The 54,668-nt window shown below is 52.5% G+C and overlaps 4 protein-coding genes across 7 annotated transcripts in view; 2 read left to right on the top strand and 2 right to left on the bottom strand.

Annotated features, from left to right (window-relative positions):
• Positions 1–13,231: 13,231 nt before the first annotated feature.
• MRPS18A (mitochondrial ribosomal protein S18A) lies at positions 13,232–29,810 on the top strand. Its single transcript, XM_002914461.4, has 6 exons — positions 13,232–13,383; positions 20,698–20,729; positions 23,559–23,666; positions 26,007–26,130; positions 26,330–26,399; positions 29,394–29,810. Exons 1-6 carry the CDS (start codon positions 13,242–13,244, stop codon positions 29,536–29,538), a joined length of 621 nt encoding a protein of 206 aa, XP_002914507.2. The 5' UTR covers positions 13,232–13,241; the 3' UTR covers positions 29,539–29,810.
• A 349-nt stretch (positions 29,811–30,159) lies between these two features.
• On the bottom strand, positions 30,160–44,292 carry RSPH9 (radial spoke head component 9). Of its 2 annotated transcripts, none has more exons than XM_019794375.2 (5): positions 43,398–44,292; positions 39,556–39,802; positions 37,510–37,639; positions 36,898–37,044; positions 30,160–30,369 (listed from the first exon to the last, which is right to left on the bottom strand). In XM_019794375.2, exons 1-5 carry the CDS (start codon positions 43,622–43,624, stop codon positions 30,209–30,211), a joined length of 912 nt encoding a protein of 303 aa, XP_019649934.1. In that variant the 5' UTR covers positions 43,625–44,292; the 3' UTR covers positions 30,160–30,208. The 2 variants fall into 2 exon arrangements, with proteins under 2 accessions (XP_019649934.1, XP_002914508.1); XM_002914462.4 differs by having other exon boundaries at positions 39,556–39,721; positions 43,398–44,280.
• Positions 44,293–46,182: 1,890 nt separating this feature from the next.
• MAD2L1BP (MAD2L1 binding protein) lies at positions 46,183–49,743 on the bottom strand. The gene is made up of 3 exons (XM_002914463.4): positions 49,623–49,743; positions 48,843–49,108; positions 46,183–47,085 (listed from the first exon to the last, which is right to left on the bottom strand). Exons 1-3 carry the CDS (start codon positions 49,690–49,692, stop codon positions 46,573–46,575), a joined length of 849 nt encoding a protein of 282 aa, XP_002914509.4. The 5' UTR covers positions 49,693–49,743; the 3' UTR covers positions 46,183–46,572.
• Positions 49,744–52,625: 2,882 nt separating this feature from the next.
• GTPBP2 (GTP binding protein 2) overlaps positions 52,626–54,668 on the top strand; it is a 15,564-nt gene continuing 13,521 nt past the window's right edge. Inside the window, exons 1-2 of one of the 3 annotated variants that reach the window (XM_011218728.3) lie at positions 52,626–52,717; positions 53,097–53,322. In XM_011218728.3, coding sequence (XP_011217030.3) covers positions 53,281–53,322 — 42 coding nt within the window. In that variant the 5' untranslated portion in view covers positions 52,626–52,717; positions 53,097–53,280. Of the gene's footprint in view, positions 52,718–52,946; positions 53,323–54,668 lie in introns of those variants that run through there. The other 2 variants (XM_034647897.1, XM_034647898.1) reach the window with 2 other exon arrangements.

The following is a 54,668-nucleotide window of genomic DNA, read 5'->3' as shown; positions in this document are numbered from 1 at the left end:
ACCCCCCCACCCCTCACAGGGAGCATCCCATCTATCTCCCTCCTCCGCTCAGGGCATCAGAGAGGAGGGGAGCAGGACATAGGTCCCACTGAAAGGTCAGATAGGCTAGAAAGGGGAAAGGAGAGAAAGCAGTCTCCCTCTCCCTCTGCTCCGTGCCCTCCAGCCACCCAGAGGAGTGAGCGGAGAGGTTGGCTCAGCTTCCTCCCCAGGGTTCTCACGTTCCAAGGCTGGCAGCTGTGCACTGATAAATACAACCAAAACTCTTCTCAGGAGTCAAAAGGGAACCGCGAGCAAAGGGGAAAAGTGGCATTTTTCCAAACATCAAGTTATTTTTTTTTAAGATTTTATTTATTTGCAGAGAGAGAGAGAGCCAGCACAAGCAGGGGGAGCAGCAGGCCATGGGAGAAGCAGGCTCCCCACTGACTAGGGAGCCCAAGGGGTACTCCATCCCAGGACCCTGGGATCATGACCTGAGCCAAAGGCAGACACTTAACCGACTGAGCCCCCCAGGCGTCCCCCAAACATCAAGTTATGACAGATCTCCCTCTTTCATTCTCTTACTCTTCATCACACACTCACACTCACACACACGCACACACACACACACACGAGCCGTGTACAGAGCACATACCATATGGTCATCAGTATCCGTGTCACAGATAAAATCTAGTTTATATGCTTTTATTATTAATACCCTTAACTTGAATAAATTCACCCTGAAACTATCAGATGCAAAGTTCACCCCGAAGTTCCCACAAGCCAGGAAGGACAGTTCTAAGGGAGGGCTGCCGTCCTCTCCTCTCCCACACCACCCTCCGACCCCACCCCACCCACCTCCATCCAAAGAGAGCCTTCCTGAAAAGCCTTCCGCAGGAACAGCAGGGCCAGAGTGCAGGGAAAGAGGAGGAAGCTTGCTCTGCCGGCTCCCAGTCTCTCTCCTCTGCCCATCCCAGCCCCGGTGACAGAAGAGCAAAGGAAGGACATTAGCTCTCGAGTGATGAAACCACAAAGTTAGAGATGAGCTCAGAGACTTCCTACCTGACCTCATTCTTCAGGGGAGGTCACTAGAGTCCACAGCGGTCCAGGGACATGCCCCAGGTCACATGGCCAGTCAGGGGCAGACCTATCACGGAGACTCAGGTCTCCTGACTCTCGCCTCAGCAGTGACCCCGAGGGGTTCTTCAGCCACATCCTTCCCGCTCTCCCACCACCGGTGTCTTCGTCACCCCAGCCTGCTGCAGGACGGTTTCACACACAGACGTTCCTTTCTCACAGTTCTGGGGGCTGGGAGGCCCAAGGTCAACGTGCCAACAGATACGGCTCTTGGTGAGGGCCTGCCTCCTGGCTTGCTGATGGCCCCGTTCTCACCAGGTCCTCCCAAGGCAGAGAAAGGAAGCTCTGGGCCTTCTTCCTCTTCTTATAAGGGCACTAATCTGAACACTGGGGCTCCACCTTCATGACTCATCTAACCGTAATCTCCTCCTAAAGGCCCCTACCTCCTCATACCATCATACTGAGGGTTAGCGCTCCAACACAGAAATTGGGAAGGGGCCCCCAAAATTCAGTCCCTGACAACCACTCTGCGACTTTTGTCCCCGGCCAGGCCTTTCCAGGACTCTGAGAAAAACCATTCCCAATAGTAGAGCTCTCCAGGGGCCCCTGACAGCTGGTCCCTCAAGCAGCCCCCCTCCCACCTAGATGTTCATCCCTGGCCTGGGACCCTAGTGACCTCCTGGGCCTTGGAAAATGCCCACAGGAAACCAGATGAAGCTGGAGATTAGGGGAGGCATGGGAATCACCTCCGGATTCAGAGCAGGCCTTTTAGGCAGGAACCCGGCCCACCCTCAGCCCATCCCGCCTGGTGATTCCCCAGACATCATTTTTTATGAGAAGAGAAACTGAGGCTCAGCAAGGTGAAAGGACTGGCCCAGGCTGACCCAGCTGGTCAGCAGCAGTTCTAGGGCCCCCAGCTCTCCCACTCTGTGGTAGATGCCATCATGCACTGTTCAGTCCCCATTTCAGGAATAAAGGACCTATTTTTCCAGCTGCTTAAAGTGCTGCAGGCCTCGGAAAGCCCTGAGCTGCCATCTCCTGTGGAGAATGTCTAGCCACATCCAACGGCTCATTATAATTCGAATAGAAAGATCTAGCCATCTTGGGATGCCTGGGTCGTTCAGTCAGTTGAGCATCTGACTTGGGCTCAGATCATGATCTCAGAGTCCCGGGATCGGGGCCCCACATCAGGCTCTGTGCTCAGCAGGGAGTCTGCTCGCCCTCTCCTGCTCATCCTCTCTCTCTAATAAAATAAATACAATCTTTAAAAAAAAAAAAAAGAAAGAAAGAACTGGCCCTCTTGTCCCTACTTGAGACAATCCTGAAGGGTCATCCCAGCTTCAGAGCTCCCTGCGGGAGGCTGGGACATTTCACTGAGACCCCAATGCAGCTTGACTCTCCCTCTGTCCGATCCTCTTGCCTTCCCCCCCTTTAGCAAACACCAATCCGAAGAGCACTCCCTAAAAAACCCATTGGTGCTAACCTCTGGCTGAGTCCACTACTACAGAGCCCAATCTGCAACACAGTCTGAAGTCGGGGTGCTTTCCGTTGTTTCCAGAGAACTTGCACCTTACTTAGGGAAACAATCTTACCCAAAGGAAGACAAAAAATAAACAGCTCCGGGGCACCTGGGTGGCTCGGTCAGTCGGTTAGGCATCTGCCTTTGGCTCAGGTCATGATCCCAGGGTTCTGGGATTGAGCCCCGCTGAGCGGGGAGCCTGCTTCTCCCTCTGCCCCTCCCCCAGCTCATGCTCGTGCTCTCGCACGCGCATGTGCGCTTGCTCTGTCTCTTTCAAATAAATATATCTTTAAAAAATAATAAAAAATAAAAAAATAAACAGCTCCATGGGAACATGGAAGATGGATCCTGACACTGGCAGAAGTCAGAAGGAAAAGCAAATCCACCAGCTGGCAGTCAAGGTATTAAATGAAGGTTCTAGACACTTATAAAGACCTGCTGTGACTATCACTTACAACAGCGCGCAGAGTGCGAGCGTTTCAGCACCACGATGACTACGTGTGGACAAGTGTGACGTCGTCTGCAATGAGATCACACGTTCCCCCTCAATCTTGGGCACACTAACAGATGTAGGGTGTTGAGGAAGGGATACCACAAGCCCAGTTATATCCTCTACAGGTCACAGCACATCTGGGACACTGAGCCCAGCTGAAGGTCACATTTTTAAGGAAGATACTGACCAGCCTCAGGGACACACCAGGGTCTAGAACCTATGAGAGAAAAACAGAAGTTAAGGGTGATAGGAAGAAAACTGACTTGGGGGCCAGTGTTGTCTTCTAAAAATGTAAATACCATAGTACAGAAAAGAGTCAGAGGGCAGAGCAGGAACCGGCAGGTATAAGTCACCGAGGGGTGGATGTGGGCTGTCCAAAACTGGGCCAGTGTGTTCCCCATCGGCTGGAAATGCTCCCTCAAAGCACCTCAGGGATTATGGCCACGGCACAGGCTGATTGTCCAAGGTCCAGCCCATCCTCCTTCCTTAGCATGTAACAGCACCTCTGATTTTTAGCTGTGCACATGGCTGCCCAGAATTAAGGAGCTTCTCAGAAGCCCTCACAGAGAAGTACAGCTATGGAACGAACTACGTTCTGGCAATACAGGGGATATAAGCTGAAGTGTGTGCCACTTCCAGAAGGCATCTTTATTTTTTTTTTAAGATTTTTTTATTTATTTGACAGAGAGAGAGGCAGCGAGAGAGGGAACACAGGCAGAGGGAGTGCGAGAGGGAGAAGCAGGCTTCCCACCGAGCAGCGAGCCAGATGCGGGGCTCGATCCCAGGACCTGGGGATCATGACCTGAGCCGAAGGCAGACACGTAATGGCTGAGCCACCCAGATGCCCCAGAAGGCATCTTTAAAGGATGGCAAGTCGGGCCAGTCTTCATTTATTTCTCCTTTCTGCTCCCTAGACTGTACGGGCAGAGTGGCTGGTGCTCGAGCAGTCTTCTAGAACGACGAGATGGCAGAGCAACAAGCTAGACAGAGCCTGGGTCTCTCTCTCCAGACTCCTTTGCATCCAATTGAAGTCACTGCTCTTGGGGCTTTTCCTCATGATAGCTGACCCAAATCCTAACTGACACGGTCACTGTGACAAATGGGTGACCGTTGACTGATTTTTCTGTCCAGCATTTTCCCTTTTTCTTGAAACAGTACTCCCCCTTCTTTGGGGAAACATCTCCTCTTGCCTTTTCTGCAGCTTCTCCATATAGTTCCCCCGGGGCCCGCCAACCTTAGGATCTGCACCCCTGCCTCAAGGCTAGGAACCACCCACAGACTTCCAGAGAGAAGGGTGAATAAAGGCACAACAAGAGAGAAATAGAGAGAGAGGAGGAGAGGATGGGCCCGTGTTTCTGAGTTTCTGGCTCCAGTTGCTCTGAGGCCCCACTGATCCCTGCCTGTCCTAGGCTGGTTATAAGAGATAGCAAATGGGGACGCCTGGGTGGCTTAGTTGGTTAGGAGTCTGCCTTCGGCTCAGGTCATGATCTCAGGGTCCTGGGATTGAGCCCCGCCCTGTGTTGGGCTCCCTGCTCGGGTGGGGAGCCTGCTTCCCCCTTTCCCTCTGTCCCTCCCCTGGTTTGTGCATGCTTTCTCCCTCTTTCTCTCTCTGTGTCAAATAAATAAATAAAATCTTAAAAAAAAAAAGTAGCAAATGTCCTCCTGTAAGTTTGATGACTGTCACTTACAGCCCAGACAGTCCTGGCTCCTGCGGAGTAACATGGAATCAAGTTGTCAGAGGTAGGAGCAGCCTAGCACTGGAGGGACAGGCAGGCAAGAGAGAATAAGAAAACTCAGATGTAGGAAGTCTTGACAAAGGAAGGGAGAAGTGGGCCAGGCCTTGAAAGAAAGGAAAACACCCCAAAGAGGAACATAGTGAGAGTAAGGGGATTGGGGGGGGAGTGGGCACTAGGCAGGCTTTGAGAGGCCGTGTGGGAGAAGAAGAGAGGGAAGGGGAAGAGGGGGTGCGACCTCGTGGAAGGCCCCATATGTCAAGCTGTGGAGTTGGGACTTTAGTTCCTTTGGTCAGCAATTCTCAGGTGTTAGTATTCCAGGACATCTTTAAAAATGCAGATTCAGAAGCCAGCTGCGGGTGACAAGATGCCATCAAGCAGGGAAGAGACGAGGCATGTTTGGGAAAATTAGACAGGGACAGTGGAGTAGATTGGAAAGGGAGAAATAGGGCAAGGGGCAAGGCAAAAAGAGGTACTGGAAATGACAGAAATGGAGATGGTGAGGCAGACGGGAAATCAGGAGGCAACTTTGAAATGTGCAAAATGTATGAAAACTTTGGCGATTGGATGGGGACAGCAGACGGTGACTCTGTGAGCGACAGGGAGACTGACAGAAGCGCTGGCAGTTATCAGGAAGGCAGCGGTGGCCTCACTTAGACACAGTGCACGTTTAAGCTCCTTCGGAAGAACCAAATAGAAATTTCTATAGACATTTGGAGACAGAGCTGGAGCTCAGGCTGGAGCAGGACTGTGGATTTTGGACTTACCAACGTCAAGGTGAGAGCTGAAGAGTCAAAGTGAGTGACATCTCTGAACAGGAGCAAAGAGCGGAGGAGAAAGCTAAGGACCAGACTCTCGCTCTGTGTTTTCATGGAATCAGAACCAGACGGTACTCGTGACTGAGGGGGAAACTGAGGCCCAGAGAGCATTACTGACTTCAGGTCGCCAGTGGGTAGAGTCGAGCCTCATTTCCAGGCTGTAGCTCTTCCCTTTTGCTTTTGTCTGTGTCCCCCATGTGTGAGCAAGGGACAGCATCTGCCCAGGACGCCGTTTTGTCCCCATTTGCAAAAATATGCCAATAGTCCCAAAGTGCTCTAAAAGGTCAAAAATCTCCTTACACAAGAATTGGATTGAGGGACCAAGAGAAAGCAATCTGATGAGTTCCTCAGCCTGACAGGGATGTGAAGACACTTTCCGAAGGGGCACCCAGCCCTCGGCACAAATGTCTAGCCACAGCCAGGAGGCTTAATTGGAGAGGACACGGAGCTGAGCGGGTCTCCCTGGCCCCGGCCATCGGCTGAAGCTGGGGTGCGGCTAATGCCAGCTGAGCTCTGGGGGGTCCCTACCGGGGTGCCCTCACTTGGAGAGGATTCTGGCCTTTCCCCAGGAATACACACAAAGGGCACTGCAGGCTTTCTCTCTTTAGGTGGTTTTGTCTGGCGCCTCCCTTCCTCTGGCTCACTTTCCTGAAAGGTTTTGGGGTCCTGACGGCCCCTAGCCACCTCTTGCCAATTTCCCTTCTCTTTCATCTATCCCACCTTCCTCTAGCCGTTGTTAAAGCAGCAGCATGCCCCAGTGATCCAGCATAGAATCGAATCCATTTTGCCTTAGAATTAATCCGTTGGATGGTACGTTTAAGTTTTATGTGCTTTTTCTGAACATATTTTATTTTATTAATAAAAATGCTTTTTTAAAAAGCGGAGGGAGAGGAAGCAAGTAGATCCCAGGGTAATCATCCAGTTCACAAAATGTTTCTTTGTCAGACAAGAGCTCCCACCCCTGGAGAGTTTCCCCTGGTAGGTGTCATCATTTGTTTGCAAGAGGCGCATAGTGGCTGCTCAGTGGATACTTGCTGGCTCAATGAATCCATGAACAAGTGAGGGGATGAGATGAATAACTTGGACAGAATAAAAGGCCCAGTGAGGAAGAGGAGCAACTCTGAAAAACTGATGGAAAACACTGAATTGCCAAGGACTCCAGACATAGCCCAGTTGTTTCTAGGCCCACGGAGTCAAACAGGGCACGCCCATAGAGAGGCCACCACCAAACAAGGGGTTCTTTGCCCAAGGTCTCCTCACCCACCCCCATTCATACCTGCTTGGAGGCAACAGCCCCACCAGACCAGCAAGAAACTGCCCTTTTTTAAAGGTCACAGGAAACACAGGTGAGCAGCCAGGCAAGCCCAAAGCAAGCAGTCCCTGGCTGTCCACCGCTCCCCAACTTCTCACGCTCTCCATTGAGGTGCTATCCCTTCCCTCATCTGCACAAAGCCAGTTGGGGAGGAGGGGCAGCTGCTGCCGATGAAACCAGACCCTTCTTGGGAGGCTCACAGCTTGGGCTCCTGGCCTGGGCAGGGCAGGTCACGTGTTGTTATGCTTGAGTCAACCAGCTGGGAATCAGCAGGGGTTTGTAAGGAAACCACATTAATTAGGAGAAAGCAAACATGACAGTCATTCACTCTGTCAGCCCTTTCCCCTGGCGGTGCTTGCAGCCCCCTCCCACCTTGGTCTCTAGCAGATGAGCTCTCTCCAGCTTCCCGAGCCTTTTCACTGCCTCTGTCATTCACAGGGAACATCTGTGTGGCTCATGGCTCTGACCCATTCTTCCTGGGAGAGGTGGGCGGAAGGCTGGAAGAGCATCTTCATCCACAGCTGGGACCAGAACTTCCTCAGCCCCGAAGCCATGGACAGGCTGACCCACCCACCCGTGGCTTCCCAGTTTTTTGTCTTTGCTCTGGCCCGAGCGGCTGGCCTGGTGGCTGGGAGCAAGTCTCTAGACCAGATTGTTTCTGCTGCTAATTTAAGTTTCTCTTGGCAAAATGAGCATTTCTGGTCTCATCCCTTGTGAATGTTTTCCCAAACATTTTCATTAGGACAGTTTACTGGGGATGTGAGCTGTCTCCAGATTTAAGATATAGGATCCAGGACAAGTAATGGACAAAAGAAGGAAGATTTTGCTGGCAAATGGGGTGGAAGCAAGGGGGCTGGGCTCCTCAGAAGAAAGGGGTGGATAGGAAATTTTGTCAAGCTAAGGAGTGGCTGGCTCAGCAGCCTCCCTCCTCTCATCTCCGTGTACCGCAGCGTCACTGCTGCTCTTCAAGGTCCAGGACCATTAATGCAGCGCAAACAGCTCGCCCCAGCCATCGGAGTGACTGCCAACAGCTCCAGAGACTCTGGCTCTTGAAAAGACCCTTTCTTTGCACAGTAGCTACCATTCTGCAGCCCCCAGAGAAGGGCCCTCACTCCCTCTTATTTCACAGCACAGTTTTACTTAAAAAAAAAAAATCCACAGGCACCTGGGTGGCTCAGTCAGTTAAGCGACCCACTCTTGGTTTCCGCTCAGGTCATGATCTCAGGGTCATGAGATCGAGCCTTGCATTTGGCTCCATGCTCAGTGCAGAGTCTGTTGGATATTCTCTCTCTCCCTCCCTCTCCCTCCTCCTCCAACCCTCCTTGAGCTCTCTCTCTCTCAAATAAATAAATAAATAAAATCTTAAAAAAAAAATTCCACAATACACCCAACTGGGGAGTGGGGTATGTAAGACTCACTGATGAAATATAAAATGCTACAGGGAGATAGGTCTTAGAAAATATGTTCGAAGTAAAAGCAACTTAAATTCCTAGCAATTGAGGATTAACTAAGTTATGACACTTCCAAACAATGAAATAGTATACAGTCATTTAAAACTTAAAATAGGGGCGCCTGGGTGGCACAGCAGTTAAGCGTCTGCCTTCGGCTCGGGGCGTGATCCCGGCGTTATGGGGNTTCCAAACAATGAAATAGTATACAGTCATTTAAAACTTAAAATAGGGGCGCCTGGGTGGCACAGCAGTTAAGCGTCTGCCTTCGGCTCGGGGCGTGATCCCGGCGTTATGGAATCAAGCCCCACATCAGGCTCCTCCGCTATGAGCCTGCTTCTTCCTCTCCCACTCCCCCTGCTTGTGTTCCCTCTCTCGCTGGCTGTCTCTATCTCTGTCAAATAAATAAAATCTTTAAAAAAAAAAAACTTAAAATAATGCTAAGGAATAGAAAAAGAGACCAAATAGAAACTCCAGAAACAGATCTGGACCAGATAAAATGCGATGGAATGTGTGATGCTTTTAGTAAATGGTGCCAGTTCAGTCGAATATTGCTAGCAGAAAAAATGAATCTTAATCCCAATCTCAGTTCATATAATAAAATAATTCCAGGTAAAGGTAAAGCAATACAGTTTTTGGAAAAAAACATAGAACATCTTCATGATTTTGAAGAAGAAACAAATTTTTTTTCTGGCTCAGTTGATAGAGTGTGTGACTCGATCTCAGGGTCATGAGTTCAAGCCCCAAGTTGGGCAAGGAGCCTCCTTAAAATACCAAAAATTCCAACCACAAAAGAAAAAAACTGATAAATTACACTGTATTAAAAAATTTAAGGGGTGCCTGGGTGGCTCAGTTGATTAGGGGTCTGCCTTCGGCTTAGGTCATGATCCCAGGGTCCTGGGATCAAGCCCCACATTGGGCTCCCTGCTCAGCAGGGAANCCTTAAAATACCAAAAATTCTAACCACAAAAGAAAAAAACTGATAAATTACACTGTATTAAAAAATTTAAGGGGTGCCTGGGTGGCTCAGTTGATTAGGGGTCTGCCTTCGGCTTAGGTCATGATCCCAGGGTCCTGGGATCAAGCCCCACATTGGGCTCCCTGCTCAGCAGGGAATCTGCTTCTCCCTCTGCCCCTCCCCACTGCTTGTGTTCTCTCACTCACTCTCTCTCAAATAAATAAATAAAATCTTTAAAAATTTTCAAAAATACTGCTCATCAAAAAAAATACTACATNGAAGGCAACTCAGTGAGGAAGAGGACATTTGCCGTACTTATATCTAACAAAGGACAAGTATCCAGAATATATAAAGAACGTCTACAAATCAATAAGAAAAATACTGGCAGGAATGACTGGGTGGCTCAGTAGGTTAAGTATCTTCCTTCAGCTCAGGTCACGATCTCAGGGTTCCGTGATCAAGTTCTGCATCGGGCTCCTAGCTCAGCAGGGAGCCTACTTCTCCCTCTGCCTGCTGCTCTTCCTGCTTTACCTTCTCTCTCTCTTTCTCTCTCTNCTACAGAAGGCAACTCGGTGAGGAAGAGGACATTTGCCGTACTTATATCTAACAAAGGACAAGTATCCAGAATATATAAAGAACGTCTACAAATCAATAAGAAAAATACTGGCAGGAATGACTGGGTGGCTCAGTAGGTTAAGTATCTTCCTTCAGCTCAGGTCACGATCTCAGGGTTCCGTGATCAAGTTCTGCATCGGGCTCCTAGCTCAGCAGGGAGCCTACTTCTCCCTCTGCCTGCTGCTCTTCCTGCTTTACCTTCTCTCTCTCTTTCTCTCTCTCTCTCTGACAAATAAATAAATAAAATCTTTGAAAAAAATCACTTCATTGAAAAAAAAAAGAAAGAAAGAAAATACAGGAATACAGGCAACCCAATATAAAATGGCCAAAGACTTGAACAGACATTTCACAAAAGAAAATATCTACATTGCTTATAAACATATGAAAAATGACTCATCTTCATTAGGCATCAGAGACATGTAAATTAAATACACAATGAAATCCTATGACATGGGTGCCTGGATGGCTCAGTCAGTTGAGCATCTGCCTTCAGCTCAGGTCATGATCCTGGGGTCCTGGGATCAAGTCCCATGTCAGACTCCCTGCTCAGTGGAGAGTTTGCTTCTCCCTCTGCCCCCCTCACCCAGCTCTCATGCTCTCTCTCACTCTCTCTCTCTCAAATAAATAAATAAAATCTTAAAAAAAAAAAAAGAAATGACATACTCACCAGAATGGCCAAGATGAAAAGTACAAAAAATATCAAATATTGATAAGGATGTGGAGCCACTCTTATACACAACAGTACTCTTATACACAACGGGTACCAGAATAAACTGTTTGGCAGTATCTACTATCTGGTATCTAAGAACATACATACTCTATGATCCAACAGTTCCACTGGTAGATATATTCCTGAGGGTCGTTTGTTCTTGTGTTCACCAAAAATCATACAAAAGAGTGTTCATCACAGCACAATTTGTAGTAGTCCCAAATGGAAAGTATCCAAATCCAATTAACAAAAGAAAGGATAAATTGTAGTGTAACCACGGTGGAACATTACATAGCAATGGGAATGAATAATGACAAGTATACATAACAATAAGGGTGAATCTCGCAAACATGTTGATGAGTAGATGAAAGCAGACACAGAAGAGTACATGCTATGTAAGAGTCTATTTATACAAAGTTCAAATGCAGGAAGAAGTAATTTATGATGCCAAAAATTAGGATAATGATTACCCTTGAAGAGAGGATAATGTCTGGAAGGGGACACCAGGGGGTCTTCTGAACTGCTATTAATGTTCTACTTGCTGGTGTGGATAGTGTATTCCCTTTGTGAAAATTCATCAAGCTGTACACTGATAATTTGTGTACTTTCTTATACAGGTTATTCTTTATTTTTTAAAAAAAATTTAAAGCTAGTCTCCTGAGCAAAATCTGGTCTCAATTTTTTTTTCAGGTAAGGACTGATAATAAATAGGTTCAGAAAAATAAGATACTGCAAAGCAAAGTATTATTTCAGTATTATTTCATTTTGCTAAATGTAAATAATGTTTATCTCTGGATTATGGATGATATATATTTTCTTTTTACTTTACTATTTGATTTTTTCTACAATAATCACATTATTTGTCATTGTATAAAATACAAGTTGTTTCTTAAAATACAATTTGATTATAGTAAGTCAGGATAAGATAATGAAGAGAGGGTTGGCACTCAAATACTTCATTCAGCTCACTGTGTCCAAAATAAGCTCTGGGTGGGGGCTCTCCTACTGCCCTGGCTGCTACTGGATATGGTACAAGCAGGAAGGGTTCAAGGTCATCATACAGAAAGAAAGTGGAAGCTATAGGGAAAGCCAAGGTTTTCCTGATCCTGACCAGGACATCTCGAAAAATAACCCATCAAAACCCCCTCTCCTCCACTCCTAATTCATGTGTCTGTCTCATTCACCCAGACTGATCTTTCTCTCCAGGATCTGCCTTTGCTGAATGTGATGTTTTATGGTAACCCAATGCCATATTTCTACGGTTCTCCTTGTCTATGGTGATATCACTCAAGCTCCCCATAGAGCAGCTGTTCTGCATCTCCCTGGTCCACCAGGGTGACAGTCCCAACTGGAAGATGGGCTCCTTCCCACCCCTTTATCAGGAAACATTTAATACTCTGCCATTTAATGAGCCTGATTTTTCCATCTATGAGTCAGCATAGGATGACTAGAAAAATCCCCTTTTAGGTTTATTACGGAGGGTGGAAAAGAATATCCTATTCACCAAGTGGAAGAATTGAGCTGCGTATGTTTCTTATGTAGCTCTAGGGGGGCATCCTGTATATCCCGCAAATCCAAAAGAGGGAAAACCAGGCAGTTGGGTTTTCTTCGTAGTACTACAAGCTTCTCATTATGAAAGTACATCAAACTTATGAAAAGTACCTAGCACAAGGGTCTATCTCAGTAATTGCCTTACTAATTAGCTTTTGTTTATTGAGCACTTAGGTCTTATCTTCACAACCCTATAAGATTCTACTCATTCATTCAACAACTATATATTGCACTTATTATGTATCAGCACTGCGTTAACTGCTGGAGATAAAAGTCAACAAAAAAAACGTATCTCTGCCTTCATGGAGTTTACAATCTGGTGGAGAGACACATTATACAAATAGATGTAAAACCGCCATTATGCCAAGTACTAGAATGGAGAGTTACCTGGTGCTGAGAGCCAGTAACAGGGAGGTTTTGGAGGACTCTAATGTGGAAGTGAATTTTGAGCTGTCCTCTGAGAATTAAGTAGGAGTTTAGCAGATGGCCAAAGAGCAGGTAGAGGAAATAGCTGTGCAAAGGCCCTGGGGGCAAAAGGAAGTGTTAGCTATAGGAGAATGAAAGACAAGTGCGTTTTGGGTGTGGGGGGAGGGAGAGAAACGGAGATTGGCGGAGAAGGTAGGAATTAACTCTATCCCGGGTCGGCCTGATACCTGACGTTCCAGAACCAGAGTCCTAACAATTTCAAACTCTACTGTACAGCTCTAGCCTTAGCCACAAAAGGCAGAAAATCCACATCTGAGTTGAAGAAGCTTTTAAGTAAATATGGGTGGTGTATGTGATTTTAAGAAAAGAAGCCTGTGAGGGAACGAAAGCGACCTGACACTTCGAGGACTAGCAGACGGGAACTAGAACACGGGCCCTAGACCTTCAAAACGAAGACCGGCTTAACAGAGAAATCTCTATACTTAACCCTACGCTGGAGAGACTAGGGCAACGGAAGTTCAAGAGTATGGGGCGGGAGGTAGAGCTCACAGCGGCGCACTCCCTGCTCACCACTGCGGCTGCGCGAGCGCCGTTCCGGAAGCGGATATGCACAAGAGGTCACCGCTGGTTTTCAAGATGGCGGCCCTCAATGTGCTGCTGTCCCCCTGTGGACGGCTGCTTCGAGGGCTCCTGGCTAGCCCGATCGCGACCAGCTGGGCTCGGCTTCCAGCTCGCGGGTTCAGGGAAGGTGAGTCCTGGATCCCGGCTACCTCCCAAGGCTGAGGAAGAGGGCAGTGGAAGTTGCTTTCTCCAGCCCCCGTGCTTCCCTCCCTTTCCTTCGCGCGGTTCCGGAACTCGGGAGATGCTGGAGCTCCGGGGTGCTTGAAAGCACTTTCCAGTCCTTGGTGCTGTTATTTTCACCGCTCGCGAGTGTTCTCACTGGTGAGGGCAGGGAAGGACGGAAAGAAAGCCCTGCTTAGTTAGCAGGGACAGGAAGAAACCTGTTCCGGGATTCAGAAAAGTTTTCTTTAGAGGTCCGCGTGTTAGTTTTGCTTTCCGTATTCTCTCAGCTGCCGCCTCCTTTGTTTAAAAAAAAAAAAAAAATCCCTGGACTTTGAGGGAGGGACATGTGGCTCTCCTCCCCAGGGCCTCCCTTTCCAGTTTCTCATCTGAAAATGCTGTGCTCTGATGGCGGTTTTTTCTTCCCCCGCCGCTAGTCTCCCAGAGAGATGGAAGCCAAGGTGGAAAAGCCATCGGACAGCTGAAACACAGACGAGCGCGGGATAGTGGTTCTCCTTTTCATTAATCATAAGCCTGCCGAGGTAGCCTGAGTCAAGCCTTGAACTGGAAGCTTACTGAAGGCCAAGTACTATACTTCAAAGTGTCAAGGGATTCTGGAAAAAGAAAAAATATAGCTCTTTTCCTGAGAAGTGAGGTTCTGATGAGGTGATATGTATACATTCCAATAAATGCAACTTAGGTATTTACATGATTAACTAGATTTGGTTACCAGAAAAGGAAACCCAATTGGAAATGTGTCTTGAACAGGTTTATAAAAGGATGGAATCTGGCAGAGTGAAAAGGTCTGTCAGGACGAAGCCTTCCTTTGTGCACTGCTGGAAGCCAGAATGGATGAGTGATGTGCAAAAGAACCGATGTGGGTTTGTTTGTTTTTAAGAGTCTGGCATAGTACTGGCCAGGGATCCTTTAAAGCTGAGAGGTGCGAGAGGAAAGGAGTGATCGTTGTTGTCAGAGGGAGCAGAAAAGTTCAAAAAGAAGAACCTGCTGAGCAATCCATTGGATTTGTCTCAGGGAGAAAGCTACTGTAGCTTTCGAACAGCAGTAGCAGACAGGGCTCCTGGTGGGCCCAGCCCCAACCCGCTGGACTTGGCCTCCATCTACAGATTCAGGAGAAGTGAGGGCTGGGTCCCAGTTTGGGGAAATCAAAGGGATATTTCATGAAGAAATGGAAATAGGTGTATGTTAGAAGAATTTAGCTATGAAGGGAAGATGAAACATACAGTAGAAAGAACAACAAAATCCAGATACTGTCTGGTTAATATTAGATAAACTAATCCATTAATAAAGAAAGATACCAAAAAGATCATGCTGATGATAGAAAGGACACGGTAAGACAAAATAAGCATACACCTGTAAGATTTTTGAGGGTATCTACTAAGTGTCAGGCTCTAATAGCTGTAATTTACATATCCATTGTGCAAATCAGAGTTGAAAACAGTTCTTTGCTATGTTCCCAGAGGATGGGCAAGACGAATAGTTTTTTGTTTACAAACGAGTATTTGAGATTAGAAGTTTTTCAGTTGGAGGTTTTGTGAAATGACAGACTCTATAATCAGATGGGTCTTTGAACTTCTCTCCATAAATACCTGGGTTGGTAACTCTTCTGTTACTTGCTGTCAGACCTGAAAGCTAAATACTTGAATTGATGTGATCTTACATGAAGGAACAACCGTATTCTTTATTCTGCTTGAGAACCACCTGTCTTCAGAGCCTTTAAATGAAAAAACTTTGTCTTGATACACTACCTGTCACGCATAAGGCATAAAATATTACATATATAGTTCATTTTGACTGGTCCCGCCTGGTACATCTGACAACCAAACAATATCATACACGCAGAATTTGAAGTTGTGGGCAGGAAGCTGGGTGTTTTGCTGAAAATATTCAAGCATCCTACTTTTCAGAGTATCAAGTAGTATGATTTAATTTTAGAGTTTATGAGCACCCAGCCTTCCATGCTCTTGCCTGTAGAGACTCTCAGGCTAAAGCAGTGGTTCTCATTTGAGGGTAGTTTTGTCCCCTGGGAACATCTGGCAATGTCTAGAAGCATGTTTGGTTGTCACAACTGATGTCCCTGGCCTCTGGTGGGTAGAGGCCAGGGATGCTGCTAAGCGTCTCACAGTGCCCAGGACGGCCCGCTAGCAAAGGACCACCAGGCCTGAAATGTCGCTTGTGCTGCTGTTGTGAAAGCCTGCTCGAAAGTTTGGTAAGACGCACAAAGGCAAGAAGGATAGTGGAAGGAACAAAAGTGAAGGAAGACAAAAATGGAAATTGGGGTTTAGTCTGTGCCTGCTGCAAGCACTGTGCTAGGTTTTCCACATACATTTATTCCGTCCTCTCAACAATCTTTTCTTTTTTTCAAGATTTTATTTATTTATTTAACAGAGACAGAGACAGCCAGTGAGAGAGGGAACACAGGCAGGGAGAGTGGGAGAGGAAGAAGCAGGCTCCCAGCAGAGGAGCCTGATGTGGGGCTCGATCCCAGGACGCTGGAATCACGCCCTGAGCCGAAGGCAGATGCTTAACGACTGAGCCACCCAGGCGCCTCCTCTCAACAATCTTTAAAGGCAGATATTCCTGACATTTTTTCCACATGAGGAAATCTGGCCCAGAGGAGTTGAGTAGCTTCCCGGGTCACCCCGCTGGTAAGTGGTGGCATAGGCCTTGGAGCCAGCACTCCTCCCTCCCACCACTAGGACTGCCGTGGTGCTCCGTGGAGGGGCTGCCCTGTGGTTCTCCCACCTGAAAGCTCTCATCAGTTAACTTGCTGAAGACTGTGGAGTGCTTATGGGAAAGATTGTGTGAGATCTCATTCCTGCCTTATCACTTTTGGGAAAGAAATGTATTTAAAACGAAAACACATGTGACTCTGAATGAACAGGAATCCGCTATCAGAAACTAGTGCAGAGTGTGCTGAAATGAGTGGGAATTTTCTTCATCTTTTCCAGTTAGCTGAGGGGCTTTCTGGAGGACCTAGCGTTGCAGACAAGGATGCACCTGGCAGGATGAGCAGCCCTGTAGCTGAAAGCTTTGAGAGGGGAGTGTGTGAGTTGAGTGCTTTAAAGACTTCAAGGGACACAGTCCAGAGGAACCTGCTAGTGGATAGAGCACAGTGAAGCCTAGTTCAGAGAGACGTTCCCTCCCAGGTCCAGGGGGAAGGACGGGGTAGGTGATTAGAGAATCAGAAAACTTGAGTAGTAGAATTAAAGATGAACAGAGGGGAGTGGGGAAGGAGTTTGAGAAAAGTAGTCAATGGCCACAAGTGTAGCCACACTGCCCAAACACACACTCCCCTCCCTGACCCTCCCCCAAGACTTGTGAGTGCCGCCTTTTACCATCAGTGACTCCATGCTGTCATACTCTGCTTGGGACTTGGTTTCCATGGATCCCTTCCAAGAAGGACTTGGTCTCTGGGCACTTCCTGCGGCAGTGCCCTCCACATCATCATGGGTCCTCCCTTCCTCCACTGAACAGTTGGGTCTTGATACTCCTGCGGTTCTCTGCGTCTGTGTTTATGTGGCTATCGAGGTCTTTCTGCGTTCACTGCACTCTCACCCCAGCACTGTTTGCTCCAGACTGTTACAATTCGGTTATCTTGGACTCCATCCTAAGCGAGTATTTATTGAAGTACTCAAAGGACCTCTTTACGAGGCATAGACTTTTATTGTAGCAAAGTTCCCATACTTGGTTTCGTGCCCTTTTCTCCTCTAGGGCAAAGACAGTCTTCCTGGTCTGCTGCCGCTCTCCGCGGTAGGGGCAGCCGCGCTGTGCTGTCTGGGGCTGCTCGGCAGATGCATTGTCTCACGTGGGACGGAGTATTTGATGTGTATGAGAGAAGTGCCTATCTTAGAAGATTTGGCCCCTGACCCCAGTTTAGAAACTCCAGCTTCATGTCTTTCCTTAGTTTACTTCCGAGTAGCCGTATCTCAGAACACAAAGGTGAGTCCACCTTTTTCCGAACAAGTTGTCTGTTAGTGCCTAAGTCTCTCAGTCCACTTTTTCATGGTTACCCCCATCTTGAATGGCAAGGAGGCCGGGGACAAAACGGATCTCAGGTTTTGTTTGGTTTTGACCTGTGTTTGTACGCACACTGAAGAGCAATACTGTTTCGATTCCTATCTCGTTTTCAGAGGCTTACAATCCAGGGGCTTCTTGAGGCTTCACCCAGGCCTCCTGCGCCTGCGCTGAGACACCGCCCTGATCACTGTCAGTCTTGTAGGAGTTCTCAGGTCAGTCTTTCTGGTGTGACAAATGGACTGTAGTAGATAAGCATCTGCCTATTTATTGTTTTATCCACTGGCATGTAGTAAGATGATTCACCGGCTCAGGGTTGCTGTGTGGGGAGCTAGCGCACAGTGAAGCAAGCCACAGGCTTTGATCTCTTTTCCAGGGGCCAGTGGGATGACTTCAGGGTTTGGTTCTTTGCCGGGAGTGATGCGTGTTTTGTTAGATTTGTTTACCTCATGGTGAGGACCCAAGTGCCTCCGCGGGAGAGGAGAGGGGAACCACATGTTTATCGGCTTTGTGTTTCAGGCCCTCGTTCTGCTGGCTCAAGTGGTACCAGGAATGTGTCTCTCCTTGTTTCCTCCCAGGATTCTTAGAAACTTCCCCCTCACCTGTTGCCACTTGGATTTGGTTGCCTTCCATCCCTCTCCCAAGTTGGTTTTTTGCAAAGTTTCTGGGGTGCCTGGAAGCCCTGCTGAGCTGGGGCTCTGCCCTGCTTCTGCTCCCCTGTGTCTGTAGGTTGACACATTCCAGTGACCGTCCCTCCGCAGCTGTGCTGGCCTCCCTGCTGAGCAGCAGTGAGTCTCACCCACATCCCGTCTAGGCTGCTCTCTGTTCCGTTTGGAACAAGTAGATCCGTGTGTGTGGGGTGACTGGGGTGACGCATTTTCTTACAGGGAGAAAACTCGTTTGTCTTTGAATTGATTAGTTAACTACAGTGTTCTGGAGAAAGCCTCAGGGCCTTTCTGACCATCGTGACTCCTTAGTGTGTATCTGGAGTTGAAACACTGAGGGGCTCTCAGGTTGGTTGTTTGCAGTAATGAGGCTTTATGAATGGCCTTGCCCAGAAAACAAATGGGGGACAATTCCAGGCAGTCTGTGTCCAATTAGGTGTTGGTCACAGAGCTCAGTGATCACAGATGCTGCTGAGGGCCTCCGGTTGGGTTAGAATTGCCTCACTTTTTTCTTAGATGTTCATTCTCTTTCTCTCTTTTTGCTGTTTATTTCTTATTGCCAAAGCAGTACATGTTTATTTTAAAAACTTTAGAAAATCCAGGCGGGCATAAAGAACAAAGTAAAAATCACGTACCGCCACCACCGAGAGAAAACCAGCATTACCATTTAGGTACACACGTCTGATTGTATGTGTGCTTATGAGCGTGTTTCCAGAATGAGGTCCGTCACTTTCACTAGATTCTTTTTTTTTTTTTTTTAAGATTTTATTTATTTATCCGACAGAGATAGGGACAGCCATTGAGAGAGGGAACACAAGCAGGGGGAGTGGGAGAGGAAGAAGCAGGTTCACAACGGAGGAGCCTGATGTGGGGCTTGATCCCATAACGCCGGGATAACGCCCTGAGCCAAAGGCAGACGCTTAACCACTGTGCCACCCAGGCGCCCCACTTTCACTAGATTCTTAACACTAAGAACCTCAGGCTCTTTCTTTCTTTTTTAAAGATTTATTTTTTTTTAAGATTTTATTTATTTATTCGACAGAGATAGAGACAGCCAGCAAGAGAGGGAACACAAGCAGGGGGAGTGGGAGAGGAAGAAGCAGGCTCCTAGCGGAGGAGCCTGATGTGGGGCTCGATCCCATAACACCGGGATCATGCCCTGAGCTGAAGGCAGATGCTTAACCGCTGTGCCACCCAGGCACCCCAAAGATTTATTTATTTATTTATTTTTAGAGAAAGAGAGAGCGCGCGGATGGGAGGGGCAGAGGAAGAGCGAGAATCCCAAGCAGATCCCCCGCGGAGAGCTCAGAGCCAGGCGCCGGCTGGATCTCACCACCCCGAGATCAGGACCTGCCTGAGCCAAACCTAAGAGTTCGACGCCCCAGCGCCTGAGCCACCAGCCCCCCCCCCCCAACCTTAGGCTCTTTCTAAGCTGCGCTGCATCTTGCCTGGGCTAAAGCTGAGTAAAACTAATTGTGGGAGCCCGGCTGCTGTTGCAGTACGGTGTCGGTTCATAGGGGGCCAGTTCGCAGTCCAGCCGTGCGGACACGCGTTTTCTGCGGCGGTGGCGGGCAGTCCGAAGGGGGCCTGGCGAGGATTTCGCGGCCTTGGTGCTGGCTGGCATTGACCGAGCCTCTGCTGCGCGCTGGTTCCTAGGCTGACGGCAGCGGCTCCCCGCTTTCTAAAGAAACCGGAGAACGAGGGGGACTCTCCAAGGGCTTTGTTTGGTTGTATTTGCCAAACGTGGCGCCATTGGCTTGGTTCTTCCTTGGAATATTCTTGAAGTTGTCTTTCTTCATCCTGGTTCAGTAAGCTAGGAAATACACATGGTCTGAGGCATGTGCGCGACCTACCCGAACCCTCAGTTCTCCGGTGACCGCCTCCGACCTAAACCGGCTGAGGGCGCCCCCCTCCGTGTGCAGTTGCAGTGCTCTCCCGGAAACAGCCCGGCGCAGCCCCTGCAGGCCCCTCACCCCCACCCCTGCCACTGCCCGCTCCCAGGGAGCCCAGTGCAACCCTGCAGGGGCCGCGGGGAGAAGGGCAGAGGATTTAACTCCCACAAGTGCCTCCTAGAGCTTGTCTCGCTCCTTATCTGCCCTGGGGCCGTGCAGCCTGTGTCAGGGACTGCGCCTTCTTCAGGGTCAGAAGCCATGTTTGTCGGAATCTCGTCATGAAGGGACACACGCAGTAGGTACTTTTGAAGGTCTTTTAGATGCTTCCGCCCCCACCCACCCCAACTCTGAGGTCATTATCGCTAGCCACGGGAGGGCAGGAGCTTGCCAATTCCCTTGGTTTAGAACCAAGATGAATCTCGGCTTGGAAAGACAAAAACAGTGTGGAGACCCTTAATCCCAGAGAGATGGTATTACTTGGGCATCTGGGCTTGCCCCCACCCAGCCTCGAGGGCACAGAGCCTTGGCACTTGGAGGTGAACCCTGCACGCTTTCTTTCCCAGGTGGGGACCGTGGGAGAGTGCAGACCGAAGGCTCCGATTTTCTGTATGTGTAGAATTTGAGCTGTTATTTGAAACTCTCTGTTCCTTATTAAATGGCTGACCTGATTTTTCCCCTTTATCTCTGTAGTGGTGGAGACCCAAGAAGGGAAGACGACTATAGTAAGTATCATCGAATTGGCCGCTTACAAGCTCTTTAACCCCTGGAGCTGCCTGCGGGGAGCGGTGGGCAGGGAGGCTGGCCCCAACTGGACTCCTGGAGTCAGGAGCAGCTCCCTCTGTCACCATAAGTCCCACAGTCTGACAGCCCTGCACGGTTTTTTCAAGCTGTGCTCTGTCCTGTGGTTGAATCAGGAGCAGTCATTGTGTCTGAACGGAGGCATGGGCATCCGTTGTTTGATTAAAGTGGCTTTTTTTTTTTTTAAGATTTTTTTATTCATTTGAGAGAGCGTGCGTAAGCAGGGAGTGGGGGCAGAGGGAGAGGGAGAAGCGGACTCCCCACTGAGCTGGGAGCCCGATGTGGGGCTGGATTCCAGGACCTGGAGATCACGCCCCGAGCCGAAGGCAGATGCTCAACCATCTGAACCACCCACACGCCCCTAAAGTGGCCTTTGGTATGATAAGGTCTCAGAGGTCTTTGCTGATACGTCCTTGGTGGGGATAAATCAGTTTTTCAAAGGGGAAACCAAGGCGGTGGTGAGAGTAGAGAGCCCAAGTAAGTTGACCCGTGTCCAGGAGCCTGGATTTCAGCTCCTTTCTTTCCTGCCCAGAATGACCAAGCTACTCTTTAAGTGATGCCATTAAAAGGTGACACTCCCTGGGCCCTGGGCTCACTAGCCAGCACCATGGCTTGTCTGTTGGTTAAAAACCTAGAATGGGGGCGCCTGGGTGGCACAGCGGTTAAGCGTCTGCCTTCGGCTCAGGGCGTGATCCCGGCGTTATGGGATCGAGCCCCACATCAGGCTCCTCCGCTATGAGCCTGCTTCTTCCTCTCCCACTCCCCCTGCTTGTGTTCCCTCTCTCACTGGCTGTCTCTATCTCTGTCGAATAAATAATAAAAAAATCTTTAAAAAAAAAAAACCAAAACAAAACCTAGAATGATTCTTCATCGACCTACTCCCCCCTTTCCCTCATCGGACCCATCTCACCTCCCTTCCTCGGGGAGTCATGGGGCCTAGATTATCCTATAATCCCTAAAAGACAACGTTGTTTTCACGTGGCCTTCCGTGCTTCCAAGAAACCTCAACCACTCCACAGAGCTCCCAGAAGCCTCCGTAACTTCCATGTCAACCAGGGATTTAACCCTTCTGGCAGCCAGACAAGCTCGGTCCTCCCCAAAGCAGTCTTATCCCCAGGACGAGCCCTTAGGGTTCCCTCTTGAATACTCCTCAGCCTTTTCATTGCTTAGCCTCAAAACAGTCCTTTTTACGGGGCCCCCTCCCCTTTGGGCACCTCTTCTGGTTCCCTTATTCAAAGCCAAAACAAGCATTCACCCTAGGAACGCCATGTTGGTGGAGAAAAATACATCTGGCTTATGAGTATGGAGTGTTTCTCATGTGGGGCGTCGGGCTGCTATTTGCAAAATGAACGTGGAGACGTCGTGGCTCCTTGAGACCCGTTGAGGGAGGGAAGCCCACCCGTGCCTCCGTGGAGAGCCACCGCCACAGCTAACAGGGCACTGCTCACTTTCTGGGGCCTCGCTTTATTCATCTGCAACATAAAATCATGATGCCTCCTTCACCAGGTGTTGGGGGTGAAATTAGGTGATACCTAATTGAATTGTTATTAGCACAGAGCCAGGCATACAATGGGGAGTCAATAAATGTTACCCTGCCCCCTGCCAGGCCCACCGTAACCCCTCCCAATACCCAGCATGCACCTCCACATTTTCCCTAGCGCACTTCTCTGGTTCTGGCATGGCTGCTGTGGCCTTGGCAGAAAGTTGGGTAGCGGTGCCCTGCACAGCCCCCTTTCCCTTTTGCCAGTTTCTCCCCCAGGAGACAGTATTGCTTCCCTCCCAAAGTCTCAGACCTGTCCCAACTTCCCTCTCGTAATCTGTGGCCTCAATCAACAAGGCTTTCTAAACTCCCCCTCTTGTAATCAGAGCCACCTCCCAGATCATTGGCCTATTACACTTAGTAATTCCAAGGCTGTGTCACAGGATACAGCAGCAATGGCGGAGGTCATTGCACACGTGGCCTCAGCAGGATTTGAAACGTGGCATCCAAAATTATAAAAGCGAGGAGGAGGGCAGGGGAATATATCTTCCCAGGAGTGCACGCCTGCTCGTAAAGGCAGAGAGCGGGCGCTCTCAGCCTCGGCGCAGCTGGCGTTTGGGGCTGGCTGGGGCTTCGTTGTGGGGGCTGCCCTGGGCCTTGCAGCATGGTTAGCAGCTTCCCCGCCAGATGCCGGGCACCCCAGCCCCCAGCTGTGACAATCAAAAATGTCTCTGACATGGTCCCGTGTCCCCTGGGGGGCAAAATCCTGCCTGGTCGAGAACCGCTGGCATAGACTCGCCTCTGTCAGATGAAGCTGGAAAGGGCAGTTTCCTGAGAAGGATATGATATGTGGGATGGGAGGGAAACTTCCTTTTAACTGTGTATCCCTGCACCGTCTGAAACTTTTTACCATGTGCATGTATTACTTTTTCCCAGAGCGGGAAGCATAATGTTCTGGTGTTATGTTCTGTTTTGTTTTGTTTCTGAGGAAGGAAAGGTAGAATTCAGCTGATAGAACCCCTCCTTCTTGCCCCCAGCATTGTCTCATTGCCAGGATGCTTGCGTGCCACCGAATCACGTGTCTGGCCACCCTGAGGTCCGGTGTGCCGTAGCTGCAGGACCAGCACCGCAGCGGACGTGGGGAGACCTATTCGCTACTCCCACAGGGCCCCCAGAGATAACTTTCCCCGGCATCTCACCATTTTGGAGGGTGGCTCAAGGAGCTGAGGCTCCACGTGCCCTGTCCCTCACTGGCTCTCTCTCTTCCTCCTAGATCGAAGGCCGGTTAACGGGGACTCCCAAGGAGAGCCCAAACCCCCCCAACCCCTCTGGCCAGTGCCCCGTCTGCCGGTGGAACTTGAAGCACAAGTACGGCTATGAGGTGAGCGGAGCTTTGGGCCGACCCCGGCTCTGCAGGGCGCGGAGGCTGTGCTCCCTGGTTCACTTCAGCGGCATCCCCGCCCCCACCCCCAGCCGCTGCTGCGTCTCATGGAGCCACCAAAGACGTCCGGTGGCTCTCAAGACCGTGGATGCCCGAGGGAGCTTGAAAGTCCTACTCAGGCCACCCGCAGACATTGACTGCGCTTGATCCGGGTGGAGCCTGGCCGTCATCAGTCTGTACAGCTCCCCAGGTGATTGTGCAGGGTAGCCGGCCTTGAGAGTCGCTAATTTAGATCGTGGGCTGGTTGCGCACACATCAGACCACCAACCCTGTAACCCCGTCTCGCAGGGTGTGTTCCCAAGGGATAGAATCGGAATCTGGATTCGGCTTTGCTCCTTTTACAGGGAGGGTATATTTGAGAGTCCTCACTGTGATCTGGGGACACATGACTGTTTCCGTAGCTACAGAGACTCCTGTTTGCTCCAGCTCCCCTGGAGCTGTTCTCGCCACGGAAAGGTGATGGCGGTGAATAGAATGGGCAGCCCCCGGTCAGTGCAGGCTCTGCGCCAGGCCCGGTGGTGCGCATTACAGGCCTTCGTTCACTTGGTTTTCACAGTATCCCTAGTAAGTAGGGACTTTCTTCATCCTTGGTTTCCAGACAGGGAACTTCGAGGCTTGGAAAAGGTGATGAACTGGCTGGCCTCCCATCACCCAGCTAGTAGCAGAGCCAGGATGTAAGCTCTAGGGATGGAGAACCCAGGCAGAGCCTACTATCCTGATACTATTCTCCGTCCTCTCTAGAAGCAGGGCGGGCTTGGGAAAAGGACGAGCCCTAGAGAAATCCATACTTGTCCTTCAGGGTTCTATTGGTGACATTAAGCACCCTATTTTAGGTGGTTCAGGCTCTGGGCCAATTTGACCTGCAAGTTGTCCCTGTACCGCTCTGTGGAATGGGATGACTAAGGGCAGAGATCCCGGTCAGGTGGTGAGAGCAGGAGAGGCCACATGCCCATGGGATCTGGACAGAATGACCCAACTAATCTCCTGGGCTGAGAGCCTTGGCTCTGGGCCACCCGGCGGGGAGAGGGTGCTCCTCTCGCTCTGCTCTGCCACCCTTCTGCCCACGGACGCCCGCAGTGACAGGAAGCCTGCAGGCCACCGGGCAGTGTTCACAGCTTCTTGTGGTACAGAAGTTAGTGGGGTCGTGGCCGTACTTAGAATCCCAGCTGAAGATGGGGAAGTGAGGTCCACACCTGCCTAACCACCACCGGGCACTCTTTCTACCAGCCGTTTCCAGGAAATGGACTTGGCTCTGTTTATCCAGCAGACGAAATCCAATCCCCTCCGAGGTAAAGGCTAAAGTTGTTTTCCTTTTACCCCTTTCCACTCAGGACACCCGTTAGCCTGAGCTGCACAGAGCTGTCAGCTTGCTTGGCGGCCTACGGTAGGGCCTGGGGCTGCAGGCCCAGTTTATTAGTCCTGGATAATCCAATCTGAGTTCTTTTCCCCAGATTCTAAAGATTACAGGGGTGGGAACTGGGGGGCCCGGGTCCCTCAGGAGCTGTCCAGTGATTGAAACAAATCTGCGGTTGTACAGCGAGGCGCCTGCCAGGGCAGCGCATCGGTGTGTGGGGCAGGGCCCCATCTCCTTGGGGAAGCAGTGGCTTTTATTTAACCCCCTCAGTCACCCAGTGAAAGAGGGGAAAGTGGTCTCTTGTCTTGATTTTGGCCCTAGTTTATCCTTATGTCCTTGACTCATCCAAAGCAGTCTGATGGTCCAAAGGAAGCCCAAGAATCCATTCACATCTGGCCACAGGGCTTAGACGATGTGGCTCTTAACTTCGCTGCCCTGACCCTCCCCCCCACCCCCAGCTCGCATGCTGCCTGCGCTTGCAGGGGGCTGCAGAGGTGGAAGGGCTGTCTGAGTGTACTCTGGCCCGTGGCCTGTAGGCTGTGGGGGTGGAGGCGGTCCTGGTTTCCCCCCTTGTGTGGTTCCCCCCCCCACCTCGCCCAAGGAGAGTCACAGCCCTTTCATTACGAGGTGAGGTGCTGCCCGTGCTGGAACGATGAACACACTTCATGAAGAGTTTCTGTTCTCCGGTCTCTCAGATTCCCACGGAGATGTTGGGAGCCCTAGGGGCTGGAAAATCTTACCAACTTGGAATTTAGGTTTTGGTAGGGTAAAGGGGGCCAGCGTGCAAAAGCGCTGCATGGAGGGTGTGGTGTCCGGTTGGTTCCCAAGGGAGACACCAACCCCTTGGGGTGCTGGGGGCCACGAGGCCCTGTGCCCCGGACCAAACGCCCACTGGCTGGCTGACTGCAATTTTCCGTTCCCCCCAGGATGTTCTGCTGCTCAGTCAGTTCATCCGGCCTTGCGGAGGCCTGCTGCCTCGAAGGGTCACAGGCCTGTGCCAGGAGGAGCACCGCAAGATTGAGGAGTGTGTGAAGATGGCCCACCGAGCAGGTAGAAGGCCCTCTCAGGGCGAAGAGGGGGAAACCAGGACCCTGGTCCAGCCCCTCCTGGAAGGGATAGAGACGTCCAGGGTCTTCGCTGTACTTGCCCCCCTTGCCAACCTCCCACCCCCTTGGGCTTTCCCTCTAGCCCCCGAGAGCTGCAGGGGGAGCTGCAAGGCCATCCCACGTGTGCTCTTGTCTCCACTCAGGTCTCTTGCCAAATCACAGGCCTCGGCTTCCTGAAGGATATGTTCCAAAGAGCAAACCCCAACTCAACCGGTAAGCAAAGCTGGGTATCACGACCCCGAGCATTCTGCAGGCCCTTGGCCGTCGCTGTACTCCACTGGGAGGCCGTTTACTGGCGCTCGTCCCCCAGCTCAGAGCTCGAGTGCTCCCTCGGCTGTCTGTTCATCCGTCCCCGAGTGAGCAGCCGCCCCCTTCAGCCCCACCACTGCTGCGGTGTGTCCGACGCACGCTTCTGTGAGCGTCCCCTGCTGGCCTCAGCCTCTCTCCTCTTCCCTTCCCAGCTGGGCGCTCCGCACAGGGGCAGAGAGGGTAAGAAGGTCTGCGGGTTGGGCATTAGAATGTGCTAATCCCCTGTTTGTGACATCATACTGGGTTGCTATGGGAATGTCAGAGCACTTCTACAAACTTTTCAGTCTCCCAGCACTGGGGTTATTAAAGGGCAAATGAGGCCTTAGAAAGGGGAGGGCTTTTTGGGGTAGGGCCACCGCATATAGCTGTGCGCGTCGTGCGCGGCGGAACCTCGGCCTCCATGGTGCTCCCTAGGGTCGTGCAGTTAACCTGAGCAGCCGCACAGGGCGGGCTGGGAGGTCCTGGGCTTTTGTAGAGGAGGGAATCACCCCCAGACCCTGGAATCAGTCAGCCTGCCTTCCAGCCGAAGCAGGGTGGCCCCTCTGGTGTAGGAGCAGAATCCTGTCTCACACTCCAACAGCCATCCTGCCGGGAGCTCCCTGCCCTCCCCCGTCTCGGACACAACCACACTCACGTCTTCCCAGATCTGTAATAGCCCCTACTTGAGAGTAGATCAGGTCTGTAAAATTGATTCTGGTCTTTTCTTCTTGTCCGCCCTGTCCACGGCCCCTCCCCTCTTCAGTCTCTCCGGCTGCTACCGTAACTGCTCTCTGTAGGGCACCAAAGATGGCTGAAGCAGAGCAAGAGCCCCATCCACAGCAGACCTCCGAGGCCGATCCCCACAAAACAGGCATGGCGGGGGGGCGGCCAGGCAGCTCCAGCTCCGGATGGCTGGACTGGGGCGCAGGGCCAGAGCTGGGTCTTCACTGACACCTCGCCAGCACCCTGGCCTCATGCCCATCTCCACCTGTACCTCCCACGTGGTTAGCTGGGCCATCCGCCAGCAGCCCTGGGGGAGCAGGACATATTAACCTCTTCCTGTCTTTCCTGCTTGTGGTCTGGACCATTTGGGAGTTGAGCCCACCCTCCGGTCTGACTTGTAAAGAGACAGCAGCAGGCCTAAGGACACAATCCATCCTGCCCTCAGGCCTTTGAAGCAAGGCCAGGCTCCCTCCCCTATATCCGGTGTCCTTTAACGTGACACAGGATTGATGATGTGTGGGGGCTCTTGGGTTGCAAAAGGCCACTCTAGGGGGGAGGGGGAGTCCTGGCTACGAAGGAGTGTGAGTCTCTTGCAACAAGGGACGTTATGATTCCATCCAGAGGTCCTTGAGCTGCCGTGCACTGGCCCAGGCTCTGCTGGGCCCTGGGGAGCCACACTTCCTCCTCCTGCCCCTTCAGGAGAGGTACGAAGAAGCCTTGGTTCTTCCTAGAGCTGGAGTGTTCCCCAGAGAGCTAACTGGAGGCCACTCAGAGCCCCCCCACCCCCGCCCAACTGGCTGTTCGTGTGGCACAGGCATCAGGCCCAGGGCTAGCTGGAGCCCAGCTTCCCTCTGTTTTCTCCAGGGCGGGGGGTGGGGGCAGCTTTAGGGCAGGAGCTCTGGAAAAACTGGTCAGCCTCAGGCTCTCCTGGGGTCCTTGGTCCCAGTGAGCATTCCTTTTAGGGAGCCTGTTCCCACACTTCCGTTTCTTCCCCCACCCTCTCTGAAACCTGGGAGATGCCGGCTCGGGGACCTGCCAGGTGTTCCCCTACCTTCACCTTTACTCTGTTGCCCCAGCACCACCGACCATAGAAAAGCCAGCCATCGGCCCCACCCACTGCACAGAGGCCTCACTGTTGGGGGCATTGACATTGACCATACACACGGAGACACACACACCACCCCCACCCACCTCGTACTTGGAGTGTTGGCCAGCACTTCCCACAGCTTTTACTTCCTCTCAGAGCTGTTCCCTTTGCACAGAGCTAAGAGCAGGAAACCAAGGTCCGGGGAAGGGGAGCTCAGTTGAAATATGTAAATCAGCAATCTTTTTTTTTTTTTTTTTCAGTTTTATCTAAAAAGTCTCAACCAAGGTGATTTAATTTTTTAAATGAAAAAGTTTCTCATGTGAGGGTCTCTAGTGGCTGCTGGGTTGAGCCCCAGCCTAGAGTAGAGGCAGGGGAGGACCCTGGCTTTGCCATGGCTGAGCTTTCAGGACGAAGGGTGGGCCTCTCTGGACAGGATCCAGGTTTCATTCTGGATGGAGTAAACCCCAGTCCCAGCCGGCATGAGCCACTTTTCCGGGAACTGTCAGGGCCCTGGCCATCCCCAAAGGAGGCCAAAGGACTGTGGGCGGCAGCCATCTTCCCCCCCCCCCCCCCCCCCCCCCCCCACTTACAGGAACCTTCCTGGGCTAGGTCTATACCATGGGCCCTCACCCTTGGCTCCCATTATGGGTTGGGTGAGGGTCAGGGGTCCTGTGCCAGTGATGGCCGCCCAGGGGAGCTCCCGGAAGGCTGGGGTGACAGAGTGAGCCAAGTGGGGAAGAGGGAAGGATCTCTTCAAGCCTTACATCAGCCTCTCCTCTCCCCATTACTGAGGCCAGAGAGGAATGATCTTTCTGGGCAGCCTCTTCCTCCACCCACTCCCCCAGCAAGTATACACACAAACATTGACAACTCATAAAGATCAAGGGAGCGCGTGGCCCTGGGCTGCCTGACCCTGGCCACACACGCTTGCGGCAAGAGCCCAGCCCATCTGTTTACGGCACACTCAGCCGTTGCTCCCAGGAAAAGCCCCTGCTTCTCGAGAAGGGAAACTGGTGAAAGGCTTTGGCCCAAGGACACACTCGACCCGCTGTCCCAGTTCCAGCACGAGGCCCCGGCCCTCAAGCCACCTCCCTACCCTCCCTCCACAGGTACCTGACCCGCTGGTCGCCCCGCTCTGTCAAGCCCATCTATAACAAAGGCCACCGCTGGAACAAGGTGCGCATGGCCGTGGGGTCACCCCTCCTGAAAGACAACGTCTCCTACTCAAGAAAGCCTCTGATGCTGCATCACTGACTGGGAGCAGGGCTCCCTGAGGGTGTGACCAGAGCTCCCGCACGCGGGCCCATCCTGCCACGGCGGCCCAGCTCCTGCGGCAGGTGCGGCGGGCAGTGGGACTGACTTCAGTGCCCTCGGCCTGCCTGGCAGCAGCACCGGCAGAGGGGGGCGGTGGTGAAGGGTCCCTGAGCAGCAGCTGTGGTCTCATGACCGCCTTGGGTCACGCTCAGTGCTGGGCACCAGGAGCTCTCCCCAAAGGAGCATCATAAACCAGGCTCTCGGACTCTGCCACTGGGTGTGTGCTTACTGCCTGGCAAGTGCAGGGGGCTTGAGCCCGTTTCTAGCCAGTTCTTGAGCCCCGAGTCACTCATCTCTTGTGATAGGCCACATGAACGCCACCAGAGGACATTCCCAGGCCAAGTGGGTGCCCATGCCCTGTGTCGAGAGCCTTCAGCTCTTCAGCTTGAGGGCTGTGAGATGAGTTGGGCTGCCTTCCTCAGAGGACTCCTGGCTGTCCCCTCCTCCCCCCCGCCCCCTATCGTCTCCCTCACTAGCACATTCCAGCCCCCCCACCGCGTGCTCTAGAGCTGGGTCTCGGGGCAGCGGCAGGACAGAACACACAGACCAGATTCACAGCCGTTTATGAAAGTCCTGTTTAGACTCGGCAGACACTCCCGGCTGCCCCCTCCTACAGCATGAAGGGGAGGTCTGTGTTCTTCTCGCCAGTGCCCACGTAGATGTAGCCACAGTTCTTGGTGCGCGGAGCGTGGAAGAAGGTGAGGCCCGGCCAGAGCAGGCTTCGCAGCACCACCAGGGCGTTGCCCCTCTCCGCCTGGATGCTCCAGGACCCTGGGAGGAGGAGGCGGGAGGGAGGCCTGGGTGCCGTGGAGCCGGAGCTCTGCCCTGTGCAGAGGCCCCCCGGCCCCTTGGGCAGCCTGGCCCGGGTGCTACGGTTCCACTGGGAAAGGGAAGACAATTTAATTATCCCGCACTCTACTCCTCCTGATTGCCTTTTAGCCATTTCACTGCTCATTAAAACCACTTCCAGAGGGAGGGCAAAGGAAATGAAAAGAGGTGAAGCACACCCCGGTTCATTTTGTGCCTGTCAGCAAGTCTAGTTAAAGGTGGAGTGGGGGAGGAAGCAGAGCCCACAGGCGGGGGAGATGGGGCCCGGCAAGGAGAGCCTCTGTCCAGGCTTCCCCACCCGATGCGAGGGCCAGTCCGTCACCAGTGACCTGTGGTCCTGGCACAGTCTGCCCTTCTTGCCACTTTGCTCTCTCATCCCTAGTCCCAGAAGCCTCTGCCCCAAGATGGATTAGACCTGACCAGGGGCGCGCAGAAGTTGGGCCGTTTCAGGCCTCCCAGCCCAATAGCCCGTCCTGGCAGCCAGTGGACTGGGAGCCATGCTTGGCGGGAGGGGACTTGGGCTGCAGCTAATGAGCCTTTGTCTATGCTGGGTTCTGCCCTGGATTTTTGCTCCCCAGACAGGAGCAGCCCAGCCTGGGGCTGCGTTGTGCAGCCATGAGGACTTGGCGGGAAGGGCCTGATCTGGCTCCAGAACCAAGGGAGGGAGCCCCTGTGTGGGAGGAAGGAGCCTGGGAAAATCGCCTCTGGATGCGGATCTGGAGCTTCTATTCCCCTGCGCACTGAGGCCTCTCCCCGGCCCAGCCGCAGCCCTGCTCCAGGCCCTGCCAGAAAGGCGAATGCTTTGAAGGTTTTGGTGTTGGACCAGCCAGTGATGCACTGAGGCCTTCATCGGCTGCCAGCTCAGCCCGGCTGCTTGGCTCCCACCACCCCGGCTTCCCACAGGCCGCCTCCAGCCACGGCCCACCCTGGTCACTCCACACCCAGCAGCCTCACGGCTCCGTCCCCACCCACCAGGGCCCAATAGCAGCTCAGTCCCACTCAGGGTGCCGTCACCTGCCCGGGTCAAAGCCAGAGCTTTCTAGGTGCATGTAGGTCCTCTGGCGCCAGCCTGCTCAGGAGAGGCCGGCACCAAGTGTCACCACCTGTTCGGGACAGGGTGAACTGGAAGCAACAGTGTGGGCTTCATGCCCCCAGGCCCACACAGTGCTGGCCAGACAGCGTCAAGAAAGAAGAGGGCCCCTGGGTTACCAGAGCTCTGGCCCGAGAAGGGGGTAGTGTTTCCCTGGCTCCCACAACTTTCCTCACTGGGCACCTGAGGCCCTCCACCTCCCAGATCTGCCCTCCAGAGTTCTAGAGGCCCTAGCTCGCTGCTTTCCGAGTCACTCATTACAGAAAACAGACGGCCTGGGGGTAATGAGAGTGAGGGTGTGACAGAACAAAGTGTCCCCAGTGCACAGCATGCAGCTTTGGGCCAGAAGCACAGACCCCAGGAAGGTACATTCCCAACCCCCCCCACCCAGTCACCCCCACCAGTGCCCAGAGCATCATCTGGGGACAGCGCCTGCCCTTGGAGCCCATAGTCACACAGCTCTCTTGAACTGAAAGCAGGTCAGGCTCTGCCTCAATTCTCTGCCCACCCACGAGCGCAGCTTGCAACCTGCTTGGGCCCGATGCCCTGAAAGAAATGAAACCCTGGAGGCCCCCAGCCTAGATGGCTCGTGAGCTCACAGTCACCAGCACCTCGGCACGCCCTGGCGAGGGCTGACCTTTCCTCGCACAACCCTGCCCGCTAGGGTTTGGCCACCTACTACCTCCTGCCTCCAATAGATGAAGGGGCCCAGGCTCATCAGCAGGGCACCCCCCACCCCCACCGGGAGTAAGGGGAAACTGGCAGGGGTGCCAGAGAGAAAGGCAGTACCCCCACCAGGGCAAGGGGACAGCGCCAAACAGGCTGAAGGGTGCTGGCGGTGAATGGAAGTGGCATGTTAGGGGCCAGCCAGACAACAGCACCGCCTCCCTCCCTCCCTTGCATTCCTGTCACACTCCTGTCCTCTCCTCGTCCCTGGCTCAGCTGGTAGCCCAGGAAACACACGCACAGACTCTCAACGTGCCAGGAGTCACGTAGCATCTACCTGGAGAGCCTGGCACTCGCTCTCACCTTCACCCACTTGTGCTGCAACTGCTGGAAAGGCCGGGCGCAGCCACTGCCACCACCTCCTCTCAGGGGAAGCAGCCTTCTGTGGCCCTGGTCTCTTCCCAAGTCTCCCCAAAACCTCCCTCCTGCCCTCTGGCTGCCACTCCTCTCTCACAAGCTGTGTTTTGCTTGGGGGGGCAGCAAGCAGGTAAATCGGGATGGAGCCTCTTGGCAGGAAGTCCTCCTGGGTTGCGTGGGCCCCAGGGGTCTCACCTTGCTAGTGGAAGCCTCAGGCTAGCCTCAGGTGTGCGTGAGAAACAAAATTACATTCTCCTGCCCTCCTGGAAGAAAGGCAGCAAAGCTCTGAGATTACGTTGGAGGGAGAGAGTGGGCCAGATCGGGCACCGGGGCTCTCCAGCCACAGCAGATGGTTTTAAACTTTCTCCTCAGACCAGCCCCACACGACTTGTCACACGGCGCAGGAATGGCCGTGGGTCGCTTCTCTCAGAGCGGTCACTCCCCCCACGCCAGGCCCACAAGTTACGGTCAAATCCCGACAGTGGAAGAGTGTCCCCCCCCGCCTTGATGGGCAAGGCCGGGCCTCCTGGTCCAGAAGGCTAAGCACCTGTCAGCCAGGTTTCCAAGGGGCTGGGTGGGAGGAGCCACCTGCACACACCCCCAAGAGAAAGCCAGTGGGGCGCCGTGTTCCCCACCCGTCTCCAGGGTTCTGACTCCTCCGTCCCCCGCCGCCGCCTCAACCAGCACCACCACATTTTAAAGGCAGCTTTCCGGGCCGGCAGGCAGGCCCCTTGCTGCCCTCTGCTGCCTGAACTGGGCATTGCTGCCTGGCGCCCAAATGCTGGAGCCCCTCAGCCCCCCAGCGGAGTAAGGAGAGAGGCTCTGCCCTCCATCCCCCAGCCCGCTCTGCTTCCCAGGACACAGTGACCTTGTTCGTGAGGCACCTTCTATTTCACATTGCCACTGCCCCTCCTGTTTCATTTGATCTCCCCAAACCTCTGCGAGGCGAGGACAGCGTCTGGTTGGCGAGGGCATCCTGCCGCCCGGCAACGTACCCGCCCAGTGGCCCAGTGCCGCTGCAGTGAACGCTTGACGAGCACTGAACAGCGGAGTGCTACCTAGAACTCGGGCCCGACCCGGTGCTCTGTCTGCCCCGACTGCAGCCCAAGCTGAGAGAGCTCCTGGCTGTTGCCCTTCGTCCACCAGGGTGATGGTTCTGCCCCCAAAGCTACCCACTCCCACAAAACTCCGCAGGCAACAGGGCTGGTCCAGGAGCAAATTGCTGAGCCGGCCTACACTCAAGGGCACAGAGAGCAGGAGTCCTCCCCCCCCGGGGGGGGGGGCAGGCCCAACCTAAACCATCCCTGCTAACACGTGACACAGAGTCCCCTGAACAATTGCCTCAGTCCCAGAAAGGAGACAATGGCCCTTCCCCGGGCAGAAAATGGCTGTCAAATGCTAGTCCTGGTCCCAGAGAACCTGGGATTTTGGCCCCACTTCGCAGCCAGGCCCGCTGAGGCTGCTGTCTGCCTTGCAGGCAGCCTCGCAGCAGCTCTTTCTGCTCCTTCACTGGCAGGTGAGGAAGGGAGTCTGGGAGCAAAATCTGAGTGTCTGCTCTTTCCCGGAGCACCCACACTTCCACCCCCACACCACAGCCCCAACCAAGTCCTCCTGGGGAAATGCTGGGCCTGGCTGCCTGGAGGTCTTCTGATGGTGGCTCTGGGAGGCAGGGAGCTGGAGGCCCAGAAGCTGTGACGTTCCCCAAGGTGAGGCCAGGAGTATCCCCCTCTCAGGCCCCCACACACAGATGCCAAGAGCCCTCAGCCACCAAGGCTCCAGCACTGAGGACAGAGCCACACGCCAGGGCAGACTGAACCATCAGTCGGTCCTTCAGCCCTGAGGCCCGCCGTGAAGCCAGGATGTTTAGGGACTCAGGCCCCTGCAGCTCACCTACCTCCCAGGCCCAGGTTCTTACCTCCTGACGAATTCACTTGCCAACTACACACATCAGAGAAGGTGGCCCCAGCATCCTTTAGGAAGACCCCCAAGTTCCATATCTTACGACCCCAGCTGCAGGGAGAGACAGCTGCCTCCTGTGTTCCCTTGATCCAAAATGAAAGGGCAGACAGTGCTGATGGGGTTCCCTTAGGTAGACTTTGCCAGGCCCCAGCCCCATCTAGCCGGCTCCAGTCTTGGCTGCAAAGGCCCTAGCAGCCCCCTTCCTGCTCCCACCACAGAGGATGAAGCTGCAAGGGGGAGGAGGTACTCCTGGGTCAGCCCCGTAATCAGCCGGCACTGCGGACGGAGTGCGGCATCCGTGGGCCCTGGAGCGGTGAGCGAAGGCAGCCTGGAGCAGGGCTCTCCAGCCACCCCCAGATTCAGGGGGGCAGGGCTAGAGCCCCCAGACTAGTGGTGTGAAGAGGACTTTTCTCAGCCTGCCCCTTACACCTTGGTGCTGCGTCCCACCGCCACCGTGCTGCTGGCTTCCTGTTCCCACCAGGGATGTGCAGGCCCCTCTGGCCTCTGGCCAGGCTGTGAGCACAGTTGGAGGACAGAACGGGAGTCAGAAACCATGTCTCATGGGGGAGAAGTGCCCCAGCCCCTACCAACATTCTTTATCCCCCCACCCCAGGCCCAGGGGCCTCGTTCTAGGCTAAGGGTTCTTTGCACTGGGGTACCCCCATGTGGCAGAGGCCAGAGTGGCCCTTACTTGCTGGCAGCCGTTACCCTCTTGGGACCATCGCCCAGCCCCTGGGGCGCCGCAGGAGCCATGAAATGGCCTCCAGATCCCTACCTGGCCCTACTCCGTCCATCTGAGCACCTTAGTGTCACAGACTGCTCACGAGCCACCAGCAGCTCCCGCTGCCTTGCTGTAGGCCCCCACCCCTTGGTCGCCATGGTCCTCCTGGGCCTGCCCCAACTCGCCCCTAAGGTCTTTTTGCCACAAAAAGAACACTAATAACAATTACTAATTTTCTTTTGAGTCCTTACTATGTTAGGCACTGCTATAAACATCTTGTATATGCATTAACTCGTTCCATTCCCATAACAGCCCGATGAAGTGGAAAATACCGTTATTCCCTTTTAGGAATGAGGGAATGGAGGCACAAGGAAAGTGAGGCCTGCCCCGGGGTCACACAGCTAGTGAGTGGCAGATTCAGGATCCCAGCCGAGGCTGTCTGATGCCAGAGTCCCTACCTCAACCATCCCCCTTCCCCTTTCCCCCTTCCCCCCGGCTGGGAGTGCGCATGGTTCCCCAGAAGTGGTCCCCCGCACGGTGGGGGCGAATACCGTCCTGCCATTCCCACTGCCCACTGCAAGGGAAGCGCTAATCTGCTTGACACCAAGTTCATGCCAGAGCCCTGGAGTCTAAGACTCTAATGCTCACTGTGTCCTTGGCTTTCCCTGTCTGAGCCTGGTTCCTCACCTGTAAAACAGGGATGAAAACAGTAGGCATCCCTCGGGGCGGCTGTGATGAGGAACAGGAGATGAGGCATGGAGGGGGGTGAGCACGGCGCCCTGCATACAGCAAGCAGGACCACTGCTCTCGGGAGTCGCCATGCCCATCGTTATCCTTCTTGTTAGCACTGCCCTCATCCACAGCACGTCCCATCCCGGCAGTGCTCAGAAACCCCAAACACGGGGAGGGAACAGACAGAGGCGCCGCCCAGAGCCTGGCACTGGTCCTGGCAGACAGCCCCCAAGCAAGAGTGTCTTCCCAGGACACACGCGTCTCTGCCGGCACAGCTTGGGGGAAGGAAATGGGGTCCCCGTGACCCCACCCCCAACTGCTGGGAGTGTGCCTGGGCCGGTTGGGCCCTGAAGAACAGGAAGACCTCTGAGGCTGTACATTTTAAGATTAAAACGTACCACGCACATAGCAGGAAGCAAATGTACAAAACTCATTTCCTTAGCAGGTGGTCCGGCCTTCAGTCGCTCGGCCCCACTCACCGAGCACTGGCCATGTGCCAAGCACTGGATCTAACCCCAAACTGACAGGTGCGATGCACGTGTGGCTAGGATTTTCAGGGATGTTTTCAGAGATGTTTGGGAGAGGATTCCCAACCTGCCTCCTTCAAGAGGGGAATGGAAATCAAGAGAGGCATTGAGAGACGTCCTGTCTGTGGAATCACATGGAAGACAGGGCTTCCTTTTGTCTGCAGACATGGGCCGACTATTTATTATGAGCCGAGCCCTGGATTGAGCCCTGGGGAAGTCCCCACCCTCAAGGAAGCCCGGCGAGCCACCAGTTCCCGCTCGGGCCCTTGGTTTCGACCTCCAAGGAGAATGGCAGGGGGCAGGACACACTGCTCTGACCTGGGGGCAGATGCAATGTCCTCCAAGTCCCAGGCTATTACCTTTGGGGATGTCATGCTCTAAGGAGTCCATGAAGTCCAGGGAAGGGTCCAGGTCAGCCTTCTCCAGCAAGGTCTTGTTCCTCAGCCCAACAGGCTCCCTGAAGTGGAAGTAGGAACTGAGCTTCTTGGCTTCAGACAAGGACAGTCCTAAAACGAGGTGGTAGGTAGGAAAGGATGGTCGGCCCCAAACCCCTTTCTCCACGCATGGAGACCGCATGGAGGGACCTGCAAAGGACTCAGTCAGTTACTGACAGAGAACTAAAGGGAGAAAAAGGAGTGGTGTTCTGTCAGCCCAGGCTTGGTCCAGACCCTACGATGAGGAGACACCAAAGAGGAAGAAGGTGGGGGAGGCAGGGAGCCCAGACCCCCGCAAAGCCCTGGGACCCAGTTGGCCAAATGCTCTCCTGCCCTCAGGCAGGAATCAGGGTCCAGTGACTGGGCAGCCCATGCCAACCACCAATGCCAGGCCATGGAGCACATCCTCCCAAGGGATATGGCCACAGCTGGTCCTTCCAGAAAGTGGACAGGCTCCCCAGGACTCCCAGAAATGGGTCCGACTATGCTTGGGGAGAGACGCCCTACTGCCCTGGAGAGGGGCCCCGGAGACTTCACCTTCAAAGGTCCGATTGACGTGGATAGGTCCAAAAGGAGTCTTAAAAAGGGCTCCTCGAGGGATGACCGCCACAGCCTTGTCAATCTGGTCAATGACAGACACCAAGCGGGTCTCCTCCTTGATCTGGACCTGAGGAGACAGGAGACAAGCCAACCTGCCAGAGTGCTGTGCCACCACCCCTGGTGCAAGGGCCCTCTGCGTGACCATCTGACCTGGATCAGCACCGCGTGGATGCCAAGTCCATGGAAAAGCATGTTGGGCAAGCCCTCGCCTTCCCTCCTCTCAAGACTTCCTCCCTCCCTCCCTCCCTCCCTCCCTCCCNCATACTGATGGTGCAATATTTAAAACTACAAAAAAAAAAAAAAGCAGTCTCTCTCACTCCATCCCTGACCCTCCAACTGCCCTCACTGGAGACAACCACTGTTGATGGCTTCTTATGTACCCTTCCAGAAACATACCATCCTATCAGCATACGTAAATGTTGCTTATTTTGCCTTTTTAAAATATAAAAGCAATCCTGATCACTGTAGAATATTTAGGTCATACAGAAATAGTTTATAATACACTCCAAAGAATTAGAACCACTCGGAATCCCACCTTCTAAAGATAATCGCTTATAACATATTGGCAGACTTCCTTCCATTCTCTTTTCTGTGTATGTATTTAAAACAGAATTAGAGTCTCAGGTATGTAGTTTCAGATCCTATGCTTTGACTGAACATTTCTCAAGCATCGCCCCATGTTATAACTTTATCATGCAGATGAAATTTGGTTACAGTCAATATCAAGGGCGACCCTGAATAAACACTTCATAGAGGTGTCTGTAGGAAAGCAGCACTTGACAGGGAAAATGTGTCACCAGGGCCCTGAGAGTCACTCAGCCACTTATATCCCAGGAGCCTCCAACTGGAATTTTTACACTTTAGATGGAAAGTAACGCTTTACGCGTGCCTAGGCCAGAGCCTTCAAATAGGTCGCTTCGTTTAACCTGTACAGGACTACAAAGTCGATATCATTAACCCACCTTGTTTTGGAAAATAAGCCTCAGGGAGGTGGAGTTTGTCAGGTGGGGTAGGGGGAGAGGAGCGGGAACTGCAGTTGAGGCATCACAGGCCTCCACCGAGACTTTTGGCTTCACCCAGGTTCAAGTGCAAAGGCTGCGTTTTGAATTCCAGGTGTGTCTAGTTTCAAAATTGGCGCTCCCTATTTTTTGACCCAGCCGTCCCATTGCTAGGAGCTGAACCTTCAGAGAGTGTGCACGCATTGGAAATGACACTGCGTATAGGTCATTCTGTGGCACTGCCTGTCAGAGCTACAACTCGGAGACGTCGTGCATTTCCACGACGAAGACACTGATCTGGCTACGGGACAGTCACACACGGTAAAAACAAGTGCTCTCTCTTCAGAGCACTGACCTAGAAAGAGCTCCAAACAGGTGAGAAAAGCAAGGTGCAGAACTTTGCACAGAACATCTGCCACTTGTTCTGTCTTAAGATCAGAAGAGAATATGTGGAGGTCAGGTATTTGCCGAGGCTTGTATTTGCATCAGATGTCTCTGGAACTTTAATGTGTATTCGAATCCCCTTGGAATATGTTAAAATTCCGATCCTGACGCCAGCCCAAGAGTGTGCATTGCTAACTCCCAGGCCACGGTGATGCTTCTGGTCCAGACTGCACTTTGTGTAGCAAGACGTGGACATGCACACACGTGCAAAATGTCCCCTGGAAAGAGGACCTGGGGGACTGGCGGACAGGGAGGAGAGGGACACCTTCAAACTGCAAATCATGTGGCTATATTATCCAGTAAAATAAAAACTGATATGAAGATACAAGAGCCTGTGCACATCCCATTACCCCAGAGCGCAGCACACACCCCCTCTCCCAGCCCCCGCCCAGAGCCAGGCTCCCGACAGAGCCGCCCGTCCACTCGCCACGCTGTCGCACAGGAGCTGTGTGGGCTTATGCTGTGGCCACGGTAATTTCTATTGGGCTGGGCTTTGGGTGGCCCAGGCTCTCTTTGTCCTCCTTCTCTCATCGTCACTCACCACCACTTCTTCTTCAAAGACCTTATCGCCCTCGTTCGTCTTCTGCAGCTCAGTGTGTTCATACTCATGCGAGGGGTCCCCCATGAAGCGACCCTTCACCACAGACGTCTGCACCACCATCTCCTCCGTGGCCGGGGGCAAGAGGCTCCATTCCATGCAGTTCAGGCTGCCAACAACATCCCCATGATCCTGGTTTCCAGGCTTCCTGCCACCGCCCCTTCTCTTGAGGGAGGAAGCCCAAGAAAAACTGTTGGGGGTCACGCCTCTCCCCTTCGAAGCCCTAAGTGCCTATGGTGCACCCCACCCACCGTGAGTGAGGCAAATTCAAATTTATTCCGTAAAAGGTCAAGGTCACAAAAGCTTCGGGCCTACCAAAATTGCAAAAACTTCTTCCTAGATATTTGCACTGTGAGATTCCTAATGAGTTTCTAGCAGCTGAACTTTCCTCAGTTACAGGCGCCTCTCTATTTGGTAGGCCCCAAAGTCATGCTCCGCCTGCCTGCTGAGCCAACAGCAGGGCCACCTTCCCCCATATCTCAGGAAAGCCGGTCCAGACTCCAGGACCTGTCCTCTGAGGTCTCCTGCACTGACCCGCCCGGTCCCTTCCTCCCCACTCCTGCCAGGAGAGGGCATCCTCCCACTCCTCTCTAACGCGCTTGGCCCGTTGGGGGAGGGGAGGCCCTGCTCATCTTTCCGCCCTTCTCTCTCCACTGGCTCCTTTCTCAACATTGAAACTTCTCAGCTTTCTAAAACAACAGCTCTCAAATCCATGCTCTTCTAGAAAGTATCCTTTTCCTGTCCCTCATGCCTCTCCTCCAGCTCTGAATACTCTCAGAACAACTTGCCCCGCGGCAGCCTTTCCTCCCGTCACCTTCACTTTGCCCACAACACGGACACATCTTCCCCGCCATCCCACAAAACTGCACAGGAGGACATCCGCAGGACCTAAAAGCCAACAAATGCATTTCATTTCTGTTTCCTTTGGCATCTCCCTTCGCCCCCCCTCCACTGCCCTAAGTATTCCCAGGGAGCTATTCTTACCCCTTTCCTCTCTGCAGGCTGGCCCCCTGACTCCCAGAGCCCTAGCTACTGCCTAGTTGGTATCCAGAGCCCAACCACCTCACCAGCTCCACTGCTCCCCGCTGGTCCAAGCCCCTATCTACTCTTACCTAGATACTACAGTAGCCTTCTACCTGGTTACCTTCTACCTTCTACCCAAGTCCATACCTGCTCCCCTTTCAGTCTAGTTCCCATCCAGCTGCCAGATCATGTCTTTGTGTAGAAGCTTCCAAACACTTCCCATTAAGCTAAGTCCTTGCAATGCCCCACAAAGCCCTCTGGTCCCTTACCTCTCTGACCTCATGTCGTACAATGTTCCCTTCTCTCCAGCCACACTAGCCTCTATGGGTTTCCACCAACATTAAGTACACATCTGCCTCAGGGCCTTTGCACTTGCCTGGAATTCTCTTCCCTCAGATAAACACAGAGCTCACTCTCTCAGTTGCTTCCGGTCTCTTCACATATGTTACCTTACCAGAGAGACTATCTCTGGCCACCCTATTTAAAACAGTACCGCATCCTGTATTCTCTAGATCTGCAATGTACATGTGTTTATCTATTGTCTCCCTTCCCCCCACCCCCACACAAATAAAGTAGACTCCATGAAGATAAGGGCTTTGTCTCATTTACCACTGAATTCCTGGTACCGGACCAATGCCTGGCACATAGTAGGTGCTGAAGAAATAAAAACTTATGCGATAAAATGAGTCCCAAATCTCCATCTTCAGTCCAGATGTTTTGTCTGGACTCCGGGTTTGCACTTTAATATGTGCCTGTCCCCAGGCACCTCATCCCAAGTTCAATGGGGCTTTCCTAGTCCTGCTTCCTGAATTCTGTTCCAGTGGGTGGCACCAGCAGTCACCCAGCTGCCTTAGCTGGAAGGAAGGGTCCACCGTGACCTCTTCTCCACCTCTCCCACTCAGGCCCAAGTCTGGCCAGTGCCACTGCTCCGTCTTTCCAACCCTGGCCTACATTCCCTCAGCTACCTCTTCCTCGAAGCCTCCTTCCTCTGGACACTGCAACAGCGTCCTGAATGCTCACCCACTTCAGGCCCGTCCGCCCACTCAGATCTGAGCAGGCTCTTTGTTAAGATCCCCGAAGGGCTTTTCAGCTCTCCAGAGCCTCTGAGCAAAGTTCAAATCCCCCACCTCTCCATCCAGTCTGTGTAACATCCTGGCCTGCCCCTGTCGGGTTTACCTACCTGCTGTTCTCCCAAACACTCCAAGCCCACTCCAGCCAAGTTTGCAGAACTCTGCCCTCTGACTGGCATGCCTTTCCCCCACACCTTCCTGGGGACTCCTAATCAGCTTTCAGATCTCCCTTAGCAATCTTATTTCATTGCTCTCTAGAAGGCCTCCCTCGGNGCCTGTCCCCAGGCACCTCATCCCAAGTTCAATGGGGCTTTCCTAGTCCTGCTTCCTGAATTCTGTTCCAGTGGGTGGCACCAGCAGTCACCCAGCTGCCTTAGCTGGAAGGAAGGGTCCACCGTGACCTATTCTCCACCTCTCCCACTCAGGCCCAAGTCTGGCCAGTGCCACTGCTCCGTCTTTCCAACCCTGGCCTACATTCCCTCAGCTACCTCTTCCTCGAAGCCTCCTTCCTCTGGACACTGCAACAGCGTCCTGAATGCTCACCCACTTCAGGCCCGTCCGCCCACTCAGATCTGAGCAGGCTCTTTGTTAAGATCCCCGAAGGGCTTTTCAGCTCTCCAGAGCCTCTGAGCAAAGTTCAAATCCCCCACCTCTCCATCCAGTGTGTGTAACATCCTGGCCTGCCCCTGTCGGGTTTACCTACCTGCTGTTCTCCCAAACACTCCAAGCCCACTCCAGCCAAGTTTGCAGAACTCTGCCCTCTGACTGGCATGCCTTTCCCCCACACCTTCCTGGGGACTCCTAATCAGCTTTCAGATCTCCCTTAGCAATCTTATTTCATTGCTCTCTAGAAGGCCTCCCTCGGTCCCCTTTTGCATACCCCTCTGTCTTGGGGTTAACCCACCCCGCTTTAATTGCTGGGTTACATGTCGGTCTTCCTTCCTAGGATGTGACTAACTTGGAGACGGGTGAGTCTTAGCCGTCTTTGTAACCCCAAGTCCACACAGAATGCCTTCAATCAATGTTGGATTGATGCCTGAACAGATAAATGAAGTTTCCAACTCCCTGCGGCCTGAATGGCTTGTTTTCTAAGGTGGTGAGCTTCCCGACATCGCTGGGGGTTGTCAAGAAAGAGGCGGGGTGGCCTTGTATGGTAGATACCGTCTGGGGAATTTTCCCCGGTTCTAAATCCCTCCTCTCCCGTGCCTTATTCGTTCTCTACTTCCTAGAGCGCCTCCTTTTGCGTGCCAACGCCTCCGCCGAAGATACTTCTGGACTTCCAAACAGCACCTCATTACCCTGCAGGGCTCCCGACCCTTCTCCAAACTGCGCTCTCCAGGCCTGCACCTGCGTCTACCCCAGGTCCCCATACTCCGGGACCTTTCACCTTGCTGCGCCTCCGTTCTTGGCCCAGCCTGTATCATAAACCCACCTACGTCCAGATTTCTCTCCGCCCCGACCCTCGCCCCGCGCCTCTGCTCCGCGAGGTTCTCAGGCCCCGGCCCCTTAATCCTCCCCAGCTCGTGGCGTCCCCGGCCCCGTCCCAACAGGCCCTTCTCCAGGTCAGTCTCCCCAGACCCTGTCCCCCCGCGGCCAGGAGCCCGTCGGCCCACCCCCTTTCGATTCCTACCACGCCCACCCCTTCCCGGCCGCCGGGTGGCGCCCCCTTCAGGAGTCGGGCGCCGCCTCCACCTGTAGAGCGTCTTGCGTGGTGCGAGCTGGTCCTCACTCAGGCCCTGCGCGATGTAGTAATCGGCGACGAGGCCGAGGATGCGGCCCCAGAAGAGGACCCGATCGTAGCGGTAGTCGCGCTTCACCAGCGTGAGGGAGGTGAGCAGCGAGGCCCGACGGTCGGGGCTGAGGCCCTGGCCGCTGCCGGACGCCAGCTCCAGAGACAGCAGGAGGCTCTCCGCGTCCATCGCGCCCACGGCTCCGATCAACGCCCGCCAGGTTGCTAGGAGCAACTGTCTCCACGGAGACCCAAAGCTCTGCCCTTCCGTCGCGCAGGAAGGATTCCAGCCGTCCGGCCCCGCCCGCTCGGAGCCTCAGGCCCGCCCTGCTCCCCACACAGCCCTTCCTTCCTCAAAGCCTGGGCACACTAGCTCCCGTCCTCCTGCTTCTCACGTGGGGGACCACACGTGTTCTGCTGTCACGGTAATGGCGTGGTTTCCCCTAACACAGGTAGCCTACCGTGTGGGATTGAAGGTCCCCGGTTCCGTGGATATTTTTGCCTTTTCCGAGCCTTTCCTACAGTTGAATAATTGAGTCCTCACTGTAGATATGCAATGAGGGCTTGGGAAGAAAAACGACACGACGGTGACCTTAGCTGTATTACTTCACTCCGTTGTGCCCCTTCTTGGCCTCAGAATTGTGTGAAGAAAAGAATTTGAGATCTTGGCTCTCAAAGTCTAGGAATCCAAGACAATCAACCCCCACCCCAAGCCAGGTCCTTCAGACTGGGGTCCATCGTTCCGTTCTCCTCAGTCTTCATGAGATGTGTCTATTCACCCCTTCCGTAGGACTATTCCACCCAAGTGACAAATGGAGACCTAAGCACTGGGGCAAGGTACAAGCCCACACCTTGGGGGAGCAGGGTGTGAAGAGAAGTACAAAAACGATGACATCACCTGTCACCTACATTTAGCTCCCTCGGGCCCGCAGCTGTTGCTTTCAGGCCCAAATGGTAGTAAGACAGAAAAGGCCAGAACCCTACTGCAGCTGGGGCTCTCCACTCCCTGGGTTAGGGACTCCTTCACATCCGCCTCTGGAGACCCCGGCCAAGGTCAAACAGGTGAACAGATGCCTCAGCAAGCTCGTTGTCAGGGAAAGAGATAGGATTTGATTTTTTTTTTAAAGATTTTATTTATTTATTTGAGAGAGAGGGAGAGAGACAGAAACAGAGAGAGGACATGGGCAGAGGGAGAGGAAGAAGCCGACTCCCTGGCGAGCAGGGAGCCTGACACGGGGCTGTGATTAATACTGACTGACCTTTTCATTTCTGGATTCCTTTGGAGAGGACTCATGCAATCAGAATGACGTGGTCCCCCTTGCCAAGCCAAGAGAGAAATAAGTGTCTCAATTACCCAGATAATTACTTTGTTTTGATTATCTGGGCATTGCTTAGGAAGCCTTTTAAAATTTGAGGGAGCTGACTTGGCCTAAGGTGTCTTCCATCTCAAAACAATCTGTAACTCCCTTGTCCAAAACTCTGCCTCCCCTCAGAGCCTTCAGCCTGTCCATTCCCAAGTGGGAGATATGGCCCCGTCCCTCTTTCATGAGGCAGTATCCTCGGACCGAAAACCAGCTGAAATTCTAACTGGTGGATTATGCTTCGAGGGGTCACAGTGCCAAAATCACCCAAACCTTTTATTCTTCTTGAGTCCAGATTTACTGACCACTTATTAACGGCAGGTTCCTTGTCAGGAGCCAAAGTCTGAAGCCAGAGAAGGGAGTCCTACCGCTTTCCAAGGCTACTGCCTTTGGCACAGTGCATGCGCTGAATTATTTCCGAGTAAAACCACACAGGCCGCGCAGCACAGCGTATGGTCCTCAGCCTCCGGAGCCGGCTCGACTGGGTTAGAATCCAGGTTTCCCCACATAGGCAAGTTACTCTATTTCCCCAAGCCTCATCTATAAGATGGGAACAACAGACTGTGGCTGGTTGTTACATGAGATAAATGTGTGTAAAGTGCTTAAAACATAGTATAAAATGTAAACCATGTTTTATGTCTTAACACCAAAACATTCTTCTTCTTAAAACATAAAGAATAGGATATATTTATATTGTCTCCATTTACACACACACACACACACACACACACACCTACCCATCTCCAACACCAACAGGGTAAGGACTCTGTCTCCAACTTGTTTCCAAGAAATAAGCAGGTGTTCTCAGGGACAAAGAACCATCAGTGCTCAGCAATCAGGTCGGCAAGAAGCCAGGGTCAGGATGGCCGGGTCAGAGGTGCCGCCGGCAGGAGAGCAGGGTGCGCCTAAGGACAGTGCTGCCATCGGGAATGGCCAGCAGCCGCCTGATGACTGCAATGGAGACAGGCTAGGCAGCACCCCCAAGGGACTTCCGGCCTCGCGAGCTGTTCCCATAGGCTTTGCAACTTGGCAAAGACCCTCTCAGTTTTCTCTTCTCAGCCCAGTCTCTCCGCCCCTCTTCCCCTGTGTGACCGTTGGCACACATACTGTAAGGACCACAAAAATCCCTACGTGGCAAGGAAAGGAGATCGGCGAGAGGTAGCTGATGAGGACTCTAGTTCCCAACTCTGACCGCAAAGTGTTACGGAACGGCGGCCAAGTCCCTTCCCTTCCCAGATGGGCCTAGGGCTGATGAAGAGAAAGAACCATCAGTAAAAAAAAAAAAATCCTAGAAGCCCTGAAGCGTAAGAGGCCAAGGAGAAAGACAAAATACTCCAGTCTTAACCCTGGAAATCTTTAAGTCAAGAGTTACAGGATAATTGAATGCAAATCCATTAATTTTTATATTTAAGTTCATTATGTCCCTAGTAAAAATTCTGAAAGACCATAGCAAAAAGCATAAAAGGGCCGCTTCCATAAGACTGTCCGTCTATGGGCCCATATTTGCTTTCCAACCCGAACAGAAATGCCTGACCCAGCACCCTCTGGGAAAATCAACCTTTGATTCAAAGAGATTTTTTTCAGTGATAATTATGACAGCCACAGCCATACAGTCAGCCCACCAGGAAGTCTGAGGAGGGGAGGCAGGCTGCTGGAAGGACAGAACATTCCTCTCACCAGGAAGCAACTCCAGCTCCAAGCAAGAGATGGGTGACTTGGTGACACAGGGGGAAAGATCATTGAAGCCATTGTGTTCACGAGGAAGAAGCACCCCCATTCACTCGTGGAAGCCTTTAAGTGTCACCGGTGCCTGGAACCAAATGTAATCCTCCCAGGCTGCGGCTGGGACAGAGGGTCTGCCACAGGACAGGACCACGGTCAGTTTGTGGCCCCGGGTGGGCACTCGGTAGTTGAGCTTGGGTCGAAACCAATCTTCTCCACAGTCCCGGTGCCCCTGTGCCATGACAATGGTGCCCATGAGCGGAGGAGCCTGCAGCTCACTGAAGGCATCAGCCATGAAAATGGCTCGGAAGAGACGGCGCAAGCAAGCTGCTGTGCTCGGGCTCTGCTCCATGCTGTTGGGGGCCAAGCGGGACAAGTCAAGCTCGTAGAACTCCTTGGGACTTAAGGCACTGCCACCAAGGAGGATAAGCACGCGGGGTACTAATGTCCGGGCAAAGAGACCCTCTAGGTGGCTTAGGACACTCTCCAGCTCTGCCAGGGCTTGTTGGCATTTCCTGCTGCTCACCTCAGCGGTGGCCCGAGCTTTCTTCTTCGTCGCATCCTCGGCCTGTGAGGACAAAGACCGGTGAAAGGGAAGGACAAGATGGGGGAAGCTGATGTCCTATGAAGAACCCCGCTGGGATGCAGCAGACTTCTGGGACTGGGTGTCCATGGCCATGACACTGGGTTTTTCTCAGAGGGTAATATATTAAAAAGGAAAATGCATTCTTTGTGTCAAACCATACTTTTCCCATGCTCAGAACAGCAAAGACAGTACTCTGAAGCAGGAGGGCATCCAGAAAGAAGCAACTAAAATAGTCAAGGAGATTTGGTGGCATGGCAGGTGGCAAATTTTGCTGTGCCGTGAGTGATAACAGGAAATGAGGATAATCTAGCTTAATAAAGGTGATTCTGGAGTTGGTCTTCCAGTTAAATGTGGAAAATTAAACACATGTTTCTTTGTGGTCCCATCTGAAATATTACTAAATGAGAGAAAAAGGAAGGGAGGGAGGGGAGAAAAAAAGGGAACTCAACAAATTTTTGGAAAATAGAAGACAGATGGAAGAATTCAAGGGAGCTGCATACCAAGTGCTACAAGAAGGAACCCCCCATGAAAAGCAAACCGATTCACACTGCAGAACCCCAGAATGGCTCTGGAATTGGCAACTTAGGCACCACAGACGAGCGAACAGAGGGGAACTGAGTGAAAACCCGTGTGAGGACCCTTAGATCATCTCCCAATTTCCTCTACCCAGTCTTCTCCAGAGAGAAGACTTTCCATACTGATGTTTTGGGAGTTCTCCAAAGAGACCATTAGGTTCCTCCCCAATATCCTCAGAGTGAAGTCTATCAGCTCACAAGGCCCAGCCATGCACACGGAGCTTTCATTGATTTATTCTTAAATATTCACCAGACACAGAATAAAAGCCTCTAACACGAACGTCAGAGACCAAAACAAATAGCAAAAAGGAATCCAGAAAAAAACGGAAAACTGAAAAGAACAGAGTAAAACTTCAAAAATACAATAATTAATATACTCAAGTAAGAGAAGATCATATAGACATGAAACAACAGGATGCTTTAAAAAAAATGAAAAAAAAAATTAGAAAGAGCTCTTAAGACTATGATTGCAGGGGCACCTGGGTGGCTCAGTTGGTTAAGCGTCTGCCTTAGGCTCAGGTCATGATCGTAAGGTTCTGGGACTGAGCCCCATGTCTCAGCAGGGAGTCTGCTTCTCCCTCTCCCTCTGCCCCCCCATTCTCTCTCTGTCTCAAATAAATGATCTTTTAAAAAAATATATGATTGCCAAAAAAAAATTATAGAAGTGTTAGAATATAAAGTCAAGGAAGTCCCCCAGTAAGTAAAACATAAAAACAAAGATGGGGGCGCCCGGGTGGCTCAGTCAGTTAAGCGTCTTTCTTGAGCTCAGGTCATGATTTCAGGGTCCTGAGATGGAGCCCGCATGGGGCTCCCTGCTCAGTGGGGAGTCTGCTTCTCCCTCTCCCTGCTGCTCCCCCTGCTTGTGCTCTCTATCGAATAAATAAATAAATAAAATCTTTAAAAGACACACACACAGATGAACATCTGGGGAGAAAAGACACTAAAATTAAAGTGTCAGTTCATGAAGTCCAAATGCAACACAATAGCAGGAGGGTTAGACTATCAAAGACTAGGGTGGCAGAGAAACTAAAGCCATGGGGCTGAAACACATTCCTTACAGCTGTTGAGGTTGACAGGGCCTTTAGACTCCTTCGAACCCCTTTCACCTGCCTACCTTGCAACAATCACAGTCTCCCCCAGCTTTCTCCCAATGCCTGTGCCTACCTGGGGAGAAGGTTTTCGGTAGAAGTGCTTAAGCTGTTCATAGGGCAGAGGCAGTTGTTGGCGCTGGTACATGATATGCTTTAGAAGTTCACAAGTAAACCGACAGCAGCCTTCCTGGCTTACAGGCCCGGGAAACACCACTGGTACCAGGCAGTCTCTGGGGCAAAAGGGCTCCGAAGGCTTGGGGGGTTCTTGAGTAGAGGTAGTCTCAAGTAGTTCTATCTGGGGGGCGTGGGTTTCCTCTGACTTCTCATACCATTCCAAATCTAGTAAATGAGCAGAGAGACGAGAGACAAAAAATTTAAAAGCCAAAGTCAGTCTTCTCATTCCCTTGTATTGGGGAGGGGACAGCCCGACACATTCCCTCCGCAAACCCCTTGAGAGTGGTGGCGGGCAGATTCCCGACCCCAGTCGCCTAAGGTGACTTAAGTGACGGCGGAATGGGGGTTGGAGGTGGAGGAGGGAGAATTTCAGACGCCGTGACTAGGGCTCCGCTCAGAAAGTGGAGGCCCTGATCTGGGGAAATTCGTTTACACTAAGTGTAATCAAGCGGGGTCCAGAACGCCGCGGAGAGGAAGACAGAGTGGGGACGAACCAATGGGATCCAGGACGGAGGAGGCGATGAGTCCCTGGGGCTGAGCCGGAGCCAGGAGGGACGCCGGCAAATGGGGGCAAGGAAGACGGGGCCAGAGAAAGGGCCATGGGCTAAAAGACTGGATAGCGGCCGTAGGGAAGAAACAGGTCCCCAAGGCTCCCCGAGCTCCGGACCTTAGGCCTTACCAGGTTCTGCGGCCGGGCACAGCACTTCCGGCTCCGGAGCCGCCATCACGACCTCCTCCCTCTTCTCCATGTAGTTTGAATGGGCGCCCCGCGGGGTATCATGGGAAGCCCTCGCCTCTACTTCCGGCTGGATAGGGGCGAATCGGGCGCCGCCCCGTCGCAGTGGTGGGAGCTGGGCGGGGTTGGGATTTGATCCCTGTGCTGTCTCCTAACACTCCCGCAGGGGTATGCCGAGTCCTTCTCCCACAGGGAGCCCACGCTCTCTCAGGCACTGAGGCGAGCCTTCCAGAGGGCATTCGTCCTCACGCACCCATTCCCTCCTGCGTTCACTATTCAGTGTGCACCTACTTCGTGCCAGGCCCTGTCCTAGGTGCTGGAGCCTCTGGCAAACCAAGCAGGAGGCAGTTGCTGTCCTAAGGGGTTTGCTGCCTAGAAATACAATACCATGTGATGAATTATATACCGCGGGGTGTGCACGGGCTGTGGATAGAACAACCGGCCACCTAACCTAGATGGTGTGGAAGCAAGGTGTGGTCCCAGAGGAAGTGTGCCCAAGAAACTGTGACTGTAGGATGAGGAAAGGTAAAGAGGAGGGCCTAGGTATCCTGGAGACCTTGAGAGACAAGAGCATCCTTCATTCAAGGAATGAAGAGTTTAGGGGCACCTGGGTGGGTCAGTCGGTTGAGTGAGGGACTCTTGATTTCCACTCAGGTCATGATCTCAGGGTTGTGACATTAAGCCTGTGAGAGCCTCTGAGCTTAGTGCCAGAGTCTGCTTGAGATTCTCTCTCTCCCTCTCCCTCTGCTCCTTACCCACTCACGTACTCTAAATAAATAAATAAAAATAAAATAAAAAGGAAAGAGTTCAGATTATAAAGAGTTAAGTCTGTGGCAGACAAATAGGATCCAGATCATGGCAAAGCTTTACAAGCTGCATTAAAAAGTTTGAACTTGGGGGTTCCTGGGTGGCTCAGTTGTTAAGCGTCTGCCTTCGGCTCAGGGCATGATCTCAGAGTCCTGGGATCGAGCCCCGCATTGGGCTCCCTGCTCCTCTGTGAAGCCTGCTTCTTCCTCTCCCACTCCCCCTGCTTGTGTTCCCTCTCTCACTGGCTCTCTCTCTCTCTCTCTGTGTCAAATAAATAAATAAATAAAATCTTTAAAAACATTTTTTTTGAACTTGATCCATAGAGGGACGGGGAAGCTTTGAAAGCTTTAAGTAAAGGACTGACATGATTAAATTTATATATTTAATCTCTACACTGGCTGCACTGTAGAGATTACATTACAGGGAGGATGAGAGAGGAGGCAGGGTTACCAATTAGAGCTAGTGACTGCAGTTACCCAAGTGCATTGCTGAAAGAGCCCTGAAATGTCGTAGTCACCGTGGGGTGGAAAGAAATCGGTGAACCCTAGAGATATTTAGGAGGTCCAATGAGCATGACTTGGTAGTTGATTCCAGGAAGAGGAAATGGGATAAAGACTACCAAGAAGACAAGCAGGTTTTTTAAGTTTAGCAACTATATGGTCAGTTGTACCATTCAGTGAAAGAGGGAACACTAAAGGAAGACCAGGTTTATTGGTGTGTGGTATGGAAGAAAAGATGAGTTCAGTTTTTGACAGGTTGAGCTTGCTGTTCCACTGGACAGTGAGGAGATATTTAGGAACACCATAAAGAACAGAAATGTATTCGAGAGTCATCAGTGTAGGAGTAAATACTATTACCCAGGGAGGGCACATAGAATGAGGATGAGCTGGGGTCCTGAAGACACTAATGTTTAGGGGGTGAATAGAGAAAGAAGAGCCTGTGAGGGAAACTGAGGAGTAGGTAGAGAGGTATAAAGAGGAATAAACAAGTGTCAGGTCATGGAGGCCAAGAGGGGTGTGTCTCAGGAAGTAGGGAGCAGAGACCAAACATACTGTAAAAGTACAATGATTAAAATACTGTGGTGTTGGTTCAGGAATAAGCAAACAAACAACAAAACAGGAGAGAGTCCAGAAACAGATCCATGTATATGTAGATCTTAGTATATGATGAAGGTGACTTTTCAAAGTAAGTAACTTGAGACAGCTCCCTATCCATTTAAAAGAGAAAACATCAAATTAGTTTCTACCGCACATCTTACATAAATTCTAAATGAATTAAAGATCTAGGGGTGCCTGGGTGTGGTGCAGTCAGTTAAGTGGCTGCCTCTCGGTTTTGGCTCAGGTCATGATCTCGGGGTCCTGGGGTCGAACCCTGTATCCGGCCCCACGCTCAGTGCAGAGTCTGCTTCAGGATTCCTTCTCTCCCTCTGCCCCTCCTCCCACTCTTGCTCATGTTCTCTCTCTCTAAAGTGAATAAATAAATCTTTTTAAAAAATGGATTGAAGGGGCGCCTGGGTGGCTCAGTTGGTTAAGAGTCTGCCTTTGGCTCAGATTTTGATCAGCAGGGACCCTTCTTCTCCCCCTCCCTTTGTGCCTTCCCTCCACTTGTGCTCGCTCTATGTTGCTCTTTCAAATAAATAAATAAAATCTTTAAAAATTAAAATGGATTAAAGATCTAAACATAAAAATAAACCTCCAAACTCCTTGAAGAAAATATTGGGGAATAATTCATAATCTAGGAGTGGGGTTACCCTAGGCATGAGAGAAAACCAAGAAAGTATAAATGGAAAAATTGCTAATTTTGAATTTATTTTTTAAATTTTGTTATTTTTTAAACAAGCAGGGGGAGTGGCAGGCAGAGGGAGAAGCAGACTCCCTGCTGAGCAAAGAGCCCAACTCAGATCTCGATCCCAGGACCCTGAGCTCATGACCTGAGCCGAAGGCAGACACTAACCAACTGAGCCATCCACATGTCTCTGAATTTAAAACTTATGTAAAGGTACTACACACAAAGAATAAATGACTAATTATACACCAGGAAAAAATGTGTGTGTGTGTGTCTGTGTGTGTGTGTGTCTGTGTGTATATAATCCCATAGCCAGTCACCTCATAAGCAACCCTTCCAGGAAACCAGACACATCTACTATCTTCCATCTCCCAGGACCCTGACCTCCTCCTGGACAGCCATCCCTGTTTAGTCTACTCCTCTGCCAGCCTTCACTCCTGTCTGTGGTAAGCTAGGCTGTTCAAGAATGGGATATCAGAATAGGTTATCCCCTTCCATCTCTTAAAAGAAGTTCTCCACTTAGGAGACAAGGGGATTGGGATGGACGAAGTAAAATTGTGTATGTTGGGTGATTGAAAGACCCAAGAAGATAAGAGGATGGTGTTATCAGGCAAGTGCAGCAGGCCCTGGTTATCAAGGGAGCACAGAGCTGGTGGTGGTGAGAATGTTGGGGGAACGGTCTTGGCTCTCCCTTCCAACCTCCATCCTTCTTGAGATCTCATACTGAGTTCTTCAGTCTCAGCCTCTAAGTAGCAGTTTTCCTGGCAAGGTCGTGCCACTGGCTGGAGTTGACCTCTGCAGCATTACCTTCTTTTCGCTGAACAGGGTGGAAAAGAGAGAAGTCATGTGTGCTTTCAAACACTGAAGACCACAAAATTGGCTGGATCTGCCAGGCCCTTTTGCAGATTTTGGTCCTTCAGCTCCCACGGCTTTGGGGAGTTATGCCATGTGGACAGCAACTAAATGATCAGTAACCCACCTCCCTCCTTGTAGTCTTGAGGGGGAAGTCATGAACTCCACCAGGTTTGAACCCCTGAAAGGATCACCAGAGGTAAGTCACTGTTGCTGCTTCTAGTTTTCCAAGGAAAACCGAGACCTGGAGGGAAGGGTCGTTTTATTTCTTGGCTGTGTGAGAGCATCTCGATGTTTGTGAAAGAGGGGAAGTGGACATAGGGTGAGTGGTGAATCATGAGACAGCCACGGGGCTAGGAATTGAACCCCGGCGTCCTGACTCCCAGCCCAGCAACACTAACTGCTTCTCCACTCTGCCTTTCTAGTGTCTCGTGCACTGGTTTCTGTCGCTGAATGTGTTTACTCTTTGCCAACTGCAAGAGCCCTAAAGAGGAAGAGAGATGGGTTGGCAAGAAAGTCAAAAGTCAGTAATCCCCAGGGCCCTTGGCCAAGTTTCTATTGCCGGCCGCTTCCCCCAGCCACAGCCTTAGCAGTGGCTGACGTAACCGGAGCCCGAGCCCCAGCCCCGCCCCAAGCAGGGGCCCGGCCCCTCCTACGGGCCTGGCTATTTTAAAACTAAACTCGCTGTGTAGGGATTGGTTCTGCTTCAAAACAAAGGGGAGGGGTGATACTCGCTTCGGGCATCCTTGTAGCCCTCGGGCTGTAAGGCTGGTTTATGGGTTCGGGCCTCGTGTCGGTGGCACCGCGATGTCTCGGGTTGCTAAAACCAGGCCCTGGAGGGTGCCAGCCGGGTAATAAAGTAGTGACTACTGGGTAAAGGTGGCATAATCATCGCAACAATAACAGCCGTAATTAGGCTAACCACCATCTGCCTCCGCCCTGGTATTCGCCCTGACTCACCCCGACGGCACGCCGGCTGTCGGAGAAGAAACTGAGGCAGGGGCGGAGCCCGCCGCCTGGAGGGACCAGTCGCCCTGAATTTTGCAGCTCTCCACGTCCAAAACTTGTCTGGGATCTCGTTAAGGGGCCAAACCAAGGAGCGCCCATAAAGCTTGATTCTGATGTAAGCCCTCAGCCTCGGGTGACTGCCCCACCCCCAGGCCGCGGGGCTCTAAACTTCTCCGCAAGGAGGCCCCAAGAAAAGCCCCGCTCAGAGCGCGGAGATTGGGACTCAGACTACAGGTCCCCTAGGCCTTTGCGCGCAAAGGAGCACTCCTTGCCTACGCCCCGAAGCCACGCCGCGGCCCCTTGAGCTGCAATGCCTCCTGGGAGTTGTAGGGCATCGGGCAGCTCGTTTAAAGGAGGTCCTACTTTTGAGGACTCTATCTCCCGTGGTACCCCGCGGCTGTTTCTGACGCGACCCCGGGCCAGAGTGGGGTGGGGGCGTGGCCTACGAAGGGCCCCACCCCGCTCTCCTCTGGCTGGCCGGACGCGGCGGTGGCAGTAGGGGAGGCGGCGGCGACGGCGGTGGCGGTGGCGGGGGGG

Source organism: Ailuropoda melanoleuca, chromosome 19 (genome assembly GCF_002007445.2).
Source record: "Ailuropoda melanoleuca isolate Jingjing chromosome 19, ASM200744v2, whole genome shotgun sequence".
NCBI classification, from domain to species: Eukaryota; Metazoa; Chordata; class Mammalia; order Carnivora; family Ursidae; genus Ailuropoda; species Ailuropoda melanoleuca.
The sequence above is the reverse complement of the archived record's forward strand: the minus strand, read 5'-3'. Positions and strand labels throughout refer to the sequence as shown.

Coding starts and splice junctions, on each gene's coding strand:
- MRPS18A (XM_002914461.4), top strand. CDS start 13,242: ATGCACAAGAGGTCACCGCTGGTTTTCAAGATGGCGGCCCTCAATGTG. Junction 13,384..20,697: donor AGCTCGCGGGTTCAGGGAAG/GTGAGTCCTGGA, acceptor TTATCTCTGTAG/TGGTGGAGACCCAAGAAGGG. Junction 23,667..26,006: donor AGCACAAGTACGGCTATGAG/GTGAGCGGAGCT, acceptor CGTTCCCCCCAG/GATGTTCTGCTGCTCAGTCA.
- RSPH9 (XM_019794375.2), bottom strand. CDS start 43,624: ATGGACGCGGAGAGCCTCCTGCTGTCTCTGGAGCTGGCGTCCGGCAGC. Junction 39,803..43,397: donor CCACGCAAGACGCTCTACAG/GTGGAGGCGGCG, acceptor GACCCCCAACAG/TTTTTCTTGGGCTTCCTCCC. Junction 30,370..36,897: donor AGAGCATGACATCCCCAAAG/GTAATAGCCTGG, acceptor TCCTCCTCCCAG/GGTCCTGGAGCATCCAGGCG.
- MAD2L1BP (XM_002914463.4), bottom strand. CDS start 49,692: ATGGAGAAGAGGGAGGAGGTCGTGATGGCGGCTCCGGAGCCGGAAGTG. Junction 49,109..49,622: donor GTGCCCGGCCGCAGAACCTG/GTAAGGCCTAAG, acceptor CTCATTTACTAG/ATTTGGAATGGTATGAGAAG. Junction 47,086..48,842: donor ACCGAAAACCTTCTCCCCAG/GTAGGCACAGGC, acceptor TTGTCCTCACAG/GCCGAGGATGCGACGAAGAA.